This window comes from Protopterus annectens, chromosome 12.part0 (genome assembly GCF_019279795.1).
Source record: "Protopterus annectens isolate FY-2018-M chromosome 12.part0, PAN1.0, whole genome shotgun sequence".
Taxonomy (NCBI): Eukaryota; Metazoa; Chordata; order Ceratodontiformes; family Protopteridae; genus Protopterus; species Protopterus annectens.
Window position 1 is genome coordinate 539,559,122 of NC_056746.1, and position 72,089 is coordinate 539,631,210.

The window sequence follows — 72,089 nt, forward strand, 5'->3', positions numbered from 1 at the left end:
AGCTGTTTTGGCCTGGCCTATGCTGGTCCTGCTGCAGCTGTTTTCACAGAATCATATTATGTAGCATAGGACATACCATGACAATTTGGGTACATGTAGTTGGTGAGTACTGCAAGGCTCCACCAGATGTGTCCAGGCACCGGAACCATGACTTGAGCAGCCCAAACACACGCTCTGTTACATTACGTGTTTGTGCGTGTGCCTCATTATGGCATTCCTGTTCAGGTGTGTGTGCGTTTCTGATGGGTGTCATCAGCCACGGCTCCAGTGCATAGCCAGCATCCCCCAATAGGTGACCATGTGGGATGTCCCCATTGGCAAATGTCTGGTACAGCTGCGTCGGATGCCAGATATGGGAATCATGGTAGCTTCCAGGGCAGCCAGCACACACATTCATTATTATGCCCTGGGCATCACACACAACCTGGCAGTTGATGGAGGGGAAGCCCTTTCGGTTAATGTAGGCCCTACCTTGCTCACCGGCTGGTGCTTTGATGCGTATATGCGTGCAGTCTATTGCACCCACTACCTCAGGTTATTCCGCTATTTGCTGGAAGAGACGCATATTGCTGGCCAATACCTCACGGGAATTGGGGAAATATACATGATCACCAGCATGTGCTGACATGGCATCCAGGAACTGGTGCAGTACCCTGGATGCTGATGCCTGTGATATCCCCATCATATCACCAGTTGGTCTCTGGAAGGTACCTGTTGCTAGTATTCTTAGGCCAACACATACCTTGGTTTCCACTGGGATGGGTTCCCCTCTGTTGGTTCTGTGTGTGAGGCATGGCTTGCACAGCTCAACAATTTGCTGCAGGAGGTCTCTGTCCACTCTATAGTGCTCCACTATCTCCAGCTCATGTAACCCCTGGTAGGTGACCCTGGGCCTGTACACTCTTCTCCGTCTCCTCACTGTTGGTTGTCCGACAGCATTTGCATTGTCACCACCCTCAGCATGTTGCATATGTCACCTTATAACAGCTATGACAGCCCCTAGCATTTTTTGTCTGAGTGAAGCTTTTTCAGTTTTCACTTCTAGTAGCTTACTCCAGTGTTGCAGTGACTCTTGAGAGACACATACTGCACTGTTATTTGCAGAGTTTTCAGTGCTGGGCTGGGCTACTGTTCTGCCTGTGTAATTGCCTGATTCTGATTGTTTTCACCTGCTAGCTCTGCTAGTATTCCCTGGTAGCTTCCTACAATTTGTTGTGCTTCTTTTTTCCTGTCTGTTTTCTCATGGGGGAGCGACGAGCATACAGGGGCAAACATGCGCACAGCAGCTAACACGCACGCACATATGCTTAGATGGACTACAACTTGCTTATTCGGGTTAAAACGTGTGCACACTAGTGCAAATGCGCTTACAAGTCTTTAAACAGGCTTCTTCATGCTTACTCCGGTGTAAACGCGCGCACTCACGCTTACACACGTGCACTCCATCTTACTCTGGCTTCCCAGCGCGCACACGTGTGCATGCACACTCAGCAAGAAACTTTGGTGTTATCCACAGTGTACACCTTCCATTTCTTGGCTTTCCCATGTCTATCTGTTGACACACCTCTTTCCATGATGTCTAACTGACAGCTTTCACATGCCACTCTGCTCCAATGAGCTTCATTTCTTTCATACATAGCCCCCTGTGATGTCACCTATCTCCTACTCTGTTACTCCCCCTTATCCTACTCCTACACTCCAGGGAATGTGCTCATTTGCTATGTAAAAGCGCGATTCACTATCCTAACACTCATTTACATAGGATTGTCTACTAATGCTTGGTTACATGTCTTACACTGAGCTTCCCCCCTTAGCAACCCCTACTCGGTGGCCATGTTGTTTTCAGCCTGCTATTCCCTTACATTGTAAATTGATGGTTTGCATAAAACCCACGTTTATGGGTTTTAAATATTTTTCTGTTTTTTTTTTTTTTTTTAGCGCAGCCCGTTTGCGCGGCGCTGCACTACGTTTAAACATTTTTATTTTAATTTTGCATGGAGGTACGTTGCCAGTGGCCACATATTTGGCCACTGGCATGCTTCCTGGAACATATACAACCTTTATTTGGAGCTGACAAGGCTCCATTGTGCTATTTGCAGAACGGTACTCAGTTGTCAACTGAGTACATTTCTGCAGAAAACACGGCTCTTACACGGACAGGCTTGTGCTTCCTGGATTGCAAAATTACCTCATTTGCATGCCTTTCGGCTGCAAGTGAGATAATTTGCATATCCAAGCCCTGTCCGTGTAAGAGCCGTTTTAGGAGCTCTCTTACACGCTCCTGCAGGCTGTTCGTGGATCGCTCGTCGGACATGATGGCTGCATGGAGTCTCACACTACTCTTAGACTCCATGCAAGCCATCATGAATCCGGCCCTAGGTCTTTAATACCAGAATTAAAATATGAATTTCTGGAAGAAAGAAAGAATATTATTTATATAGAAAATTTGATTAGAAGAAATGTTTTCATTTAAACAATAATCTTTTAATAGACAGCTACTTTTAGGAAGTATTTGCTTATGACAAATAATAATGTTTATTTTTAAATAATAATACCTGATGTATTAGTTTCCATTTTGATTCATATAATGAATTTATCCACAATGCAATACTTTTTACAATAATTGAAGTAGCATACAATTGAATATCAGGGAATCATATTCCACCTTTATCCCAACCTTTTGTGTGCCAATTAAAATAAACTATTGGTTTATTTGGATGCCAAGGAAACTTAAGTAGGATGTTATTAATCATTTTCATTAATTTTTGGGTGAAGACAATGTCAATAATTGCATAACAAATAATATTTTAGAGAATTACCATCTTAATTAACGTTATATGTTCTTCCATAGTACAGAAAAATGTATTCCAGCTTATGACTAGACTTATAATTTTATCAATAACCTGTTGAAAATTCACTTGTATCATTTCCTTACAATTAGACATAATGATGATACCAGTATATTTAATTTGAGAGTTATTCCAATTGAAATAAGAATATTTGTTATGAATTTTTTAATTTATTATTGATTGATAATGTACTCATTTTATTATTATTAAATTTAAAGTTCAAAATCATTTCAAATTGCCTCATAGAACTAATATGTTTTAGTGAGTTTTCTATATTTCCTATTGAAAGCAGAATGTCATCCACATAGAGTTGAATCTTTAATTCCAAATTATCTTCTATTTTTGTACCATAAATGAATCATTTTGACCTAATAAAGTTAGCAAAAGGTTATATTACTAGTGCAAAAAGTAGTGGAGATAGTGGGCAACCTTGTTTAGTACCTTTTTGTAGTTTAAAGGAATTAGAAAAGAAGGAATCTATTTTGAAGTAAGCACAATAATTAATGTAAAGCTTTGAAATTAATGCTATTAACACAGCTGAGAAATTATATTTTTAAGTGCTTTAAATAAATAAATTCAACTGACTGAATCAAAAGCTTTGGCTAAAATCAAGACTAGCGAATTAAATTTCTTGTTTTATCTTATTTGCATAGTCTATTAGTTTGTGTATCCTCATTATATTATCTTGTAAATGTCTATGCAAAATAAAACCTGCTTGATCATTGTTAATTAATGTTGGTATTATTAGATTAATTCTATTCGCTAAAATAGATATGAACATCTTATAGTCAACATTTAGGAGTGAGATCTTTGTCTTGCTTTAGAATAGGTGACATGAGGGAGTATTTCCATGATGGGGGAACCTCTAAAGTAATTTTTATTTCCCTTAAAGCTTTTTCTGTATAAAGACTGCATTATCTGGCAATACTTTATATAGTTCAGGTATAAGACCATCTAAACCAGGAGTCTTATTATTTTTTTAACTTTTTAATTTGATCCTTTATTTCTTTTAAGGTAAAAAGTCTAACAATTTTATTTAATTGTTCATTTGTTAATTTATTTTTTATATGTTCCTTTAGGAAAGTATCTAATATCCCATCATTTACTAAGCTATTTAATTTTTATTTATATTTTCATAGAATATCTTAAAGCACTCAAGAATCCCCTTAATATCGATTTTCCTTTCTTTTTTATTATTTACTTATAATGTAATTTCTTTAACGTGATTTAGTCTATTGATTTTCTTAGATCTAATAATAAGTTAGTTTGATGAGTTCACTGAATACGTTTGAAGTTTTAGATTTCTAAGTTTGTTGACATTTTATGATTTAGAATTTTAACATATTTTGTATTCATTTTTTAGTTCAGACTGACTAATAGTGCCATTTGCTTTAAGGTCTAACTTTATTTTTTCTGTTTTAGTTTGTAATGTATTTACTTCTTTATCCCATTCTTTTGTTTTATTCATATACCAACACACAATTCTACCATTTAAGTAAGCCTTTAGTGAGTCCTAAAGGATGATACCATTTGTATGTATTTCTAGGAAGGTCTTGATGCCATTTACATAACACTCTTTAAATCCTTTTATTTTAACAATGTATGGTTCATAGGTTCATAGGTTCATAGGTAGGTACTATGCTATCAGCCCAAGGGCCTACGTAAGCCTAGCCAACAAGGTTCCCTGGCTTACGCCACCCAAGAAAGTTATTTTCCTGTGCCACTGTTGAGCAGAGACACAGAAGTGAACCCCAGGGTGTATTTCTTATTTCCCATCCACTCATCAAGATTTTTCTTGGAGAGTGCTAATGAAGAACTTTGCTTGACATAGATGGGTAGCCTGTTCCGGAGTACGGGACGTCTCTGGGACAGGAATCTATCCCTCCAGCATGACCTGTTTATTGTGGTGACAAGGTTTAGGTCCCTAGAGCATGTAGCTCGGAGGGATTGGGATTTCTTTAGGTGTAGCATGTCCAACAGCTCTGGGTTTGACATAGCTTTATATGTTAGGCAGAGATTACCTTGGGGTAGGCGATATGCTACGGAGTAAAGCTGGAGTTTTTTGAGGCAGTCAGTGTAGGGCATTTGTTTGAGGCCAGTAATCCTCTTTGTGAGGTACTTCTGTGGCCTTTCCAGCTGCTGCAGATGTCTTGTGAGGTACATTCCAAAAGGGGCGTTGTACTCTATAATGGGTCTAATGAGTGTCGAGTAGAAGGGAACAATGACTCTTTTTTCCTGGATGAGAACCCTTTTATGATGAGGTATGCCACGTAGAAGGACTTCCTGACTACTGTGGCGATGTGACTATCAAAGGAGAGACTACTGTCCACCTGGGTCCCAAGGTCTCTTATCACGCATTCAGTGTTAAGTAGATTGCTGTCTATGTGGTAGTTCATGGGTACAGAGTTTTTACCAAAGGGGATGACACTGCACTTTTTGGCATTGAGCTTGAGGCCATGGCTCTGACACCAGGCATCTGTCTCAGCGAGGCCCTTCTGTAGGATGTCCACATCATTTGGGGACTTGACTATGGCTCCTAGTTTGCAGTCATCTGTGAACTTTGGTAGCCAGAGGACTTCTATGTTAGCCTGTACTTCAGAGAAGTAGATACCAAACAGGAGATGTTCCAGGATGGAACCCTGTGGTACTCCACTTGTCACTGATTTGAGGTCAGATTTGGAATCTGCAACTTTTACAGTGTGGGTTCTGTCAGTGAGCCAGTTGGCAACCCATCTTGTGACGTAGGGATTTATACCTAGTTTAGTGAGTTTAGCTATAATTCCAGAATGGGGGATGGTGTCAAAAGCCTTGGCGAGGTCAAGATAGGCTGTGTGAACCACCTTACCCTCATCTACGGCTTTAGTGACTGCCTCAAAGAAGTCAATCAGGTTCAGGAGGCATGATCTGCCTTTCACAAACTCGAACTGGGTGGAATCCAATGTTTGGAGGTTACCAATGTCTTTGTTTATGAGTTCCATGATGATACGTTCCATGACCTTGCAGACCAGGCTCGTCAGCCTATTGACCTGATAGTTCCCAGGATCAGTGGTGGCTCCCCCTTTGTGGAGTGGGATAACTGTTGCTGTGCGCAATTCAGTGGGCACAAAGCCTGATGTGAGGCTATTATTGAACATGGTGCTTAAGTGAGTAGCCAGTTCATTCTGAATTTTGTGTAAAACGCAGCATGGGATGTTGTCCATTCCCATGGATGCTGTGTTTTGGGCTTTAGAGAGTGCAGCTTTTACCTATGTAGTTGTGATTACAGGGACTTTGCATTCTTCCTGTATAGATATGGGCCCTTTAGGGGGTGAGAGGGGGTAAAGTTAGCACTGAACCTATCTGCCAGGTTGTTGGCAATATCAGTTGGTTCTGTAATTTTTGTGCCTTTGTGCTGTAACTCAGAGCAGATCTGGGTGTTGCCATTGAGATTCTTGACATAGCTATAGAATGCTTTGTGGTTGTCCTTGGAATTAGTGGCAATTTTGTTTTTGTAGCTAGCTTTGGAGGATCTTATAAGGGATCTCAGCTTCTTACTGAGGCTGTCCAGGGAGCTCCTTCACTCATGGGATTTTACTCTCTTTTGCAACAGTTTCTTCCTTCTGTTGTACAGTTTGTTTATGGCAGGGGATCACCAGATTGGCTTCCTTTTTTTGGAGGATAGCATCTTGGTTCTGTTTGGGATAGCATGATCCATGCACTCGTGTAAGTGCTTATAGAGTGCATTTGTGTAGGATTCAGCAGTTGTAACTGTATTGTCCATCTGCATGGGTGTCATGAAGTTCACCACTTCTGTCTTAAGAAGCATGAAGTTGGCTTTGGAGACATTTTTTACTGTGGTTTCCTTAATGTGGGGTGGGGGTGGGATGTGGATATCAAGGGTGATAAGCTTATGGTCGGATTGGACCAACGAGGAGTTGACTTCAGGTGTGGAATACCGGTCACTCATGTTGGGAATGACTAGGTCTAGGATATTGTTGCCCCTGGTGGGGGTGTGGATAAGTTGATCCAGAGCATTGGAGTTTATGAATTCCAGAAAACGTTGAGCTAAGGAGTTGGTACACAAGTAGTTTTTCCAGTTAATGGTAGTTGAATGGTGGCAGTCTTTTATGATGAATTAAGACATTATTTTTTTAAATAATGTTGAATACGATAACATTGTGATCTGATAATGGATATGACAGTGAAGAAGCTTCTCTTATATTTGAAATTGAATTGCCTGTAACAAAAACCTTGTCAATATTTGTCTGAGTTCCATATCTATAAGGATAAGGGATATATTGAAGCAAATTTACTTTTCTTAGTTCATGTCTATCCTATAAGGTTTACAAAACTTGATAAGTGTTTAGCATAAGACATGATTCTAGGTTTCTTATTATCAGTGGTGTCCTTATCAGATAAGTTACAGTTAAAATCACCTGACATTATGACCTCACCTTTCATATAATAGGCTATGGTGTCTACACAATTTTTGCATCTTTAGCTCCTAGCCCTGGAATCCAGTAAAAGTTTACCAAAGTATATATTTTTCTAGTCCATTCTATTACAACAATGCTTAACATAACATTTTAGCAACATAAATATCCATTACATTAGGCATAACTGGGGAATTCTTCCACAGAATGAGAGTGCCTCTTCTTTTAGATCTAAATCCAGAGCCTGCCAGAATTAAATAATTATTTAACGATAATTTATTAACATCCTTATTGAGTAAATGTGTTTCTTGTAAAAATACTATTTGAGCTTTATGTAACTTCAGGCATTTAAGCAGGATTTCCCTCTTTACTAGATTATTTAATCCATTAATATTAATAGATAAACATTTAAAACCAAGGATTTGTAAGGGAACATATTACTAAAAACACTTTTATGTAAAGAACTATTATATTTTTCAGAGATAATGATAAAGAACATTTAGCTTTGGACAAAACATTTAAAACTATTAGAATATTATCGAACAACATAACCTTAAAACATTCTATCATGAAACAACATATCCCTAGTTTGTTGATAAAATCAAGCAGACTACATCTCAAACTCTCCGTTAGACTAACTACACTTAGCTTGTGCTTCTGCTTGGTGTATGTATGTTCCCTTTTTTTGATATGAAGCATCCTAAGAAAGCCCTTCTATATGTCATTAAGAAAGACAGAAAAGGCTACTTAGGTCCCATTTCACTTTAACTAAGCCAAAAAAGTTATCACGGTTCCCATCTTCTCTTATAACCTCTTCTTGGTCCTCAGATTACAAGAAGAAGGTTATCAGATGTTAATTTCACATATGTTATTATAAAGGTCAAGAAGTTGCATATTATTATTATCTATCTATCTTATACCATTTACTATTTACGCAAACTCCATACTTTAGTTATAATCCTCAAGCTCAATGCCAAAAAGTGCATTGTCATCACTTTTGGTAAAAACTCTGCACCCATGAACTACCACATAGGTGGTAGTCTACTTAACACCGAAAGTGTGATAAGAGACCTTGGGACACAGGTGGACAGTAGTCTCTCCTTTGATAATCACATTGCCACAGTAGTCAGGAAATCCTTCTACATGGCACACCTCATCACTAAAGGTTTCTCATCCAGGAAAAAAGAGGTCATTGTTCCCCTCTACTCATCACTCATTAGACCCATTATAGAGTTCAACGCCCCTTTTGGTATGTACCTCACAAGACATCTACAACAACTGGAAAGGCCACAGAAATACCTCACAAAGAGGATTACTGGCCTCAAACAGATGCCCTATGCAGACCATCTAAAAAAACTCCAGCTTTACTCTGTCGCATATCGCCTACTAAGAGGCGATCTCTGCCTAACATACAAAGCTATGTCAAACCCAGAGCTGTTGGACATGCTCCATGTAAAGAAATTCCAATCCCTCTGAGCTACACACTCTAGGGACCTAAACCTTGTCACCACAATAAACAGAACATGCTGGAGGGATAGATTCTTGTCTCAGAGACTTCCCATACTCTAGAACAAACTCCCTATCTATATCAAAAAAAGCTCCTCATTAGCACTCTTCAAGAAAAATCTTGATGATTGGATGAGAGATAGGAAATTCACCCCGGGGATCACTTCTGTGGCTCTGCTTGACATGGGCACAGGAAAATAATTTTCTTGGGTGGCAAAAGCCAGGGTACTGTTTGGCTAGGCTTATATAGGCCCTAGGGCCAATAGCCTAGTACAGACCTATGAACCTATATGTACTATGTGTTTGAAAGAACAGATATACCAACCTTTATATATCAGGAAATCATTATTCTAGTTCCTTCTTTCATTATATACTCTCATTTCTTGCAAACAATCCACTAGCTTGTTTATGCATTATACCAGAGGGAATTGAACTAACCTCAAATATGTTGTTTGTCTTTTTGGCTTTTTCCGGTTAGGGGGTCGTCAGAGCGGAACTCCAGTCTGCTAATGATTGGCAGTAAATTTTTATGGTGCCAAGTTGCCAGCCCAACACCCAACCTTTAGCGAAGGCATGCCCATTCACACATGTCTTTCGGAGGCCACTCGACCGCGGGGAGGACATGCAGACTCCACACAGAAGGCACTCCAGCTGAAAATATAACAGGAGAACCTCTTGCTGTGAGGCAACAACGCTACCGCTGTACCACCGCGGCTTACGATCTAACCTCAAATATATTTTTAATAAAACCTATCAAATATTTATTTATTATTTATTTATTTAACATTTGTTTACTGGGAAAGTCTGACTGGACAGTGGTCCTTTTTCAGCAGATGCCGGAGAGAAAAGCTCCATGAGTAGCAGTAAATTTTCATGCACACATTGCAATAATAAAAAAAGTATAAAGTAAACAAAATGTAGTATATATAAGAACATACAAATTTGTTACATTTTGACAACAAAACCTAGGCTTTGAACATAGCTAGTACTATTTGTAGGTATGACTTATGTCAAGATATAAGGCTAAGACAGGTCGGTAGGAACAAAGGATTAAATGCCAGGGGAGAAGTTGGTTATGTTTTGGGTATACTGTGATGCATCAGAGCACTCATGAGGGGTTAGTACAGAAACATAGGCACTTATTTTTAGATAAGCTTTATGTGCATCAGAGCACTCATGAGGGGTTAGTACAGGAACATAGGCACTTATTTTTTTAGATAAGCTTTAAGTGATGGCTTAAAGTGGTTAGTGGATGAGATTGAGAGAATGGAATTAAGAAGGGAGTTCCATATACGAGATATATAGTTGGAAAATAAAAATTCTCCTTCAGTGTTGTTGGACTTGGAGACAGTAAGTTCTTGTTGTTAGAGCGAAGTGGTCTGCTGGAACTGTAAGGAAGCATGAGATTTTGTAGTGCAGGGATTCTAGTTGGTTGTATTACAATATTGTGAGTTACAGAGAGTTGGTTGTAGAGAACAATGTTGGGAAGCTCAAGCCAGTCTAGTATCCTTAAAGCTGTACAGTGATGTGTTCTATATAGGCAATCAGATGCAAACTTGGCAATTTTATTATAATATGCTTCTAGCTTAGATAAGTCAGTTTTCTTAGGTTAGTTAAAATTAGAGAGGCATATAGTAGAGTGGAGAGCAGATGGGTTTGTGCTAATGTAATTTTGGCCATTGTGGTCAGGAACCTTTTGTGCCTATATAGACTTCCAAGTTTCTTATGGAATGTTTTTATAGTTAGGGAGGCATGCAAGTCAAATTTTAGGGTATTGTCTATTTCCACTCCAGGAAGCTTTGTATGGGTTGTCGGGGAGATCACAGTATTGTTTTTGGCTATTATGTTAAATGGTGGCCATGAGATAGATGTCTTGTTAGGTTGGAAGAGTAATAATTTTGTTTTGTTTGGGTTCAGGATTAGATGGGGAATGACTAACCATGTTTCAACAGAAGTGAAAGATTCCTGTGTTTGAGAATGAAGAGCTGATAGAGAAGTGGCAGCGCAGATAAGTATTGAATCATCTGCATACTATATTATAGAACCATGTGGAGTAGCTGTGTGTAGATTATTAGTGAAGAGGGAGAAAAGGAGAGGGCCTAAGATAGATCCTTGGGGGACATCAATGGATAAAGAAAGGGGTGGAGATAGGTGGCCTTGCTTTAGAACAGATTGTTGAAGGCCAGATAAATAGTTATGAAACCTAGCTGGTGAGAAGGATAGTTCAGTTAGTACATCTATTAGTTTAGAATGGGAGACCATATCAAAAGCTTTTCATAGGTCTAGAAGGATGGCAGATACAAAGTTGTTATTCCTGTGATGGTTTACATATTAGTGAAGGATAAGAAAGCTGTAGTGGTACTATGTGATGGGCGAAAGCCATGCTGGATGTTTGCGAGAAGGTTATTTGTTAGTAAGAATTTCATGACCTGGAGATGAATACACCTTTCGAGTAGTTTAGAAAGAAGTGAAAAAATAGCAATTGGCCAATAGTTTGTCAGTTCTGTGGAAGGTCCCCCTTTATGAAGTGGGATTACATGGGAAATTTTCCACGGTTGAGGGACTTGTTTTCGAGAATGGATCTATTTATACGGATTGATACTGAGAAGGCTGTAGATTCAGCTGCAGTTTTGAGGTGTTCACTGGGTAAGTTATGTATGGCAAGTGTAGTAGGTTTTAGTTTCTGTAGTAGTTTTTTTTTATAGTGGCTGTAGGAACTGGGGAGAAAGAGAATGAGGCATTGCTAGTTGTAGGCTTGGCTGGTTTGGTATCAGGAGTAGGATCTTGCTATTTGGAAAGGGGAATTATAGACTCAGTAAAATGTATGTTAAAAATAGTAGATATGCTATCGGAATTGTTTTGGATGTTTGGAGTTGGTGTAGTAGATTTTCCTGGGTGAAGGATTGAGTTTATAGCTGGCCAGAATTGTTGAGGGTTTTTTGATGTGCATTTTGAATGTTATGATAAAAATTTATTTTATCCTGTTTTATTTGTTTTTTTTTTTTGCCTTATTGCTAAGTTCTTGATACTGTTTTTAGAAACTACTGTGTTAGTCTTACGCCATAGTTCCCAGGCTTTAGTTCTAGTTTTCAGAAGGGCCCTAGTGTCTCTGCTTTGCCAGGGGGCATAGTTTGATTTTACTCTTATGGTTCTAACAGGGGCATGTGCATTTAATATATCTAAGAAAGATTTATTAAAGTGGTTCACTGCATCATCTAGGTCAAAGTATTTGAGTGGAGTCCAATTGCTTCCTGTTCAAAGGGTGAGGGGAACGGTCAGCTTTCACTTCAAGGAATAAGAAAGAGAAGGTAAGAACAACAATTTATAGAACCTTTTAATGCTTATAAAGCCTCACAAAAGTGCCTGCACCACTAGATAGCTTCTTTTAAAGCTAAATTATCTTAAAGGAGTGAAAATAGTTTATTTAGCATTATTTACATGCATAGAAATGCTTGTGGCATTTGTGAGTGAAATTAAATTCTTCAGTCATAAATATTAACCATTCAAAGCCATCTAATCAAGGAAAAAATGAAACTCTTTAAATTTTCAAATACTTCCACAAATACAGATAAAATCTTTTCAGAAACTCTGCATGTACAGGTAAACTAATGACAATCGCAAGTATTTATTTTTAACTTTCATTTTAAAATAAAGACTTAGCACATTACTTTAAACAGTAAATAACTACTAAATATTGTAAGAAGAGTGTAACTAAACATAAACCTGGTTCAAGGCAGCAGAAAGCACCCCCTGCACTACTAGGATACAACTCATTCCACACCTTTCGGCCCCAGAACTTGGACCAAAGCTCCAAAGGCAGTGGTGTTTCCATATTCATAAAGGATGCGCACACCTTCAGACTGGTAGCCCAACATAATGCATCTGAGATACTTCAGGTGCAGGTAACATTGGGTAAGACAGCGATTCAGGTTGTAGCCTGCTGTAGGTCCCCAACCATGTCCCAAGATTCACAATCCATGTTCCTAAGCACCCTGGAGAATATTAGGGTCCAACCTAACACTCTCATACTGGGCTACTTCAACTTCCCCTTCTTTAACTGGGAAAACTATTCATGTACCAATACACTTGCCCAAAGCTTTCTGGAATGCATTAATTTCAATGCCCTGGACCAGCTCATTCTTACCCCCACTAGAGGTAGCAACATCCTTGACCTGGTCATTACTAACATGGGCAACCGTTGCTCTACACCAATAGTCAACTCCTCCCTGGTTAGATCCGATCACAAGCTAATCACCTTGGAAATCCACATCCCTCTCACCCCCCCCCACCCCCCAACAAAGGTAACCACCATGAAAAACTATTCCAAAGCTAACTTTGGACTCCTAAAAACAGAGGTGGCTAACTTCACGGCACCCATGCAAATGGAGAATAGTCGCATGACCGCCAAATCATACACCAATGCACTGTACAAACATGTACACAAATGATCTCACCATACCCAACAGAACTAAGACGCTCTCCTCAAAAAAAAAAAAAGGAAGCCAATTTGGAGGTCCCCTGCCATAAGCAAACTTTACAACAGAAGGAGGAAACTGATGTGGAATAAGGGGAAGTCCCAAGACTGAAAAAACTCCCTTATCAGATTCAACAAAAGGTTGAGATCCCTCATCACATCCTCTGAAGCTAGCTATGAAAACAGAATTGCAGCAGATAGTAAAGACAACACAAGGCCTTCTATAGTTATGTAAAGAATCTCCATGGCAATACCCAGATTTGCTCTGAACTACTACACAATGGTACTTCCTACACCGAGCCAACAGATATTGCAAATATACTGGCAGACAGATTCATTGCTAACTTTACCCCTTTCCTCCCCCAAAGGACCAATCACAATACCAATAGATTGCCAGGCACCCAATATTACTGCTGCACAAGTTAAAATAGCACTGTCCAAGGCCAAGAATACAGCTTCTATCAGACCTGACAGTATCTCTGGCTGTGTTCTGCATGAACTACAGAGTGAACTGGCACCTCACCTGTGTGCCCTGTTCAATCATAGCCTCACCTCAGGCTTTGTCCCTACCAAATGGCACACTGCTACAGTCATCCCTCTCCACAAAGGAGGAGTGACTACAGACCCCGGGAACTATCGCCTCATTAGCATGATGAGTCTGATATGCAAAGCTATGGAATGTATTATCATGGACCTAATAAACAAGGATATAGGGAATCTACAAACTCTGGATCTTACACAGTTTGGTTTTGTGAAGGGCAGATCATGCCTGCTCAACTTGGTAGACTTCTTTGAGTCAGTCACCAGAGCTGTGGATGAAGGTAAGGTGGTTCATACAGCCTACCTTGATCTGGCCAAGGCCTTTGATACCATTCCCCACTCAGCAATCATAGGAAAACTTACTAAGCTAGGCATCAACCCTCATATCACTAGGTGGGTTGCAAACTGGCTCACAGACAAAACCCACAGTGTGAAAGTAGCTGACTCCAAGTGAGACTGCCGACTAGTCACGAGTGGAGTCCCACAGGGTTTGGTCTTGGATCCTCTCCTGTTTGGTATCTACTTCTCTGAAGTCCAGGCCAACACGAAGTGACTCTGGCTGATAAAGTTCGCAGATGATTGAAAGTTGGGAGCTATTATTAACTCCCCAAGTAATGTTGACATCCTGCAGAAAGGCCTCAATGAGACCAATGGCTGGTGTCAGGTTCATAGGTAGGTACTAGGCTATCAGCCCTAGGGCCTATACAAGCCTAGCCATAACAATTCCCTGGCTATTTCTTCCCACACTATTTACTTCCCTGGACCCCTGTCTAGCAGGGCAACTGACATTATCCCCGGGGTGAATTTCCTTTCTCCCATCCAATCGTCAAGGTTCCTTTTGAAGAGGGCCAAAGAGGCACTCTGCTTGACATGTATGGGCAATCTATTCCAGAGTCTGGGGAGTCTCTGGGTCAGAAACCCAGCATGTTTTGTTTATTGTGATGACAAGGTTTAGAGCCCTGGAGCGTGTGGCTCTGAGGTATTGGGATTTATTTAAGTGTAGCATGTCCAACAGCTCTGGGTTTGACATGGCCTTGTATGTTAAGCAGAGATCGTCTCTGAGTAGATGATATGCGACAGAGTATAGCTGGAGTTTTTTAAGAACCATGGCCTTAAGTGCAATGTCAAAAAATGTGTCTTCATCCCCTTTGGGAAAAACCCAGTTCCCTTGAATTACCACATTGATGGTAGTCCACTGAACACAGAAGGCATTATAAGAGATCTGGGAACACAGGTTGACAGCACGTTGCCACTGTGGTCAGAAAGTCCATCTATGTGGCACATCTTTTTACAAAGGGTTTTGCATCCAGGAAAAAAGAGGTCATTGTCTCCCTCTACTCTTCCCTCATTAGGCCAGTCATCGAGTATAATGCCCCATTTGGCATGTATCTCACTAGACACCTGCAACAACTGGAGAGGCCACAAAAGTACCTCACAAAGAGGATCCTAGGCCTTAAACACTTGTCCTATACGGATAGACTCAAAAAACTCCAACTACTCTCTGTCTCATATCGCCTACTTAGAGGCGATCTCTGCTTGACATACAAAGCCATGTCTGACCCAGCTCTGTTAGAAATGCTACATCTAAAGAAATCCCAATCGCTCCGCACCACACGCTTCAGAGACCTCAACCTCATTAACCTCATTACCACAATCAACAGAACATGCTGGAGGGACAGGTTTATAACGCAGAGACTACCCATGCTATGTAATAGACTTCTCATACATGTCAAGCAGAGCACCTCACTGGCTCTGTTCAAGAGAAATCTTGATGAGTGGATGGGAAATAGAAAATTCACGCCGCTCTACTCGACAGAGGCACTAGGAATTAAGGTCGGGTTGCACGATGCCGGGGTAATCCTATGGGCTAGGCTTGTAAAGCCTCCAAGCCCATTAGCCTAGTACACATCTTGTTGTTGCTGTGTCTTTCAGCTTATCCCGGTTAGGGGTCGCCACAGCGGAACTCCGGTCCGCTAATGTTTGGTAGTGGATTTTTACGTGCCGAGTTACCAGCCCTGACGCACAACCTTCAATGAAGGCACACCCATTCACGCATGCCTCCACACAGAAGATGCTCTAGCTGAGAAATGAACGCGACAACGTCTTGCTGTGAGGCGACAACGCTACCGCAGCACCACTACCGCGGGTAGCTAGCTGAATTCTTATCACACATTACTGGCATTGTTTCAACAAAAGTTTTATTGTTAGGTCAGAAAACTTCATAAAAAATATCACATGAAAATCTGAGAAAACATCCATATATGAAATGTAGAAATAATTGTTTTATCTCTAATTATAGGTTCATAGGTTTACATGTGATATTTTTTATGAAGTTTTCTGAACTAACAATAAAACTTTTGTTGAAACAATGCCAGTAATGTGTGATAAAAATTCAACTAGTAAAGGTGTTAATGATGTGCTATTTTTTTACTGACATTCCAATAGTTTTATGGAGGTAAACAGCTAATCGTGAATTAGAATGCAACTTCACATACTATTTATTTATTTTTTTTTTTTGCTGTCATTTTAAATTCCAAGTTCTGTGTTTAGTAACACAGCATAAAACCACAGTAAGGACTTAAATTGCTTGTTTCTTTAGCTAAGTTTCATCATATTGATATTTTACATTTAATGATATGTTTGGTATGACTGATTAAGCTCTATTTGGAATTAACTAGCTTCATTTATATATGTAACTTAAAAGAAGCATATTTGAAATAAGGAATAAAATTGATTTACCTTGTAAAAAGTGATATTATTATCTGATCCTTATTTATACACTTCTTTGTGTTACAGAACCAATATTACAATGAGAATAAAGTAATTTTTCATTTATCTGTCATTTTTTACTGTTTTTTTTTTTCCTTTAACTGACCATCCATTCTTTGTTGCATTTCTTTTGAGAGATGCAGACAAACTCCAGTCCATTTAATTCAGTTTTTTTTCTAAAATTGTATTCCTCTGTATAAACTCCAAAGCATCTTCCAAAGTGTTAAAAGTCCTCTGTCATTCCATAAGATGAATATTTATTTTTGTTGGAAACAAAATTTGCCCATTAATATTGTTTTTCATTAAGTCCATTAAAGGAGGTACACATGCTTTCCTTTATGACATAACTGAAGTTGAATAATCATTGTCAAATCTTGTAATGTTTTCTTTTATTTTAACTGGATAATTAGTCCATGCTCTTTTTAAAACAAGACCTTTATCTTGGCTGGAAAATAATCTAACTATCACTGGCCTTGTTGAAGGTGGATTTTTCTTTATTGATGCATTAGAAAGTGGTCTGTGTGCCCTCTCAATACCAAAGGAAAGAGCTTCAGGCAGGTTCAATGTCTTCGCAGCCAGGTATTTAGAAATTTCTCTGGGATGCTATAAATCCTAATGTTGCTTCTTCTGGATCTGTTTTCTAGATCTTCTATTTTTCCCAAAATAAGTTATTCTGTTTCAGGAGAAATTCAGTATTATTCACACTCTCAATCATTCTTCCATCTAAATCAGTCATCGCCTCTTCTATATTTGAAATTTGTGAAGATTGTTGTTTAAGAGCTTCACTCAGCACTTCAACCTGTTTTTTACATTCCTCCTTAATGCTATCTAGTTTGTTTTTCAGTTTATCCAACTTTATAGAAAGTCTATTGATATTGCTGAGTATAGACTGAATGTCTTTCTTCACTGTATTGACCTATATACTGTGTTTAGAGTGGCTCATTCTGAGGGAATTAGTTTCTTGACAGTAAAAAGTGATGTAAAAGGTTTCAAGCTTTTTTTTCTTGTAGTAGTAGTTTATTCAGAAGTAGTTTAATTACACATCCATCAAGTTTTGAAATGTATTCTTTGAAATTTTCTGTAAAAATTAAGCAGAGCAAAAATACAATGTTGTTAACTGTCCACCATCCTGGCCACATCTCCACAAAAACCCTTTCCATAATGCTAGCGATAAACAAGATGGTCTCAGACAAACAACACATGCATCAACTCACACACACACACACACACACACACACACACACACACACACACACACACACACACACACACACACACACACACACACACACACACACACACACACACACACACACACACATGCACACACACGCATGCACACACACACACAGGCACACGCACACATGCACGCACACATGCACACACAGGCACACACGCACGCACATACTCACACACGCACACACGCGCACACACACCCACACACACACACACACACACACACACACACACACACACACACACACACACACACACACACATGCACCTCCCACACTACACTAATGCTTTCTCCTTACCTAGTCCTTTCTCTGACCTTAACCCCCAGACATTCACTTGTATACTTACCTTTCATTCCACATGGCACAGAATCAATCCCTTTCTCCGAACCTTACTCTTTCCCTAACTCACAAACACTCACACAAGCATTCTTTCCTTCTAAAGAAGCCCACATTTGACCAAAATCACTGCAAAAGTAACTTTATTAGGTTTTATCTTTTTTAATGACAGCTGGCATACCACATGACACTAATTGAGTTTTGTCTGTTCTCCATATTCCTATAGATATGTTGTGTTGCAAACTGGCCACTGTTGTGTAATGGCAGAAACTTCAGCTTGTTTCCTAGTTAAGTGACTCTTTTTGCAGTAATATTTGTATATTACCTCCACTAAGGCACTTTTAGCTGAACAGAAGATTAATTTTGACTGCGGGGTAGCTCTTTTTTTTCCCCATCATTTCATTGTATTAGTAAGCATTTAATAACGTTAGGACTTCAGTACTGACAGTTACAAGACAGAAAATAATAAATGAACAGCTGAATGACTAACGGATATGTGTGACTAAAGGGAACAAACTGCAAATTGCAAAACCTGTGAATGTGAAGAAGATAAAGCAAAGAATAAAGAAATGACTGGAAAGTAAAGAGAGAAAATATGAAATGGTGATTATCTGGAATTCGAATCAGTGTCATATCAGGTGTAGTTATGTTGCCATAATTCTACATCTGAAAATATGACCCATTGTATAATATGAATTCAAATATTATAAGAACTTGAAGACAACCTAAACCTTTGCACATTGTCTAACTACTCGGTTCTCCTTAATATTATATACACATTCCTGGAGACAAGTGACCTCCTTTTTTCTTAGACACAACCACAGTCTGTATTAACTTTCCTTTCTTTATTTCTCTTATGTTTACATTTTCAGATCATAAAAAATACACATTTAATGACTGTACGTACATTCAACACAGAACATGAGTTGCATACCATACTTTTCCCGGGGTAATGTGTACATAGCTGAACACAGTTGTAAATAATACTTTATACTTATTGCATAGATAAGGAAAATGTGTGCCTGGCAGCACATTAATCAGAAATATGGAGGTGGGGGTGACATAACCACATCCCTCAATATTAACAAATAGTTTATATCTTATTTTTGCTCTAAGATTTTAATACTTGTGATGAGAAAATTAATTAGCAGTTCTTAATGTATGTACCCAAAAATCATTTAAATGTCATACTAAGCTAATGTGTGAGAACCATCTGGTAGTCCATCCCATAATCACATATCTATTAGTGTGCAAGAAACTCACAAAGTACAAGTAGTGGCAGGAAACAGAATTTATGAAGCTTTAATGACTAACTAACTATACAAGGAACCAAAGAAAATTTGCTTATCTAAACTTTCCAGGTGTGCTGCTCAAATGGTGTGTGCTGTAATGAAAAAAACACTTCAGTGTTATTTTCATACAGCTCAAACATTGAAGTGGTCTGTAGTGCAATTAGATTGTATTTTATAAACATTTGGCATTGAAGATATGAAAGAAACATGACTTTGTTAAGCATGTCTCATAAGAACTGTAGTATAAGCAAGATTATGAAGGGAAACCTCTGATCTTCAAATACATGCAACTAAAATATAGCTGGGAACTTAGCAAATGCTTTATTTACTTTGGCACAAGCTGAAAAGACCTGCTTTGAAGAAAATCTAGCTTAGTGCTGCTTACAGACCTTTGCATTTTATAGATGGGAATGCTAGGTTGACCTCAATGTTTTGAAACTGAACCCAGGATGTCAGAACAAACACTGATCCTTTAAACTACAGTACTAGTAATTTTACTAAAAATATTAATTTTGTAAGGGGTGACTACAAGTAGTGATTTCAAAATACTTCAGAAATATCATATGTTCTAATATCTCTACTTGTTTGCTGGGGTAAAAATAGCTGTCCTCAGCAAATAGTATTACAGGCAGATGGAACAGAATGAGCAAAGGACAGGACCTAAGGTAATATTTAATTTAGTGTACAGCATTAAGTGGTGTTTCAGATTTCTAAAGATGCTTTTTAGGGTGGTTACTATCACAAAGAAATGTGAGGTTTTCCTAGGTCATGGGTGTTTTTTTTTCTTTGAAGCAGATGACATCATTTATTTGCATACTGGGACTCTAGAATGTTCACAGTCCTGTCAAACAATACTCATATAAATGTGAATTTTTAGCCTCTTTGCCCAGGAAGGAAAGTACAAGTTAAAACTGAGCACTTTATTGACAAATGATTAATGAAACTGTAAAAAAAATATTTACCCAACATGCAAACAACTCAGAGATTCTGTAATACACTGCTTCTATGGACTTCTTGTAAAAAGGTTACTAAGTATATTATTAGCATATGGTTAGAACTTTTGCTTTATAAAGTAAATAAATGTGAAACTAATCATTAGTGCATGTGTAATTAATGAAGTTTTTATTTTTTTCACAAACCAGTGGAACAAACTGATTCAGAAATGCATTGGCTAGAGGCTTTTTGCACAGCTCTACAGATATTTCTCAGAATTTCACGGAGAAAATTCACACAGATAAATGTATGTGAGACCCAAACTTGACAACTGTTAAGCACCTCTGCTTCAGTTGTTAAGACTGGATGTTGCACTAGGTAGCAAAACCTGCCAGTACAGGCCAGGAAATGACAGCAGCAGTTTTCTTTCTGCCAGCTGCTGTGATGGTAATCTGCCCTGATTTTCTTTCTGTAACATAAGACAAAGCCGGCAAAACATTTTGCTCTATTTTTTCTTCTGTAATTAGTAGTACACCAAACGGATAAAAACTCCGTGCATTACAAATAATTATGACGGAGTCTCTGATGATAACCTTTGTTATGTGTTCTCAGTATGGATGCCAATTTTTACCTCTCAAACTTCGTTCTTGAGGATGAATTTCTTGCCATCCATGTCCCAAGACTTAATAAGCCAGTTATGATCAGAGATCAGATCATAATTCTCTGTTATGCAGAATAGTCCATGATCACCGCACTGAGCAAAGAGTACTCAAACCTTAAATAAAAACACTTTAAGCCTACTCAGCCTAAAGAGCAATGAAATTAAAGGAACCCCCCCCCACACACATACACATATGAGCGCACAGTCACAGACACACAAACACACTCACACACATACACATGCACACACACACACACACACACACACACACACACACACACACACACACACACACACACACAAAATTAGTTGCCCGCCTTATCTGTTAATTGTTAATATAATACTATCACCACAGAGGGGACCAAAGCAAACATATTTTTCATCTTATTTTTATGTTCTCAACTTTATTAAAGCCTCTGCAGCCTAATTTATTGTATTCTAAAATGCCTAATGGGTCTGCCAAGCTGTTACAGTTTAATTACTAACTTGTCTATTTGTGATCTTGTCTCTCTTCATTCACATGTAGAGGACTGCTGTAGCTTATGGTTTTCTGGCTGTATCTGGCAAATGTGTTATTTTTTCTGTTTCAGTGATGCACTTTGGGATTGTTGTGACTGTGTTCTTAAAAAAATATTTCACAATCTGAAAGTTAAATGTAAAATGTATGCTAATGTATTTGCTTTTCTCCAAGTGTAACTCTAGGCCACAGTTTCTAGTAGAGCAGTCTTTACCTATATTTAAGATGGTTCTTCTATGAAACGCTGACTTCCTAAAAGCCGACATACTGAAAGGATGCAAAAAAGATGCCTGAAACAGAGAAGGGCAAGAAAATCAATTTTAATCATTTCTGCAGGGGAATACACCCCCCCAAATTTATGTATACCATTTCCATGGTTGTAGAAGGGAGGAATCTCCTAAAAGAAGCGAACCATTGTCAGAGTATGCTTAGAAACCGCACAGGCAATGATTTGCTATGGGAAACAATGTTTTATATTATGTCTTTCATTATTTTTTAATTTGTGTGACTGATGCTTAAGCAATTTCACCTCAAGCAACTGTATGGGAGCCTTTATGACACTTTATTAGCCTGAAAATAAGATTATTGCAGCTGGAATCACTGACATAACTAATTACTTTGTTTCCTTAAAGGAAAACTTCAACTATACACTGAAAAATCATGTTTTTTCATCTTAGTTTGATTTACTGTGTAGTAATAGCAGCCACCTGATGTCCTTCTCCTTGTAAGGCCTCCAGAACTACACAGAATACAATATATGTGATTTGTCCAGTGCCTCCTAGAACAACAGTATTGTCTTATTTCTTTTCCAGTATAAATATACCCCAGCAACCTTCTCACTCTGGTCAAGAGGTCCTTTTCCCTGCTCTGTCACCTTTATTTCAATTCATCCAACTGCTACTTCATGCCAAGTGGGTGGATCTAGCTGCTGCCTTCTTGCTCTGTTTTTGATGAGCCCCCCCTATGTCCTATTATCACATTAGTGCTTTTAGTATAGCCCACACCTGCACTTCTGAGATGGGAACGTTACTATTTGTTGATGAATGCTGCTAGGCTTTTCACGTATCTAATTAAAGTAGCTTTCCTATCATCCGTGCTTGCCACCCTCTAGGTGCCATTTGAAGACAGGTCAGTCCTGCTTTCTGTTCTGAGTGTTACATCCCGTAGGAATATAATTAACAGCACAGGCCTTAGGACTGATCGCTGCAATACTCTATTGCTTATTTTTTTTCTGATAATAATAAAATCCTGACAATAACATTTAGAGGATCTATCTGTAGTCACTTTTCTATCTATATGATCATTTTCTCCCACCAACATCCTTTTTATTTTGCCCTCCAGATTTCTAGTTTCAGCTATTTCATATTAGCTTGCTCCTTTTGTTCACTTCCCTCATTACCAATCTCAAGACTGTTTTAAGTTTCACCTGGCAGGACCTTCCTGAATATCTTTCATGACTCTGCTACTACTTAATCAGACCTTCATCTTTCTAAAGTGGTGCATCTGTGATACACTTCCATTTATTAGGAATTGTCTCTTTAGACCTGCAATCTGATGAACAAATCCACGATGAGATGTGTCAGCACTTGATAGCTCTTGAGGTAACCCATCTAGCCAGTGAAATGTATGCTCTGTCAGTGCTAACACCTCATTTTATACACTCCTGTATTCTTTGTTACCTTTGGTTTCCATTTTCTTCCTCTCACCTGCTTTCCATTTCAGATATTCTGCCTTCTCTTTCATTTGCAAACATAAAAGCAATACATAAATAAAATAAATAAAAATGTTCTGGTATAGAATCTTTGTGATTTCTCCTTCTCCTTTAGACGCCTCACTCCTTTGAGTTTATGAATTTGTGACCCACTTTCTCCCATAAACCTCTCTTTTTCATTTCTTAAATCCTTTAGCTAGGTCATTTTCCATCCTATTTTTTCTGACTTGCCTTACTGCTGCTTTCTTCCTAGCTTTCTCATGTGTTACTCTGGTATCATGAGTTCTAACTTTTTGTTTCTGTAGACTCTTTTTTTTTACCGTTCGTGCTTTGGTTATAGCACCCTTGCAGCACACTGTTCTCCTATTCCTCCTTTTGGCATTTCTTTCCTTACAAGTTCTTATTGCATTATTTCTGAATGCTCTGCCTCATTATTTTCTACTGCATGACATTATTTTCCAGAATTTGTTTGCTCTTCATTCATATTGTACATTTTTGTTACTGTTGTCATCATTTTGCCTCAGTCTACCCTGGTAGTTGCTTCATATCATGATTTTTGTTCCAAGTCTCACTTTCTTGCCCCTTATTGTGAACTACCTCATAGCATGGCCATTATTCGCTAGTGGATCATTCATCCCATCTCTTCACTCCATCTGTTAACACAACACAATATCCAGAAATGTTAACCTTCCAGGTGGTTTTCCTTACCTGTTCTGCTAAATCCATGTTGTCAGTTATTTTAACTATCTCATTTCTCTCTCTATGCTAAATGGCACAATGCTGTAGTCTGCTTTTGGAGGATAAACTCTCTTTTTCCCATTACCTTTCTTTATCCTCTCATTTATTTCATCTTTCTTACTTATCAATATTTTCAAACAGAAAGTGGTGGCCTGTAGGCAGTTACTGTTCAATAGCTCTTGCATTCTCTCCTCAATATGTTTGCTAACTCACTTTCCCTAAAGTGTTCTCCATCCTCGTCAGCCCCAAATGCTCCAGATGACATCTATTCTTTGTCCATAATAACATAGCTGATTTTATCCTTAGCACAATGCTCAACACAATACTTTTGTTTATATCCCACTTGTCCCCTTATGGATATGTTATACCCCAGAATTATCTTGTCACGGTATTTCTGATCACTCACTCACATCTCAGTGGTCATCAACTATGTCACCCTTTCCTGATGTTATGACTACTTGTAACCCCTTTATTTCATTTGCTTTCCTAAGATACATGTATTATCTAGTATTACTCTCTGTCCTTCTTTACTGTTTTCTCCTTTTGTAATCTTCATTTCTTTTGCCTCTCTTCTCCTCCCTGTCTGACTTGCTCCTTTCCTTCTTTTCAGTCACCTTATCAGACTACTTGTCCTCTAGTCCTCCTCAGTTAAGAGTTCTCCTCAGTGGGTCAAGATGGACAGTATGTCCCTTCTGAATGGGTCTTCCCTTTTTCAGGTTCTCTCTCAGATCAGTACTGTTCCATGATCCTGCTATTTCCACAATGCTGTTAGCCAGCAGTGGAACTGATGTTGTTTACCCTCTTGGCTTTGCTCAGTTTAAATAAATGTTTGCATGCTTCCCACCTCCTTATGCATGGTTGTCAATCCCTTTACTGCCATGATCGCTTCCATTGCACACCCCTCTGCTAAACCAGTGTTGCACTCAGAGACCAGTGTGTGTTTGAGGAAGGAGTATTCTCTGCGCTTTACAACTACCCCAATAATTCTCTGGTCTGACCTAGCTCATGTCAGCCCCATGAATAATATTTTAATTAAGAATATATCACAAAGTTATTCCTTACAGTATAGTAAAGCTATTCTTTTATGTAAGTACATCATGGTGGCTGTTCCTGACATTTTTTCAGAGACTGAAAATATATTTTCTTACATTCAGAGGAAGTGTCTCCTTCCAGTCCATACATGAATGATTTTTATACTACACTTCATGAACCATGATAAGGGAGCAAAAATGAGGATAATCTACATGATGATATGGGGTATTGCCAGCTATGCCAGGAAAAGTAGGGCAGTAGATGTGTAAGATATGCCAGCATAGGTAGCTGAAGTTTTGTAAAGAATTATATGTCATTTGTATATCAAACTTATTTGTAGAGGTGCTTGTGTTGAAAATATATTTGTAAAGCTGCTTGTGTTAAAGACAAAATGTACCAACAGTGGGTCCTGCTGGACAGAAAAATGAAATACACCTGTTTGACAGACTGTATTATAATTGTTGAAATTAATATTGTAATGGGGTATACTGGAAGAGAAAAGGTTAAGCTAAGCCATAGCTAACTTTTAGAAAAATATACTGAAATTAAATTACTTAATTTAGGCCATAAAGATTGTATCTCATGGGTCTCAATGCAGCCAGAGACAAAACATCTGTACTAGGAAGCCTTCTGTATGGTCCTTGGGGATGAACTAATTGCTATTGTGGAAGGGTGGAAGTCTGAAATTGTTTTGGGACTTCCAAAAGCTGCAACACATCTTAGCTAAGCTCTATCTGCGTGTATGATAACACATATGTGTGAGATTCTGGTTCAGTTTCCAGTAAAGGGAGGTAGTGTGGGAGCCAGAAGTCAGATGACCAGATGTATGTGATATCATTCTGTAATCCAGCATAAAATGATATTTTAATACTAGATGAGACTGATATCTCAGAGCAGTCTATTTTTGGAATCTGACGAAGAAGGAAGACCCTCATCAAATCTACTTCATCTTGTCTTGCTTTAGTAAGTAACCACAGAATAAGTAATTCTTAGATCAGTCAGGAAAATAAAGTGAGATTATTTAAATACTGTTTTTCTGTATCTGTGTGAATCTATTCATCTGTGTTATTTTAATATTTCCTGTGATTGAAATTCTGGTGTTTACTGTAAATAGATATTTAGTATTTTCATGTTATTTTATTATTTATTATTAAATATATTTAAACTTTTCATTGTGGCTGGTCCTTTAGATAATATTTTAACCTTTGAGAGTACTTATATTTATTTGGTGACACTGTGGCTACTCGGGAAAGCCTGGCTGTTTGGTCAGCATTACCATTTGTATTAATATTAACTTCACTCAGTATAATTGGGTACCTTTGTAAGAGCCTTAGAGTAGTTGGCTTTGGAGTGTCTGGTAGCAGTAACTACCTTATAGTCTGGGCAGACGTGGGCATAGCTAGTAAATCTGTGTCAGCCTTTCGCAGGTGTGTGTGTGTGTGTGTGTGTGTGTGTGTGTGTGTGTGTGTGTGTGTGTGTGTATGTGTGCGTGTGTGTTTGTGAAAATCAAATCTCAAAGAGTGTGTGTGTCAGCTACTTGGAGCAGGAACACAGAGCACTGCTTTCATAGAGAGGGGGTTGGAGGACTTGGGTTGGACACTCGGCTGAGGACTCAACTCTACAGCTATCTCAGTGGGGAGTTTTACTGGGGCCCTGGAGAGAGATAGGGAAACCCAGACCCCACACTGAGTGTGTTCCCTGTGTGCTCTTAAGGGAAATTGTGCTTGATGAAGAGAGTTGCATCTGAAAGTACTGTGTGTATCTATTTGTATTCCAAGTGATTGCCCCTCACTGGTGTCAGTGGTGAGGATTCAGGCTCCTTAATACTGGCACAGAAGGGGGCTTCACAATCTATAGGCTCAAAGTTAGAGAGTGCATTTATTCTTATGAATGCATTTTCTGTTACCAATCCTAACTCATCATCTATTTATGCACAGAACCAGATTCAGAAAAAAATTGCCACATCACAGTCAACAAGTTTGCCAGGGTCAGTGGTTATGTGTGATGCACTGGGGGCTGTGGTAATGGTGGTGGTGGTGGTGTGTGTGTGTGTGTGTGTGTGTGTGTGTGTGTGTGTGTGGGTGTGTGTGGGTGTGTGTGTGTGCGTGCAGAAAAACAACCTCAGCACATGGTGCAGCATTGTGGCTTAGGCTACTGGATAGGTCCAGGAGATGCTTGACAGAGGGTTCACATGCATGATCCTGAGCAAGAGAACTCTCTCTGACAGAAGTTGCAATGACTATATCACAGCCTTGGCTCAATGTTGGTGTACTGTGTGATTTAAAGTGATATTTGCTAACAGATGGGCCAGCATGGCGATGACCAATGTCACAGGGATGGACTTTCTTTTGTATAGGCACCTCCATAATCATTGTTACTGTGAAAGAGCTAGCACTGTGGGAGTTGGATCTCACTCATGTATGACCATGTTGAGTAAAACCTGCAGAAGACTGGCTGTGAGGATGGCCCTTTGCTTCTGACAGACAATCCAGAGAAGACACTGCATGGTCCAATGAGGGATTCAGTCTATTCAACAAAGCATACAACTGAGTCATGCAGTCCCACAGATCAGTGTGCACAGCCTAGATCACACTCACTATCTCTCCCATGGCTTTGGTGGAACTAATCGGTGCCTCCACAATGGCTCTCCATGCATGTTGGATGGCAGCTACTGATACATTAACTTCAGGAGAAGGGCAACAATCATACCTCCAATGAGCACCGTTACCATCCCCCCTATGACTAGACCCCCTATGAGTGCTAAAAACAGATGCAGACACCTCTGATGTGGGGGTCACCACACTTCCCTCATCTTTATTGCCCCCATCAACCTGTCTACTCATTGGTGGTTGTATTTCCTGGGTATCCATGGGCATAGACACTGTGTCCGTACTCTGAGTATGGAATGTGGGGGGATCACATTCCTTGTATTCAAAACAGACACTCTGCACCCTCCAATTGTGCCAGCTCATCCCAGCTATCATAATCAGAAGCAACAGATCTTCCAACATTAAATGGCTGCAGTTCCTAGGTGTTAGTGCCAGGTAAAGATTCACTTGCAAATACACCAAAGCAAAAAGCATCCGTAGTGTAAATAGGACCCATCACCTCAACTACACATGCAACTGATAGCTTTACAACTATAATACTATAATAACAAGTAATGCCCCTGACCATACTGTGTGTAAATGGATGTCAGGCATGGATCTCTGATGTATCCATTTACCATAAGTCAGACAAATTTAAGGAACATTACACCGGCTATGTTTTATGGAGAATTTGCTATGGACAATATGAAAAAGGACTATATACCAGAACCACCTGCAGTTGAAACTCTGTGGGTCTTGTCCAGCTCTGCCCTAATATCCAGCACTGCACTGTGGGACTCTATGGAGCTGGTAATGCCTTTGAGCAAGGCTAGAAGCTCCTGTCTCTCAGGAAAGTGTGGCTCCATCAGTGTCCCACTACCAGCTTCCCTCTATACCTCTGCTACAGTGAATCCTCAGTGGGTGGCAGTACAGAACATATCTGTGGCCTAGTGACAGACCAAGTTGTAGCTGCAGGCATCACCACCAATCACATTTACATTTATGACCATGTAAGCCTAAGCATGGCTGGGGAAAGGCTGGTTGGCAGCATGAACAGCTAAGAGCCATTTACTATGGAGAAGGAGGGTCTGTAGTATCACCTGATTTTCCACATTCATAAAGTCGGTCTGGAGGTGGATGTGGTTAGACCACCAGAACCCACACTTTTTGAGGACCAGATTTTAAGCATTGTTCTGTTACATGGAAAACAGAAGAATTAATAGTTTTGTTCCTTCATTTTCATAAAAAATCTATACTAAAATCCACTCCCATCCTGCCATATATTATGCTCCAATTGTGCCCGACAGTTATATATGTAAACTCACAATCTTTAAAGAAATATCAGGCATTGTATGTGTACTGATCACATATTCCCCTCAAAACAATTACAGAAGTGAAAGTAACCAGCAACCTTGACCATTACAGTGTCCAGTTTAACTAAGGTTGTGGCTAATTATGCATGTGCAAGGCACAGACCAGTGAAATAGTACTGATGATTGCTCAGAATATGAGGGGGGGGGGTGTCTACCACCACCCTTAACAACTTTGCACTCTACTACTTGCAGTACACTTGCAATGTACCTCCTGTAACAGCTTTGGGTAACAAACCTTAAAATTATTGACAAATTGACATCTCTCACAGGCATTAGGGTCTATGAACAGTCAAAGTTAATGCTATATAACTAAATAACTGAATGAAAAGTGTAAAAAGTAGCACTTACTAAATATAAGCAGATATCTGACTCAGAAGGAAAGCTTTCCCCAAAAATCACAGGATTCAAACTCCTTTCAAAGTAGTTTTCTTTCATAGCTTAACAAACCCATGGTCTTCTCATTGCAATTATATTATATAGATTCACCCCTCTGTTAATTAGGATTAACCCATTATGTTAATTAGGATTAATTTCCTTATTGTTTCCAAATTGCACAATTTGCACAAAAAGCCACCTGCTAAACAATGTGAAAAGTACTACACTTTGCCCTGCACACACCTGAGCACCTGTGGGCAGTTCCATGCACCTAAGGTGGGCATAACAGAGTAGAAATTAGAGCATAATCATACCATAATTGACCCTCTTGAGATGGAGTCATAGTACAGCATGTATTCTCAGTAGCAAACAGAGGGATGGAGCACTGTCATGTTTCACACCTTAAAGTACCATTGAAACTATAGCAATACAGAACCTATATTTTCTAATCAGCTTGCCATCCACCATACAAATTATATGCCCATCATTAAATAAAGAATGGGATACACAAGAATTGGTTTTACTGCCCCTTCTCTGTCATTTTTCCTGATATTGAGAGGGAGACAAGCATGGCTGAAGAAGGTAAAGGAAATGCTCCTTTTAGAGCACAAAGGTGGTGTTAGGAGGAGTCGAAGATTTTTCTGGATATCCTCCATAAGTGTTACAGTTGGTGGCTCCTACAAGATGGCTATACTGGGTAAAAGTATCAGGCTGGTGCCTGGAATAGTTTAACCAAGCCTGTTACCCATGCTCCTGGCACCCCATGCACCGGGGAACAGCTCTGTCACTACTACAGTGACTTAAGTCAATGCAAGCCTGACTCTTTGGCTGATGGGAGGCTTAAGTTTTGATGCAGTCACCATCTCAATTAAGTGTAACATATGCTAGCCTAACAAATATCTTTCCACTAGATGTCTCTGGTGGCATAGAGGGATAAAGCTCTAACTACAACCTGTGTTCATTTAGCAGCTCAGGAGACTGATGGAGCAGCAGGGAGGGTGGGTGTTGGTGATGCTCCATTTGGGGAATTGTGGTTCAAAGAGTGGAGCTGCCCTCATATGTGATTGAGCATGGGGGGGCAGGGAAAGGGAAAGGTAGTAGGGCATTTAATACAATCCCCCTCCACACCGTCTGGAAGGATAGATGGCTGCACCCCCAAGATGCCATTAAGATGTGGGGCACTGGGCTAAGCCAGTATTAATAAGGTCTGAGGACACCATAACAATTAGTTTGCCACTACATGGCACTGTCCAGTTTCTCATTATATCCAGTTTATGCCTCTAGCCACTGCAGAGATTGAAAGAAGCAGGTAGATGCAGAAGAGCAGGCTAGAGCACTGTACTTAAGAGAGCAGTGGGGGGTGAGTATACATGCTGTCATGCTAAGTGTCTCTGTTTGCATAGTGGCAGTTGAAGCTATAAAAAATAATTGAGTACAGCAGTTATACAGCAGAACCACATCTCTCCATACTGGCATGGTTCAAGAGTTTTATGATTTTGTTAGAAGTGTGCTTCTGCTGGGCTCTTTCTCTGTAGGTGGACAAGTGGATCACCTTATTAAATCTGTGTACACTGAGATTGTCAAGATAGCTGTGGGTTCCATTAGCCCCCCCCCCCAAAACAATTATGTTGCAATGGTAAACTATATTTGTAATCTCATGAAAATCAATGCACCATCACAAGGTCCATATATCTAACACCCATAAGCAGTACTTTGCTGGACATTTCACAGTGTGCAGTAGAAATACCTGTCCATTGTCTATCACTTATGCTGGACATATTTATATTTGATCAACATGTTTATTATGTATATAGGTTCATAGGTAGGTACTAGGCGATCTGCCCAAGGGTATTTATAAGCCTAGCCAAAGTGTGTTGGCTTTTGCCGCCCCATTGAATAATTAACTGATCCTCTGTCAAGCAGAGCCAATGAAGTGATCTCAGGGGTGTATTTTCTGTTACCCATCCACTCGTCAAGGTTTCTCTTGAAGAGTGTTAGTGAGAGGCTCTGCCTAATGTAGTTTGGAATTTTGTTCCAAAGCATGGGAAGTCTCTGTGAGAGGAATCTATCCCTCCAGCATGTTCTATTTATTGTTGTGGCAAGGTTTATCTCACTAGAGCAAGTGGCTCGCAGTGACTTGGATTTCTTTAGGTGGAGCATGTCCATCAATTCTGAGTTGAACATGGCTTTGTAAGTCAGGCAGAGATCACCTCAGAGTAAGCAATATGCCACTGGGTACAGACGGAGTTTTTTTCAGTCAGGCTGCATAGGACATATGTTTGAGGCCAGTAATCCTCTTGGTGAGGTACTTTTGTGGTCTCTACAGCTGTTGGAAGTGTCTTATGAGGTACATCCCAAATGGGGTATTGTACTCTATGATAGGTCTGATGAGTGACGAGTAGAGGAGCACTATAACCTCTTTATTTCTAGATGCAAACCCTTTAGTAATTAGATAGGCCACATAGAAGGATTTCCTAACTACTTTGGCTCTATGATTGTCAAAGGAGAGATTACTATCTACCTGGGTCCCCATATCTTTTATTACCTCTTCTGTATTAAGGGGGCTGTCACCTATGTGGTAATTCGTGGATGTTTTGTTTTTCCCAGATGGGATTACTATGCATTTTTTGGCATTTAGCTTGAGGCCATGACTTTGACACCAGGTGTCCGTCTCAGTAAGGCCCTTTTGGAGGATGTCCGTGTCAGCCGGAGAGTCAGTTATGGCTCCCAGTTAGCAGTCTTCGGCAAACTTGGTTAGCCATAGTCCTCCTGTGTTTGCCTGTACTTCTGAGAAGTATATGTGAACAGCAGGGGTCCCAGGACTGAGTCTTGTGGGACACCACTTGTGACTGGTTTAGAGTCGGACCTGGAGCCCGCTATTCTTACCGTGTGAGTTCTGTCTGTAAGCCAGTTGGCAACCCATCTTGTGACATAGGGGTTTATGTTCAGGCTGGTGAATTTTTCTGTAATACCCGAGTGGAGAATGGTGCTGAAAGCCTTGGCGAGGTCAAGGTAGGCTGTGTGACCAACCTTTCCCTCGTCTATGGCCTTGGTGACTGTCTCGAAGAAGTCAACCAGGTTTAGTAGGCATGATCTGCCCTTAACAGAACCGAACTGGGTCTGGTCAAGTGTTTGGAAGTTCCCAATGTCTTTGTTAATGAGTTCCATGATGATGCACTCCGTAGCCTTGCAGACCAGGCTAGGCAGGCTTATGGGGCGATAGTTACCAGGGTCAGTTGTGGCCCCTCCTTTGTGGAATGGAATAACTATTGCTGTGCACCATTCTATGGGCACATGGCCTGTGGAGAGGCTGAGGTTGAACAGCGTGTTTAGGTGGGGGATTAGTTCGCTCTGTAGTTCGTGCAAGACGCAGCCTGGGACACCATCTGGCCCCATTGACGCTGTGTTTTTGGCTTTGAAAGGGCTATTTTCACCTGTGCATCTGTGATTTTCTGGACACTACACTTTTCCGGTATTGTTGTGGGCCCTCCCATATGTAGTTTTGTTTTACTCAAAACTCAAATGCATTATACTGGCACTTTCTCTATGAGGATTCTGTAGCATGTATACCTAGTGATCTGGTTTTGGGGAACATAAGTTAAAAATGCATGCATTTATATTCATTTAGATGTGTTTTTCTGTTTTGGCTATCATGTGTTCCATTTAACTAAAATTAAGCATTTTTATTATCAATATGTAAATTCTGCAATAGACTTTGGCACTTTCTAACTTTCTAACTAAATCTATTTATGGAATTGTCTAGCATTGTTGTGTTAGTTAAGAAGTTAAGAGATATGTTCCCACCCCACCACCATCATGCTCATTCCATATTTGCTCACCTTTTGTTCTACCCTCTGCTTGCTTCATCTTTTCATCTCTGTCCCATATACCTATTTCCAGCCTTTTATATGGGTAAAAATTAGAGGTCCTCTTTCTGTGTTGTGAGATGAGTCACAAAGAGCAATGTCTATGCGCATATCTGACCAAAGAGAAATGTCACTCATTCTACTTTTACAAAAATTAAATATAATCCTTGTTATGAGCAAAGATCTTACCACCGGTAGTACACAGGAGCTAAGCATAGCCACACCACACCACCATGCAAATCTGAAACAAAGTAAAGCTAATGCCTTTAGTTTAACTCCTTTGATGGCTCATTGTACTCATGAAGTGATTTTTTTTTCTGTGTTAATGCAGTGGGTAGGAGTTCAAATAATGTAGTGGGGTTGAATTTCAAATCCTCTTGTGTGTTGTATGTTGTTTTACAGTGTTTGGTCTGTAGTCTACAAATGCATTATATTTTCCTGATATGTGTGTTTTATGATCACTTTTAGTCCAACTGCTTCAGTAACTCCCCTTGCTAATGCACTGGTACTGAGAATATCACTTGGATAGGCATGGGCTCAAATTACTTAGGGCCTGTCTTTATTTTCTTGCTATCCATCTGTACATGTGCTACATGTCCCTGATATGTGTTTTTTCTGACCCCTTTTAGTCTGGCTACTTCCATGGATCCACCTGCTATGGAATGGAGGCTATACAGGCTGATGCAGACTGAACTGATGTGTCAACTCCCCTAAGGGTAGCACAATTTTCTTTCTTAATGACATTCAGATTATAGCAGAGATACAATTCTCAGTCACTGATTTTGTCTGGACTGGTGCAGGCTGGTACATCATATTACTTTTCCGTACCTCTTATAAGTTTCAAATTATTGCACATTCCTGTATTACCTTAACACCTTTCCTATTGTATTTTGCTGCCCTGCTTTGCTGGGCAAATCCCTTTACATGCCTCTGTCTGTCGCTGAGTTTTCTGTTACTATAGTGCAACCTCTACTTCACCCTTAGGCATCCATGAGATTGTCCCTTTCATGAAAATGTTCTACATATATATCGCTGTACAGTACACTGACATTGTCACTGTCATTTTCCTGTGCTTGTGTACTTGTGATGACTGTCAGAGGTGGTTGTGCACATTCTAGGTTTAACTCATCTGTTTGTACCATAATCTATCCACAAGGTGGCCTAACAATATCTGGCTGTGAGTCTGTGCAACAGGTGTGATGAAGAGCTGCTCATCACACACACAACAGCTTAGCCACATGCATAGGTTCTAAGCATTAAGGCTCGTTGTGCATGCAATGTAAATAGTGCTGGCCTGGCCATGCTCACGGACACAATCTTTCTGAATACCTGGGACAGTAATCTATACATGTATCACCTTCATTTATAACTCATTACAGGTAATTTGTTTTTTATTACTTTTGCAATCAACCTGTAATGTAAACCAATCTATTCCTCTAACAAATACCTATCTATACTTACTGCATGTTGCGTTTACATATCTTTTTTTTTCTGATTTGTTATAGTTACATCAAATATTATGTTCGTTTTCAGCATAACTGCTGTATCTACCAATTTTTAATAAATGAAGTACAGTATGAGACTATTTTGTGTGGTTGAATACTCTGGAACAAGCTACCCATCTATGTCAAGCAGAGTTCCTCATTAACACTCTTCAAGAAAAATCTTGATGAGTGGATGGGAAATAGGAAATTCACACCGGGGATCACTTCTGTGGTTCTGCTCAACAGGGGCACAGGAAAATAACTTTCTTGGGTGGCAAAAGCCAGGGAACCTTGTTGGCTAGGCTTACTTAGGCCCTTGGGGCCGATAGCCTAGTACCTACCTATGAACCTATGAATGTGCTTGAGGACTTTTTGTGAGAGAAGATATGTCCCTGTCTGTGCTTGTTTCTGCTGTCTGCAGTGATCTACGGCTGATACTGAAGGGGAGATTAAGGATAGGGAGTATGCTGGCACTAGAAGTGTGTGAACATGGGTCCCTATTTGAAAAGTCATATGGTCGGGACCATATGAAAGAAGTTTTGAAACTTCAAATGTTTTGAATGGAGATCACAGTACAGTGCAGAATGGGAAATGTATCCTTTTCCGCAATGTAGTGTGATCTCGGAGTTGGTATATTTAATTCGCAGGGATGCAGGGGGTGTAGGTGGGCTTGCCCCCTGCAAAAATGTTAAAAATAGAATTTATTTATTTATTTATTTTTTTAATGTTCGAAGTTCTGAAACTAAGATCATATGGTCTCAGCCATATGAATTTTGAAGTTTCTGAACTTCAATAATCTAACATAGATCAGTGAGCATATGTGTTTGTGTCTTGTCTGTGTGTGTGTACGTGTGTGCGTGTGCGCGTGCGTGCGTGTGTGTGTGTGTGTGTGTGTGTGTGTGTGTGTGTGTGTGTGTGCGCTTGTGAGTATGCGAGTGTCTGTGCAGTTGTGGAAATTTGCATGTCTGGAGAGTGCAGGTGTGGATGTTTGCGTGTCTGGAGGCAGGGGGAGTGTATGTCTTCTGTACACCCAAGCTACTTACGTTTGGAGGATGGTAGGGTGCTCTACTGGGACAGCTGCTTAGCTAATTAATTAATTGTCATGTTAATTGCATTTTTTCATGCAGTTCATCACCATATATTTTGTAAATATTTACAAATCACATTAAATCAGAGAGCTGCAATTTAACTTAATTGAGTAAGGTGAATTGTGATTCTTTGAGTGCTACTATGAATTCTGTCAGCTGTGTCAGGTTGTGCTAAGAATCAATTTAAGTGATGTAGAATGAACGCACATAAATGTCAATGTCTACTGATACTTAAGAATTCCTTAACTTTCAGTACCACATCAAGGTAACCAAAACCAAAGTAAATAAACTTTTGTTTTGGGCTAGAACAATATCCCATGTCCTATCTCCACAAGGCAGGTCTGCTATAGACAAAGATACCCTGCTCCCACATCAAAAATAAGCTCTCCTCCAATTGCCTCCACTTCAGAAAAGAAGTCAACCCTACACTAAACCTTCTTCAACATCTGTAGATTTATAGCTCTTCCTCCTAAGGGAAAACACCACTACATATCACCTTATGAAAAAGCTTGATAGCCCCAAAAAGAATAACTCCCTTTCTTGGCTTGATTTTTAAACTCAATAATTTGGAATTCTTCATTTTCTTTACCAGACTCTTTTTTTTTAATTTCTCCAAGTCTTTTGGGTTTCTAATACAATGATGAGAATGGACCTCATTCCTAAGTCAAAGTATGATTAAAGTTCATGAAATTAGTATTGTTTCAATGTTTGATGTTAGCCAGAAGTGCTCTTTGCAGCACCCAAACTATACCCAGTAGCCACTCCTTATGCAATTCATATAGAGTTATATGTATCAGTAACACATCTAAGTATGATTGAATCATTTGTTCGTCTCTGACACATATGACAAGAAGGCCGGGGTTTTCGTTTAGATGTTTTAATACATAGAAACACATCAGGATGGATAGCAGCATCATTAAATACGAACAAACTAGTTAACAGACAGACCTTACATACATACATGCTTATATCTCAACGGCTTATTACAAAATGGCAGACTTGCAAATGCTCAGCATTTATACACTAGTGCAAGCCCTTGGATAGCTTCTTAAAGGTAAATATACACATATTATAGATTCATTGGTTCATAGGTGTGTACTAGGCTAATGGCCCTGGAGCCTTTACAAGCCTAGCCCATAGGATTACCCTGGCATTGTGCCACCCAACCTTAGTTCCCAGTGCTTCTGTTGAGTAAAGCCACTGGAGTGATCCCTGGGGTGAATTTTCTATTTCCCATCCACTCATCAAGATTTCTTTTGAAGAGGGCCAGTGAGGTGCTCTGCTTGACACGTATGGGAAGTCTATTCCATAGCATTGGCAGTTTCTGGGTTATGAACCTGTCCCTTCAGCATGTTCTGTTGATTGTGATGATGAGGTTGAGGTCTCTGGAGCGTGTGGTGCGGAGGGATTGGGATTTCTTCAGGTGTAGCATTTCTAACAGGGCTGGGTCAGACATGGCTTTGTAAGTCAAGCAGAGATCACCTCTAATTAGGCTATATGAGACAGAGAATAGTTGGAGTTTTTTTTAGTCTGTCTATATAGGTCAAATGTTTAAGGCCTAAGATCCTCTTTGTGATGTACTTTTGCGGCCTCTCCAGTTGTTGCAGGTATTTAGTGAGGTATATGCCAAATGGGGCATTGTACTCAGTGATTGGCCTGATGAGGGAAGAGTAGAGGGAGATAATGACCTCTTTCTTCATGGGTGCAAAACCCTTAGTAATGAGATGTGCCACATAAAAGGACTTTCTGACCACAGTGGCAATGTGGTGGTCAAAAGAGAGGTTGCTGTCAACCTGTATTCCCAGATCTCTTATAATGCCTTCTGTGTTCACTGGACTACCATTGATATGGTAATTCATGGAAAATGGGTGTCTCCCAAAAGGGATGATGACACTTTTTTTGGCATTGAGCTTAAGACCATGGTTTTGACACCAGTCATTGGTCTCAGCGAGGCCTTTCTGTAGGATGCAAACATCATTTGGAAGTTAATAATATCTCCCAACTTGCTACATCCTCCCTCTTAAAAATATTGCCCTTTGAAAAAACAATATCAGAGTCAGAAATGCATTAATATATGCATCAGAAACAGAACCCAATGTTCATGTCCAAGTTGCTTTGTATCTGTCACAGGGTTTAGAGATGAGACCATATCTTATAACATAACAGTGTGGACCAAATTTAGCAACAGCAACAGTTTGCGGTGCACAACTCATATCAGGAACTTCTGGATTCATCACAGGAATGGCAATGTCCTCTGGAACTTCCTCTGGAATTGGAACACTGGACAACTCACTCTGAGATAAACAATCTTTCTCACAGGCTATGTGCTGTGGTATAGGCTTGGACACTGGTCTCACATGCTTTCCATTCCACCTAAAGTCTGCTGCTTGTCATTTCCCAATGTATGATCTTGGCTCTGGACCAATATTCTACACAACACCAGTCCGATCATAACCTTTGGACATTTGCATCCTTACCACTTCTCCCCCTCATAATGGATTGAGCGGGTTGCTGGTTTTATCATAGTAATACATCTGGGATAGTCACTTCTTCAACAGATTGGCTTTCACTGACCTGTTGTTCTTGACACATAGAAGCAGCAATTGACTACTGATTAGTAATGTGGTTCTAGTTTGTCTCAACAGAAGTCTCTGAGCAGGTGAACCAAGATGTTTATCACAAGGAACATTTCTGAGATTCAAGAGATTCAGGAAAACCTCACTATTATCTCTTTTTGACTTTTTCAGTAACTTTTTTGCAATTTGAACTACATGTTCTGCCAAAACATTTGACTGCTGGTACTCTGGATTACTTGTGACATGAGCAATGTCCCATTCTTCAGCAAATCTTTGGAACTGTTGGCTTGTAAACTGCATGCCATTGTCAGAAATAACTTTGTGTGGACTCGTACATGGTAGTGCAGGAATCTGGTTCAGTTGAAATGGATCCTTCTGTTGATGCGCTTTTGTACTACTACACACTGAACAAGATGAAAGTGCTTTCTCAATGTCTTGTGACATAGAAGGTCAAAATACTAGTCCTCTCGCCCTTCTTTTGGTAGAGTCAGTTCCTGGGTGACCATGATGCAAGATAGCAATGTACTCTGGTTGCAACGACTTTGGAACAATTACTTTTGGACCTTTCATTATGTTACCTTTGTCAGACAAAATCTCATCTCTGTATGGAAAATAAGATTGCACTTCTTGAGGTAAACTAAATTGCCTTGACAGCCATCCCTGATTGATAAAGTGATTAAGCCTTTGTAAAACTGGATCTGTGGCTGTGTGATCTCTCAGTTCATCAAGACAGGTGGAAGAAAAATTTCTCACTTCCATAACTTCAAAATCAAGGTTGTCATTCTCATGCTATTTTGTGGTGTTTCTGGGTAATCTTGGTAATGTATCAGCAAGATAAAGAAGTTTGCCTTTCTTGTAGACAAGATTGAAATTGTACTTTTGCAATTTCAGCATCATACATTGCAGTCTGGCTGGAGCTGAATGCAGAGGCTTTCACAAGAGAGTGACTAAAGGTTGGTGGTTTGTTTCGATCTGGATAGGTCTACCATAAACATAATCATGGAACTTTGAACATGCAAACACAATTGCCAAAAGCCCTCTCTCGATCTGGGCATACTGCATCTCAGTTTGGGTAAGAGTTCTTGATGCATAGGCAACAGGCTGATTCTCTTGTAGAATGACTGCACCACAACCAAATTTTGAAGTATCACAGGAAAGTGTAAGTGGTTTGTGAACATCATAGTATCTGAGAGTTGGTGGACTAGCAATTCTCTGTTTCAAGACTTCAAATGCTCTCTGGTGTTGCTCTAACCAAGACCAGGCTACATCTTTACATGTCAGCTCTCTTAGCTGTGCTGATAGTTGGCTTAAGTCTGGAATGAACTTGCCTAGGTAGTTAACCATGCCAAGAAAACATTGCAGGGCTTGGACATTGTCTGGCGCTGGCATCTTGAGAATGGCTGTTTGTTTTGAAGGGTCTCATTGTAGGCCTGTACTAGTAAATAAATGACCAACATAAGTAACTTCTTGTAGTCTGAATTTGCATTTGTGTGGGTTGAGCTTAAGATTCACTTGACATGCCCTTTCCACAACTTTTCTGAGGTTTCTGTCATGCCCTGCTTCATCATGACCTCCTATCAGTATGTCTACTATAATAGCACAATGATACCCCAAAAAATTTGCTCCATTGCTCATTGAATGACTTCACTTGCAGAATTTATCCCAAATGGCATTCTCAAAAATCTGTACCTACCAAATGGAGTAGTAAACGTAGTGAGCAATGATAATTTTTTGTCAAGCGAAATTTGCCAAAATGAACTCTTTGCATCTAGGACATAAAAAGTAGGGGCATTTGGCATCAAAGCTGCGACTTCTTCAACTGTGTGCATTGGATGATGGGGTCTTTTTAATGCTTTGTTCAAATCTCATGGGTCAATACATATTCTGATGTCATCTGTGCTTTTCTTCTGAGTTATTACCATGGAAGATACCCATTCAGTTGGAGTTGCAACAGTGCCGATCACACACTATCACACCATTTTATCTAGCTCGGCTTTGACCTGCATGGCTTTTAGAACTTTATGTGCTGGCCTGATAACTGGACTGACCTCTGGGTCTAACTTCATGGAGTACACAAATGGAAGCTTGCCTAGTTTGCCTTCGAAAAGATCAAGCATAGGTAGAAAAAATGCACTGGGTGAAATTAGAGTAGTGGTCTTTCAAGCTGACTTGGTGGACTTCCTTATTAAATAAAAGCAGTCCCATTTTTAAACTGCCTCTGATCCCTAATAAAGACTGGACGTGCCTCTTGACCACATAGAATAACAAGTCGTAGCTTCTTCCAGCAGAGTAACACAAAAGCACTACTGAGCCTTCGGTTTAAATTTCTTCACCTCCATAAGCAACAAGCTTCAAACACCTTGCCAAATCAAGTCTTTCACCTTTACACACTGTAGCAAATGTTTGTCATTGCCAAGAAATGTATAGTTATCCCCTTTGGGAAAAAACGCGTACTCGAGAAATACCATATAGGTGGCAGTACACTAAACACCGAAAGTGTGATAAGAGACTTAGGGACATAGGTAGACAGTGGTCTCACCTTCGATAACTACATCGCCGCAACAGTCAGGAAATCTTTCTATGTGGCACAGTTTCTATGTGGCACACCTCATCACTAAGGGCTTTTCACCCAGAAAAAAAGGAGGTCATTGTCCCACTGTACTCATCCCTCATTAGACCCATTATAGAATACAATGCCGTGTTTGGTATGTACCTCTCAAGACATCTGCAACAACTGGAAAGGCCACATAAATGCCTCACTAAAAGAATCACAAGCCTAAAGCAGATGCCTTTTGCTGACCGTCTAAAAAAACTCCAGCTATACGCTGTCACATATCGTCTACTCAGAGGCGATTGCTGCTTAACATACAAGGCCATGTCAAACCCAGAGCTGTTGGACATGCTACACTTAAAGAAATCCCAATCCCTCAGAGCCACACTCTCCAGGGATCTAAACCTTGTCATCACAATGAACGAAACATGCTGGAGGGATAGGTTCCTGACCCAGAGACTCCCCAGACTCTGGAAAAGACTGCCCATACATGTCAAGCAGAGCGCCTCTTTGTCCCTCTTCAAAAGGAACCTTGACGATTGGAGGGGAGATAGGAAATTCACCCCGAGGATCATATCAGTCACCCTGCTAGACAGGGGTCCAGGGAAGTAAATTTTGTGGGAAGAAATAGCCAGGGAATTGTTATGGCTAGGCTTTTATAGGCCCTAGGGCTGATAGCCTAGTACTAACCTATGAACCTATGAAAGCAAAATCTTTTTCACAGCATCATCTTTTATACCACACACAAGTCTGTCCTTTATCAACTCATCCCTTAAATCACAAAATCTGCATATTTTAGCTTTGTTTCTCAGGTCAGTTATATATGCTACAAAAGTTTCACCAGGTTTTTGATCCCTTGCATAAAATAAGTGCCTTTCCATTGTAACATTTGTCTGGGGGTTACACATTTCTCTGAATTTATGTTTTAAGCACTCAGGGTCCACATTTGACTCAGCTGGTACAACAATATGACAGCTCCCCCTCTCCTCTGTAGATACCAAGTGCGTACAGAAATGAACGCTCCCTTTCTATGGCTTCTGACCCAGCTAAATTAAGTAGAATTAATGCCTTTGTACAGTCATCTTTATCAGAAAATGCAGCCTGTATGAATGTTGTACTCTTGCTCAAACACTCTCCAGTTCTCAGCAATATTACTGTCAAACACAAGTGCACTGGGTTTTCGAAATCTGTCTGCCATGCCTACAAAGTATACACAAATACAACTGAAATATGGCCATTGTAATTATGTACAAACAAACTATTCTGTGAGCTTGTAATAACATTCGCATGCACAATAAACTCTTTGAAATACTGTACCTAATGAAATATGCTCTGTAATTGCTGTACTTTTGTGAAATATACCCTGTAGTGGCAGTACTTTTGCAAAATAGCTTTACTGTAACACTGCACAAACATGCAAACACTTTATACACTTTTGATAACTCTGATGTCTTTGCTTAATATGAAAAATATATGCTTTGCAAAAATGCGAATGTTTCCCATTATTTTATTCGCTTTATGCAATTCGGACTTTATTTAAAACATTTTCTGTACTAATTTGAATATTTTTATCTATATCATACATATCAGCTTATCCAGATAACATTTAGAATGTTCTGTATGCCTTGTTTCATATTATATGAAAAGAAATAGTGCTGAGCAAATTTTAATATCTGAAATTCGTCTCTGACCGCTTTGCGAAGTTTGCACATTTTAGGAATGATTCACTCCTGTATATTTCACCAGCCCCAAGCAAGTACCTTTAGTAGTTTTACTCAAGCTGCCTTTGACTTCATGCCCCTTGGATATGCCATTTTTCATTCCTTGTCCTGTAGACATGCCATTTCTGATTCCATGTCCTTTTAGACATGCCACTTCTGGTACCATGTCACTCGTCCATCTCTAACACATATGACAAGAAGGCTGGGGTTTTTGTTTATATGCTTTAATACATAGAAACACATCAGGATGGATAGCAGCACCATTAAATATGGACAAACTAGTTAACAGACAGACCTTACATACATACATACTTACATCTCAATATTTTACTGCAAAATGGCAGTCAGACTTGGACATGCTCAGTATTTATATACTTCTGTAAGCCCTTGGATAGCTTCTTAAAGGTACATACACATATATTGATCTACAGATTGCAAATTATTTTTATAAGACCCATTACTCCTACTACAATTGCAATTGTCTGGGTATCCTTCACATTGCCCTCATTTCTGCCTGCAAATCCTGGTATTTTATGACTTTGTGTTTTTCTGTATGCAAGACACCATAGTCACTGGGTGTAGCAATTTCAATGATCAATGCTACTTTTGTATTCTTTTTATTGACTACTAAATATCTGGTTTTCTTGCATCTATTTTTTGAACTGTTGGTAATGCGTTATCCCATGTGATATAAACTTCATAATTTTTTATAATGCTTTGTGGCTCATGTTTCCAGTGTGTTTCAGATTCAATATTATGATGTTTGCATAATCCCCAATGCAACAGTCTTGTCACATTATTATGCTTTTCAGTATGTAGTCCTTCTGCCATTGGTATATCACAACCAGCAACAAGATGTGCAACTGCTTCCAATTTTGTTTTAGAAAACCTATATTTGTCTGTTTCTCTCACCTCTTCAATAGACTTTGTAAACCAACATGTATATAGCCTACTATATTGGGCTGCCAATATTAAGCTTTCATCTTATGGTTTAAATTAACCTCTTCTTAACCATTCCTGCATTCAATCCTGATCAACATGAGGTTGCCTCAAGAATTTGCTGTACTTGCAACTATATTTATGCATTTTCCATATTTCTTGCCTTCTCATCTAATCGCAAAAAGACTGCCTCCATGCAGTCATAGATCCTTCGCTTCTTCTACCCCTACCTTGCTATCCCCACACACCAAACTAAAGTATGCAGTACATTCTTTTTCTGTCTTAGTTCACAGAAGGTAGGAATCCATCCCTAAACAAATATGTGACATCAACTCCTTTCCTATATTCAGTGAATAACTAAAATCATACCTTTTAAAATAGCTAAATGTCAATGATTCACTAGAGGAAATATTATATAGACTTAAAAGATTTTGAACATGACTTGCTTTCTCATTGAATTCTAGATCAGAGTTTATTGTTTCAACTGCCTGACTGTTACATTAAAATTCACAGTTGTTAAAAAAAAATCAAAACAAATTACCTTACGTTACATAAAAAAGAAGAAATGCAGTAACACTAAAATGCTTTATACAACATCCAATGTGATATTATATGCAGTCCTTTTTCAGTAAATTGTATTCAGCAATTCTGCCAAATATGACATGCATTGTTCCAATTTGTCTTATACATAGGTCCTAAAAGTTTTGTTAATGCTTCCACTGAACTTTCTTGATAAATTTCATGAAAAAATAAAAGATGCACCAGGCTGTCATTTATTACTGTGCTTACCAGGCTGTCATTTATTACTGTGCTATGTTCACATGGATTAAGCCCCATTTATTTATATATTTCCTTAACATGGTACTTTCAAAAAAATTAAGTTTGTACTTTATTTAGATCTTTAATACATATCTACTGTTAATTATATCTAAATATATAATATTATTGGGTCTATATTATGGCGTCAAAATGTCATAACATCGAACACCTCAATGCCAGCAAGTATTCAGCAAAGATCACTTCCGCGATTTGCTGAATACTTCAAGGGCAAAGATTTTGGCCAACTACAAAATGTTGCCCTTTTCACCACTGTAGTGCAATATTGGAGTTGGTATATTTAGTTAGGAGGTGTACGGGGTGCAGCCCCTCACATGAGTGGGTTTGGTTTAGGTAGATTTAGTTCCGTTGGGTTGCAGGGCAAGTATTTATTTGCCCAACAAGTATTCAGTGAATCACAGAAGTGAAGTTCACTGGATACTTGTCAACATTGAGGTTTTTGATGTTACAGCATTTCACCATCATAATTTAGACCCAATATTATTACCTGATATCAAAGTTCTTTTTTTACTCATTTTTTTTATTTCTCAAATACAGTTGAATAAATTCCATTGAATTTGTATATAACATCTTAAATAACTATGCACACTGTTTACATCAGCCTGGCACTATAACAGCTCAATATATACAGTTACTTTATAGGTATAACAATCCAGTTATCAGAGTGTATCTGTTCAGTTATTGTAAAGTGTTAATCAATGATAAGACTTTTTTACATGGATTGTTAATAAGTGGCTTAGGATGAATCATTAATTCTTTAATTTTAATTTCCAACAATGCTGTAATCTTCAGTAGGCTGTAAAAGTCTTCCAAAGGTGGTATTGTGTTTGTATTCCATCTTCTTGTTATACACTTCCTTGAGATTGCAAGTATTGTCCATACTAGATACATAGCTTGTAAAAAGTGTTTAATACCATTCCAAAATGGCTTAATTTTAACACAGTCAAAAAAAAAATGTGATTCCAATCTGCATTGTGTATTTGCTCACACCTCCAACATATGCCCTTTGTGGAAGAATTAATTTTAATAATTTTACCTGCAGTTAAAAATGCATTGTGCAAGCATTTCCAATTAAAAACTTTCCAGTACTGTGTAAAGGATGTATGTTTTATTGATAATAAAATGTTTGAATTAATTTCTTCAGTTAGCTCTAATGAGTGTCCTTTTGTCATATGACTCCAATATGAGGATTTGGTTGTTGTTTTATAATTTATCAATATCTTGTAAAATTTTGAAATACTATTTCCCATGTCATAATCATTATATATGATTTCATATAGGTATTTCATAAGTTTAGGTATTTCTTTAAATGAAGAATTACTAATTATTCTGCATAAATCTTGCAAATATGTCAGAATGCTTTACGTAGCTAGCCAATCTTGTTGTGGAATTTTGTATGTTGTTTCTATTGTTTGCATATCCAGAACTTTTTGTTCTTTGATACATTGAAACCAACAAACAAATCCTTTCTGTCATAGGTTCATAGGTTCATAGGTTCATACTAGGCTATCTGCCCTAGGGCATTTATAAGCCTAGCCAGAATGTGTTTGGCTTTCGCCACCCATTTTAAATTTATTTTGCTATGCCCTTTTTCGAGGTTAGTATACTGTGCCTCTGTCTAACAGTGACACAGAAGTGATACCTGGGGTAAACCTACAATCTCCCATCCACTCATCAAGATTCCTCTTGAAGAGAGTCAATGAGGGACTCTGCCTAACCTGGACTGGGATTTTTTTCCAGAGTGAAGGGAGCCTCTGGGTTATGAATCTGTCCCTCCAGCATGTCCTATTTATTTCAGTGCTGAGGTTTAAGTCTCGAGCAGAGCTCGATGGGATTTGGATTTTCTGAGGTGCAGCATGTCCATTAGTTCTGGGTTGGACATGGCTTTATACGTCAGGCACAGATCGCCTCTGAACAGGCGGTATGCCACTGAGTAGAGCTGGAGTTTCTTTAACCGGGCAGCATATGGCATCTGTTTGAGCCCTTTGATCCTCTTGGTGAGGTACTTTTGGGGTCTTTCCAGTTGCTGCAGGTGTCTGGTAAGGTACATCCCAAAAGGGGCATTGTACTCAATTATGGGCCTGATAAGGGATGAGTAAAGAGGCACAATGACCTCCCCTGATCTAGATGTGAATCCCTTCACGATTAGGTGGGCTATATAAAATGTTTTTCTAACCACTTTGGCCATTGTCCCCAAGAATTAATTATTGTTCTGTATATTTTATGTGGACAGCTCTTTGTAACTATGAAAGGTGTTAAAAGATCAAACCAGATTTTTAAATCTATATTTGCATTAATCATTTTCATAAATGAGTCAATGTAATAATTAATCATACGAGTTTTGGTAGGCTTAGTTATGTTATATTGCATACTAATACATACTATGTGCCATGGCAAATTGTTTTTATCTGTTATTTGAAATTTTTTTTGCAAATCAAATTAATTTATTGATATTACAGTTTACTGTATTATTTGAAGAATAATTTGGACTTATCCAATCTGAGATTGTTTTAGATATTGATGCTTTTATATGTTTCTATATCAGGAAAGTTTAATCCTCCCTGTTTCCATGGTCTGATATGATGTATTAAAGCTATTCTGTTTCTTTTGGAGAAACTATAAAAATTTTATTAGGCATGAGTTTATTTCTCTGAGTATATTCCTTTCTGCGTAAAGTCACAAACTATCCAATAAGTACCACGGCTCCTTTGTAACCTTGCGCTGTTGAAATAACCACAAAAAACACAAGGTAAATCCAAATGGAATTCAACAACTAGTACCAAAAATAAGGAATTCAGCAACAAGTACTAAAAAATGAGGAATCCTGGTGGAATAGCACACTAAAGAATAAACTCCAAGCTGATGCGAACTGAACAAATAAATCAATGTCCTTTATTCCAAAAAAGAACAATGATACAAAACGGTAAATGCACTTAAATAAAGTAACAAACATCAATCCAATAAGGTTAAGCGCTTTCACCCACTGCAACTCATGGGCTTCATCAGAACCTTTTGAGTAAAATAACAGAGTCCTTTTAAGAGAAAAAAGGCACCAAAAGGAAGCAGAAATTGATGTAGCATCCTGTATAGCAAATACCGCCCCCTGCACTTATACACCAATCATTAAATTTAAAATTGGCGCCAACAGGAAGCTAAAAAATGCATCATTTCCTGAATTCTATCCTATACTATACTCCTCCCCTTAAAGGCCTTTCTACACTTACTAATACTTCAATTTATACAAAATCTATCAGTGTAGTTCATGCAAAAAATTCAACAATAAAATTCATCACTAATAACCATACTCAAGCATCCATATCAAATTAATTAAAATATTAAAATAAACACATTGTCTAATGATAATAAAATATTTACAATATTCCTATAATAAAACAATGTCTCAAAAGATGCCTAAAAATCTCATTACCTATACTACCCGACGAATATGTAATAGGTTATTAGTGATGAATTTTATTGTTGAATTTTTTGCACGAACTACACTGATAGATTTTGTATAAATTGAAGTATTAGTAAGTGTAGTGAGGCCTTTAAGGGGAGGAGTATAGCATAGGATAGAATTCAGGAAATGATGCATTTTTTAGCTTCCTGTTGGCGCCAATTTTAAATTTAATGATTGGTGTATAAGTGCAAGGGGCGGTATTTGCTATACAGGATGTTACATCAGTTTCTACTTCCTTTTGGCACCTTTTTTCTCTTAAAAGGACTCTGTTATTTTACTCAAAAGGTTCTGATGAAGCCCATGAGTTGTAATGGGTGAAAGCGCTTAACCTTATTGGATTGATTTTTGTTACTTTAAGTGCATTTACCGTTTTGTATTGTTGTTCTTTTTTGGAATAAAGGACATTGATTTAATTGTTCAGTTCGCATCAGCTTGGAGTTTATTCTTTAGTGTGCTATTCCACCAGGATTCCTCATTTTTGGTACTTGTTGCTGAATTCCTCATTTTTGGTACTAGTTGCTGAATTCCATTTGGATTTACCTTGCGGTTTTTGTGGTTATTTCGACAGCGCAAGGTTACAAAAGAGCCGTGGCACTTATTGGATAGTTTGTGACTTTACGTTGTAAGTTGTTTTCATGATTTATATAACTTTCTGGTAACAGTTGTATTGCCAAAGCTATATATAGAATCTTGGGTAGTAAAACCATTTTTATTAACTGTAGTCTATCTTCAAATGTTAATATTATTTTGTTCCACTTTTCCACAGAGATTTTAATTGCATTGATGATATTATTGTAGTTTTTAAAGACTTATTCATTATTATCCTAGCATAACTCAATTCCTAGAATTTTTAAGGTAGATTCTTGTTTCCCTTTAATGTGATTCCCCTTTGTCTGCAATTCTTTTTTTTTTTTATTTAAAAATAAAAATTTTGATTTTGGTTTATTGAAATAGAGTCATGAAGTCCTGTAAAATTTGTCAATTAAAATATCTAATTCTTCTAATGTCTCTTTTGTATTGGATAATGTTAATAATATGTCATCAGCAAAGAGCATTACTTTAGAATTGTATTGTTCATAAACATCTACTGCTTTGATTTTTGTATTGTTACATATTGAATTTGCCAATATTTCAATAGCCAAAGCAAATAGAATCGGTGATATGGGACATCCTTGTTTAGTACCCTTTGTTATATGTATAGATTCAGAGGTGAAAGGACCTAGTTTAACATATGCTAAACTATTTGTATATATATTCTTTAGTAGATGAACAAAGGAAGGAGGAAATTCAAATAACACCAGAATTTTGAACAAATAGTCCCAATTTAGGGAATCAAATGCTTTCTCTATATCTAAGCCAATTATGAGTGTTTATTTTCTTTATTAACATACTCTATAAGATAAATTATCCTTTTAATAATGTCATGTATGTGTCTATGATATATAAATCCAGTTTGATCATTATTTATTGTTTTGGATAGTGGCATTTACATCCTGTTAGTTAATATTGTCATAATATATGATAGTCATTATTTAATTATGATATAGGTCTATATGAGGTAAAAGGTTTGGGGACTTGTTTTCCTTTAGGATTGGTGAGATTAAGGAACATCTCCAGGAGGGTGGTATTAAAGCTTGTGACTGAATTTCTAATAGAGTTTATGAAAGAGGGATAGTACCTTTGAAGGAAAAAGTTTAGATATTTCCATAATTATGCCATCTATACATGGAGCTTTATTATTTGTACCCTCTTTTATTGTATTTGTAATTTCTTTGTAGGATATGGGTGCTTGCAGATCTAGTTTTAATTTTTCTGGTATTTTTTTATATTAGAACATTTTTCATCTAGATTGAATTGATCTATATGTATATTTTCTTTCTGGATATGTTCCATATAGTGATTTCAATACACATCAAGAATGTCACCTACATCCAAGACATTTACCCCTTTATTTTCATGGAAGATACTTTTAATGTTATTAGCTTTTGATTGCATTTTGATTCTTGTGGATAAATTATGTAGATATTTGGGAGAAGTGGCCAAGGTATTAATTTTTAGTTTTTCTAAAGCTAAACTAGTTTTATGTGTTAGAATTTCATTGTATTTATTATTTAATACTTCTACTTTCTTTTTCATCTCCAAACGATTTTGATGTTTTTCAGCTTTTGCTGACAAAAGTTTGGATTGTAGATCTAATAATTCAGAATCCCATTCTCTGTTTTTTTATACCAAGTTAGGGTTTTACCATATATGTAAGCATTCAATGAGTCCCATATCATTATTTTATTTATCTCTGTGGTGTAATTAATATCTAAGCAGAACTGTAATGCAAATAATAACCAGGGTTTAAACTCTTTAATTTTAGTTATATATGCTGGAATTCTGGAGTTAAAGATTAATGGTTTGTACCCATTTTGAAGTTTTAGTATCAATGAATTGTGGTCTGAAAAGGGGCAGGGAGTGATTGAGAAATTGATCTATTTTAGTTTGGATACCTAATCTGTGATCTTGATGGGAAAACAACAAAGATTTATCTTCTTTAAATCTGAAAGTATCTACAAGATGAAATGATTCTACCCACTTGTTTAAAGCTTTTGATACAGCAGATGTACACAGTGGTCTTTTATTTGTAGTTTCAGAAATATCAAATATACAGTTAAAATCTCCTCCTAATATTAAGTTGCCTTTATAATTATTGGAAATGAAACCCAAGTGTTTTTTAACAGTTCCTGGGAACCAGTGTAGATTGGCTAGGGTCCATATTCTGTTATATTTAACTATTACTAATCCCATAAGGCCTTCTTTATCTTCAAACTTATAAATGATTTCTGGGTTACACACATTTGTTTGCCATAAAATTGTTACCCCTTTTGTCTTTGTCTTATATGTGGATTGGGCCAATATCATATATTCCTTAGGATTCCAATTGTAATTGTCATTTGTTTTGAAATGAGTTTCTTGAAGGAAGACAATTTGTGCTTTGTTCAGTTTTAAATATTTCAGTAGATTTGATCTGTTGCTAGGATTGTTTAAGCCATTGGTATTTAAAGACAATAAAGTTAAATCCATCTTAGATTATTTAGACTATGTTTTTTTTGTTTTATTGTGACTATTAAACATTTCCTCTGATAACTATAAAGTATATGTTTGAGCGTTTAAAGGAAATTATCAGGTTTATACTTTGAGTGTTTACCAATAAAGTAATGTTTTGGTCAAGCATACTAAAATGTTTTTGTGAAATAACAAATTTAAATTAATAAATGTTAACAAAACTAAGATCCGCACTAGCCATGGAATGAAAATCATTCCTAATCTGATGGATAAACCTAAGTCCATCAGATTATCACTCATATCTTGGAAATCCAGAACATCTGAGCTTCATAAATTGAATTATCATATGGAGAATATTTGTAATAGGAATAAGCAGTATTTATATTATTTTGAACAGATATAGTAGTATTGTTGATTAGACAGAATTCTAATACAATATAAATGTCTACTTATTGCATAAGCAATTAATATTTACATGAAAGATAGATGACAAGCAATTCAATCATAGTAAAGTAGGATGTATCATATATAAAATCTCAGTAAAAGATTATAGCACACAGTTATTTAACATATTCACCCTTATTGATGAAGTCTTTCAAAATGTATTACTTAATATAAATAGATGGTAATAATATTTATACCTAATGTTTATAATACAATGTATTTTACTGGATATATCAGAAGTTATATATCATTGTCTGCCAGCATTTAAGTAATAACTTTGTTTGTTGCTAACTTACTTAAAGCATCAAGTTTATTTTATGTAAACATTGATAAAAATTAGTGCATTTAAATTATCGGTGCATCCCTCTTCCCCCCATTTCCTACACATAAGGATTTTCATATCTGTCATTTCTTAATTATAAAATGAGTGAAATTATAGGTTAAAAACAACAAATTCACTTATTGTGATTAGTGATAACACGTTCCCTTTCCATATTCATAAATTGCCATTTTATGGCATATACTGAAAATGTTTAGATTTCAATGGCAACATTATATTTTGTATAATCAGCAAAGGTTAAACTGAGGGATTATTGTCAATTTAATACTATTTGTTCAGAATGTGATTGTTACATTCTGTGACATTCCTAGTTCAGGCTTCTATTGTTTCCCTTGAACAACTTTGTCAGTTTGATGTCATGTATAAAACATTAGTTACCTTGGTAACAGCTTAAGTATTATGTATGGTCAAGATGTGTTACAAAACCACAATTCAAGTTAAAGCAATTATATGACTTGTTATGCACATTTACTTATATGAAAAAATCATCATGCTTCCCCTTGATGTTCAGCATAGTGTATGTCATTTACGACAAGTTAAAACCGTAGTGTTATTATACTCAAGCCCATGTTATTAAACTGAGTGTCTATTGTCAATTTAATACTATTTATTCAGAATATGATTGTTACATTCTGTGACATTTCAAGTTCAAGTTTCTATTGCTTCTCTTGAACAACTTTGTCAGTTTGATGTCATGTTTAAAACATTATTTATCTTGGTAACCACTTAAGTATTATATATGGTCAAGATGGGTTACAAAAACTACAATTCAAGTTAAAGCAATTACATGACTTGTTATGCATATTTACTTATATAAGAAAATCATCATGCTTCCCTTGATATTCAATGTAGTGTATGTCATTTATGACAAGTTAAGACAGTAATGTTAGACACAAGCCCACGTTATTAAATCATGTTGTTAATATCTAAATTCAGCAGACTGCTTCATCTTATATGATGATTATATATTTTATGTCTAGATTTACTAAAATCATACATTACATAACTATTGTGTGTGTTTTTTTAGCTGTTGCTTAGTTATTTGAGAGACCACAAGCTGTAATGTTTATTCTTATTATTAGCACCTTCCAAGCATGTTTATACAGTCCATAGACTTTAAATTATGAGACCCTTCTAGTTTCTTATTTGTTATATTTTCATCCTTACATACAGACATATCAGTACTTCAAGCATGGGCAATAATGCCCATCCAGTTTTGCCAGAATACCATTCACTAATTCATGTGGTGTGTTTCCAGGCTGTTTTTAAAATATCCAAACCGATATTTGTCCTGTTCCATTTTACCAGCCCATTCCATGCAATGGCCACTCTGCCAGTGAACCACTCAACACACCCTCCATTCCCACAGATATTTCCACAAAGGGAATCCAATGACTCTCCAGCACTTCCCAGTAACCCCAAACACCCCTAGAATCAGCTATCCCCATATGCCCAATACATCCGAGCAAGCTCACCTCCCAGACCATTGCAAAGGGTACTGCACAAGACCAAGTACTATTAGTCTTTCACAGTAACTCAGACTTCCACTCTTATGTAAGTCCTTAATGTGTTTGGAAAAAATACATTTTAAATATAAAATTGCACTTATTATTTTATTTTTATTTTATTTTTTATCAAGAATCAATTTAATGAGCTAAACAAAGTGTTGGGAGACCATTGATATGTGTACATGTGGTTTAAAATAGCCTTTTTATTTTATATATATATATATATATATATATATATATATATATATATATGTATTTTTTTTTTTTAAACCAAAAATGTCATTGCCGAGAATCGTCTCAGAGGCTCCTCAGAGCCATTAAGCATTATCATCACTCTGTCTCCATTACCATAGCAACCTGGGAGCATCTATTTCTGTTAGTGTGCCTATGTACTGCATACCAGAGGCTTGCAATGCATCTGAAGCAAAGCTTCACTTCACTGCAACCTCAAGCCTAAATTCCTCCCCTTTCAGCAAGGCAACAGCCAGGAAAAGAACAGACGGCAAACAGATTAAAAAAAAAAAAAAAAAAAACAACTCCCAACAAGCTGCCACAACAAGAGATAACACACTCCTCCAGCCCTCCCACCTCTCACTCAGCAGATGTACAAACAAACAATTCTCTGCCAAAATATCCCAAATCACAGTTCTATCCACTCCCTTCCCCTGGATCCAGGCTAAAACACCAAATGTCTTTTCCTAATTCACAAGCATCAGTAAACCTCAATCACAAACCGCAACCCACAGCTTCCTGGAGTTGAAAATGGCAACATATAACAGCTGCCAGACACAGCTGCATCCACATACACCATGTCAGGCTTAATCAAACAGCACTCAAAGCTATGATACCTGCCATAATTGATATTAATTATGTTTAGACAGAATAATAATGACATTTGTACTAGCTGCAAGACACAGCTGCATCCACGCACATCATATCAGGATTGATCAAACAGCACTCAAAGCTATGATACCTGCCATAACTGATATTAACTATGTTTAGACAGAATAATAATGACATTTGTACTAGCTGCCAGACACAGCTGCATCCACGCACACCATATCAGCATTGATCAAACAGCACTCGTAGCTGTGATGCCTGCCTTAATTGATATTAACTATATTTAGACAGAATAATGATGGCATTTGTAGTAAGTGCTTGCTACTATTATTTAACCAGGATATACATGACACTTCTAAATCATACTTTAACTGAACAAGGCATTAGTCTCCATGACAGCATTTTGTTTTGTTTTTCAAAACACTCTACTGTTACTGCTATTATATATGATGTTTATTTGTTACATTTGAATCTGAACTCTGATGAATGCTACCTTGTTGAATTAGTTAATTAATTACTTAAATTATTATAAGTAAAATCAATGAAAAATGAACAAGATAAGTATTCATTGAGTTCAAGTAGGAGAATAAAAACTTCTATGTTTGTATTATATGTTGCTTTGTTTGGCTTATATATAATGTAAATAGTAACCCATCTTGACCTACCTTTGTTTATGAAGGATTATTGGACTCTTTGAACATTCTGAATAAATCATTACTGTTTCTCAGTTGTGTAAGAAACCCTTCTTTTTTGAAATAAAAACAGATGACAAGTGATGTAACATTTGATACTGTGAGAGATGTAGTTGTAAGAGTCATTTTTTGTGATAGCTATCTTGGAATCAGTTTTTTGTTTCTTCTTTCTAGCATCAGTCCAAGGATTTGTTTCTTTTATTCTTTTAAGAGTACGGGCCATCCATTCAATTTCTTCTGGGATAGACACTATGTTGTTGTTTTTGATGAATATAGTAGCTTCTTTTAAGTCATTAAAGTTCTCATCTCATTGGCAAAAAGTATTTTTATCTTGGCTGGAAAGGCCAGCTGTGCTTTAATGTTGTTTTGTTTCAACAGTTTTATTATTGACCAGACCTTTTCCCCTTTGTTCTAATATTCTGGAAGAATAATCATTGTCAAACCTTATCAGGCTTTGATTGTATTTTAAGGATGATTTTCTCCAAGCAGATTTTAATATTAGTTCCTTGTCCAGAAATGAACGAAATGTTATAAATATGGATCTAGGTACAGTATTTGTTGAGTTAGAAGCAGGTTTCCTCAGTGCTCTATGCACCCTTTTAATTCCAAATGAAAGTCCCTCTTTCAAGTCTAAAAATTCAGGAATCCAGGTTATTAAGAATGAAATAATATCTTCACCTTCAGTGTTTTCAGGCAGACCAAAGATTCTTATGTTATTTCTCCTTTGCCTGTTTTCTAAGTCATCTATTTTGTTAAGCAGCCATGTATTCTGTTTAAGCAGAAATTCTTTTTTGGAATTATTCCTCTTCGAGTCTCCCTTCAATGTCATTTAGAGAAGTCTCTATATTTTTTTATTTTTGTATGGTGTTCCTATAATAATTCCTTAAGAGTATCAGTCTGTTTTTGAGAATTTAATTTGAAGTTTTCTAAGTCATTTTTAAAGCCATCCATCTTCAAAGATAGTTCCTGTAAGGTAGATGTCATCAATTGCAGTTCTTTTTTCAAAGCAGCATCTGGGTGAGAATTCCTTGAGTTGTTCATATTCAGTGACTCAATATATCTTAAGTTACTTGACAGAAAAAGTTTTGTATATCTCCACCAAAACTGATATTTATGTAGTTTAGTAGTTTATCTATAGATTTCTGATATTTTAAACTTGAAACTAGTTTATGGCACTCTCAAAATTCACTGCTCTCAGTTGGCCATCTAGGTTCCGCCCCCTGATATCAAAGTTCTTTAAAGAGGTCAGAGTATTTACTTTGTTTTATTGTCTCCTTATCTCTTAACCTGCATTCTTCCTTAATTATCTTTCTTAAATATGGAATGCAGGAAGTGCTTATTTAGTTTTCTGAATATTTTAACCCGTATTTTACCAGTATTTGTATTATTTGTTTAATGCTGTCTAATATATGCATCTAATATTACTCTCATTTTTTGTTTCTTTACTAGCCAGACCTTTCTTTACCAAATCTTGATTTGGAAATCTCGTCATCTTTATCCAACTGGAGAATAAGGTCATTTTCAAAATCATCTCCTTTGAACATATGCCAAATTCTTCCCAAATCTAAATCCTTGGAAAAGATGATGGCAATCCAAAAATATACCCGATTGGTCAATAAACTTTAACCATGATATTATATTTTAAACCTGATGATTATATTTCAGTGCCATTTGCAATGACTGAGTATAATTTATTCTTTATTGCAGTCGGTAGACTTTTTACACTTTTCCTGTCACAATCTCTTATCTAGCCCATATAAATTGTACATTTAAATTTCTAATTTATGACTTAAATAATCAACATCTGATTTCCATTTACTGGTTTCTTCAAAGATTGGCATTTAATATTTAAGTCTGTGCACTTACTCCATTATTTTGCCTGTTAGGAATATTTAGCATTTTTCTTTTTTATGATCATATACTGTGTTTGCTTTTCTCACCCTAAATAGATATGTCAATCTTCTTTAAGTCTTATTGTAATATTTCAGTCTGTCTCTGTGACTTCCACCTTGTAAGGACTATATTATAATACTGTCCACATAACATATGAAGTACCTTTAATTTTAAGTACATCCAATCTTTCTTTAATACATCTTTCTAAACCTATGTCAATATAAATCAGAAATAACCAGGGAACTAACAAACATCCCTGACTTTTTCAATTTTGATTAAATGTATGTGTTGTCCTTTTTTGACACTCTAACCTGAGCAAAAGTCTTGTTGCATTAATTCCCTAATTAATAATACTAAACTGGTATCAAAACCTTTCCTTGTCATTATTCTCATAATATGTTCCTATTAATGCTGTCCAACTACATTTATAGGTCTGTATCCATAAAGGCTGCATATAAAGCTTTATCTTGCATACTTCTCTATTAATTGATTCAAAATACAACATCTTTAAACAATCAATCTTATATATGGAAATCAGTAGTCAAACGCAACAATTTTTTTTTTATTTCATCTTGTAAGAGTGTTGCATAGTTATATTAGTAGAAAATGTTCAACGAAGAAAATAAAAGTGTGATTAAATGTTTATTTTCTGTATCTATTTTCCTGCCTTTCTTATACATAGGAATTATCATGCTCTCTTTCCCTGTGTCTGGAAATTCCCAGCTCTCTATATATTCTTTAAAATCTTTTTCTTGTTTAGATGGACGAAAACCTATTGCTTGTTAATAAAGTTAATTTGAATTAATGAGCTTTCTCTCATGTTGTATGTTATCTGAATCCATATTTTCACATATCTACCTTTGTTATATGTCATTTGTCATTAATGTTGATTTTTGTCATTGCTAACTAATTTGTGTTACTGAAAATATTCACTGTACATTTCGTATAAAATGTTGCATGCAGTTATTTTACGCTGTTTGCTTTCCCTTTTAATTGTGTATTCAATTGTCTTTACGTCCAATTTTACATCTAGGCTGAAACTGAAAATGGTTCAGTATTATCAGTGTTCCACCCTGGAATGCAAATTCATAAATAAAAAAAAATTATAAGCATGCAGTTATGAACTGATTCAAAAATAAAATCTTAACTGTAGCTGTGATTTGCAGGCAATACAATGCTCAACACAAATTATCATGAGTAGAAGTAGAACTCATGCACAGTGGACAGTTCTAAGACACAGACAGTATGCATATTCATTTGCTAAATGGCATGGTATTTGGTACATTCATGATGCACATGATGGGAGCTATAGTAGGTATAGCAACAATAGTAGTACAGCACAATACGTTAGGATTGCTTGCAATGTTCTTGGTCACATCCCTCTGTTCCAAAGGAGGAGGTAAAGCAATCATCTGATGTTACACTACCTAACAGACTAATAGATTGTGGACCATTTCTGAGTGGACAGGAAACTATAAGACACCAAGTCAGACTGCATTTCCTGAAAGCAGAATTGATAGGTATGCATGATGTGCCTTTTACAGTGGGCACAAAGTTACATACTGTATTAACCATTTTAGCTACAGGGGTTTTCCGATGACCTAAGGTGGGCATATTAAGATTATTGCAGACATCAGACTCATGAATCATAAACCAGTTCCTTGATATTAAACTACAACATGTGGAAGAACATATCTGGTTCCCCGTGCAGCAGAGGAGAGAACTCACATCATGGAGGCCGTCTATTGTATGCACCATTTCTGTGAGATCCTAGGAATCATAAATTGCATTCATGTGGCTATCAAGGCACCAACAGGCCCAAAGGGCCTGCAATACATTAGCAGAAAGATGTTCGACTCCCTGGTTTGCCTGGTAGTCTGTTATCCCCAGGTCAATATTTATAATATCTCTGGTGTTACCCAGTCAACTGTATTTGACACATGTACAAATTCAACTTTTTTTCTGTTTGTTAATCAGTTAAGATGACTGGGAATATGTCTTTTTTTCAGGGGCAGCCCTGGAGCACTATATGGTTATATGACTTGCTCAGAGTCACATAGTAGGCAAATCAAGCTAGTAGGAATCAAACCCTATTTATTTATTTTATTTAATTTACATTTGTTGACCAGGAGTGTCTGACTGAGCTAAAGCCCTTTTTCAGTGGAGGCCCAGGGAGAAAAGCTCCAAATAGTATAAACAATTAAAATAGCATGAGATATTCTGGTAGTTACAAATCCCATACAATAGTTACAAAAGTTTACAAGGCTAAAAACAAAAGGCAGATAACAACTAAAGCATAGGAAGTAACATGTAGTAGTTAAAAAAGTTTACTAATCTATGAGCAAAAAGCAGAGTATAACAAAAGCTTAGGAAGTTACATAAAAAGCATAGGGAGCAAGGTGTTTATAAGATGTATTATGTATTACATATGCAGTAACAGTGTAACTAACTATGTAGGTTGGTTGTGGTCAGGGAGGGTGTGAACAGTGACAGGTCCAGTGTCTTATAAAGTACTCTTTGGTGACTGATTTAAATTGTTTGGAGTGTGCAAGGGTCCTAATTTCTAGTGGTCATTTGTTCCATACAAGAGATGGGTGGCAGCTATATAAATTGCATCCAGTTCTTGATTTGGGTTTGTAAACATTTAATAGGTCTTGTGATGAGCTTTGGAGATGTCTTGTAGGGGAATAGTAGAATATGAGGGCTGCTAGAGCTGGGCAGAAAACTGGCTGATATAGAATGGAGTGTATGATTTGGAGCTGAGACTGGAGAAACAGATGAGGTAGTTCGAGCCATTTCAGGTATTTTAGGGAGAGACAGTGGTGAGATTTACATGTTTGTTGTGCTGCGAATCTGGCTATCTTGTGATAGAGTGATTCTAGCTTCATAAGTAGGGAGGAGCTCAGATTTGTTAGCATTTGGGAACAGTAAGTTAAGCAAGGTAGAAGGTAGGCATGTGTAAGAGTAATCCTAGCTTCAGTGGTGAGGAATTTATTATTTCTATACAGGAGTCCTAGCTCATGATGTTTTTTTCTGATGCAATTATTTATGTGTAGATCAAATTTGAGTTGATCATCAATGGTAATGCCAAGTAGTTTTGTGCTAGATTTGACTTCTATAGGAGTATTGTTTAGGGAGATTATGGAGAAGGAAGATTTGATGTGGTTAATGGATTTAGGAAGAAAGAGTAGCAATTTTGTTTTTTTAGGGTTGAGGATGAGCTGGTTATTTGTGAGCCATGTCTCTACTGAGTTAAATAATGACTGGGTAGTTGATGGGAGTTCTGAGGGTGAGCTGGCAATAGTGATGACTGTAGAGTCATCTGCTTATTGGACAATGGTAGCCTGAGGATAAGAGGAGTAAAGTAAGTTGGTGACTATATTAAAAAGTAGTGCTCCAAGAATGGATCTTTGGGGACACCCATTCTTACTGGAAGGGGAGTAGATAGTGCAGAGTCTCACTGATTCCAGCCTGTCAATGCGGTAGCTAGAGAACCATGCAACTGGATCAGGGGAGAAGTGAAGGTCTGTTCGTTTGTTTAGTAGCAGAGAGTGAGAGACAGTGTCAAAAGTCTTTGAGAGGTGAAGGAATAGAGAAAATATGCATTTATGATCATCTTTGGCTAGAGTAATAGTGTTGAGAAAGGATAGTAGAGCTGTGGTGGTACTATGCTTGGGTCGGAAACCATGCTGTGTAGGAGTGAGCAGTTTTTCCTGTATAAGATAATGTATAACTTGTTTGTGTATACATTTCTCAGGGACTTTAGAGAGAGTATAGCAATAGGTCTGAAATTAGAGATTTCCGAGGAGTTACCTCTTTTATGAATAGGAAGAGTGTAGAACTGTTTCCAGATTGATGGAACTTTAGATTTAGAGACTGAGTTATTTATTAAGATAGATACAGGCAGAGCAAGGGAGTGAGCAGCAATCTGGAGAAAATATGAAGGGATATTCTCAGCAGATAGAGAACATGGTTTGAACTTAGAGAATAGAGTTTTGATATATGTAGTGGGAACAGGTTTAAGAGAGAAGGTGTTTACTGAGTTAGTAGTTGAAGAAGGTTCAAGGAAGTTAGTATTTGTGTTTGGGGGGTTGGGGTTAAGTAGCAACCCGACTATAACCTTGACTAAATGAAGCAACATATTAACAGCTCAGAGCCTTAGTCATCTGTGTTGCCTGACAAGAGGACTTCCTTGCTAGGGAACTTCCTACATGGTTACCTGGGTGGTAGGTACACACACATGCCAGATAGTCAAACCTTTATACACAAATAATATGCATGTTGGGAACAGGTTGCATTTAATCTGTTGTTTGTTGTGTGTTGCAGGATATGTAGAATATGCCCTAGTGTCCTGGTTGATGATCTTGATACTCAGCCATGCAGGAAATGGCCTATAACACAGTCCATGAATAAATCTGAAACTTAGGTATAAAGCGGGTATTTGCACTACTGAAGGGATACTTCTGATGTTTAGGCATCCAGGAGGGGCACTTCAATTAATATAATCTGGGCACATTTGTTGTGTGTGTTTTGCTGCACAACATATACTGCATGAACAAATGGAGCAGCAGATAAACATCATGGCATGACCTGCCACACAAATTGGTTTATCTGGTCATATGCCAACAATGTCCAGCGTTTTACGTTGGCAAAACCGAAAGGTTATTTTCTAGGCGTATATATGAGCACATCTACGACATTTCTAAGTGCAAAAACACCAGTGCCTTGTATAAACATACCACCATATGCAAAAATGCTAAGTTCTTGTTCTTTGTCCTGGAGGTAGTTCCAAAGGACATTAGGGGGGGTCCATGGGAGGCACGCCTTGCCCATAAAGAAACGTACTGGCAGATTTTGTTGGAGGCTAACAGATCCCCTGGTCTTAATTAATCTATTTCGATTGTTCCGTATTTAAAAATTAAGGCACAATATATTTAGGTAAATTGTGCCTAAGTTGTTTTTGTTTTTATTATTTGTATTATTCTTTTGTTGATTTTACAAGTAAATTAATATTGTTATGTGTTTTATGAATTTCATAAGTTTATATTCAAAAAATTTTTTTTAGTTAGTTTTTTATTTTAATATTTTGTACTTGTGGTTTAAGTGGTTTAGGATGTACTTGTTATATTCCAATTCATTTTGGCACATTCATTTGTTGGAAAATGCTTTTTTTAAGCCCCTTTGATTTTAAATATTTTAAAACTGATTCATTAATTAATCAATTAGTGTTTTTGCTAAAGTATTTAAACTGGTTGAATGCAGGATATTGTTGTATCTGATGAAGTCTTTCCAATAGACGAAAACGTGTGTGGAGTTTACTGCTGGAGTCTTTTTGACACGTTAAATAAAATCTTTTTGGATTATTTTGCCTGATTGTGAGCTGTATCTGCCTTAACTACTGGACTGGTGTGGCTGCCTTCTTTGTTGAGGTTCGTTTTATTGCAGCGTTCGTTCTTGGGTTGTGGTCGTCTTGACTAAATGAAGCAACATATTAACAGCTCAGAGCCTTAGTCATCTGTGTTGCCTGACAAGAGGACTTCCTTGCTAGGGAACTTCCTACATGGTTACCTGGGTGGTAGGTACACACACATGCCAGATAGTCAAACCTTTATACACAAATAATATGCATGTTGGGAACAGGTTGCATTTAATCTGTTGTTTGTTGTGTGTTGCAGGATATGTAGAATATGCCCTAGTATCCTGGTTGATGATCTTGATACTCAGCCATGCAGGAAATGGCCTATAACACAGTCCATGAATAAATCTGAAACTTAGGTATAAAGTGGGTATTTGCACTACTGAAGGGATACTTCTGATGTTTAGGCATCCAGGAGGGGCACTTCAATTAATATAATCTGGGCATGAACAAATGGAGCAGCAGATAAACATCATGGCATGACCTGCCACACAAATTGCAGCAACAGCCAAAGGGAAGGGTGAAGAGTCAAGGAAAGAATGTGCAGCAGTACAATCACAGCCAAGGACAGAGGTGGGTATAATACATTGTGGCACTGGCAAAGCGGTAACATCTGGTCTATAACCATGGCCCATGACACAGACATAATAAAACAATGCATGCAGTATCAGACTGTATGCAAGGCAATGCATAGATGCCAAACTGTGCCTCATATATCATCATTCTTATCATACCCACACTGTTTAGGGATGGGCAAGGCACAGGCATGCATCACTTGAACAGGTAGGGGACACAGTGGCATGTAGTTGCAACACTATAATGTGGGTTAGGGTTACAGGCGAGCAACACTGTAGTCTCATAATCTGGGAGGTTGTGTGGAGGCAGGGATTACCCCCTAATAGTGGAATCATGCTGACAGAATAAAACCAAAATATGACCATTAATCCTATCCATTGTGTTGACTTGTATGTTTGGGCTCGATCTGTTCTGAAGCCCGGTAAGGTTTAGAACTACAGGACCATGTACATACATTCAAATATGGCATCTCATGTGTATAGCCTAAAGAGCAGTACTGTGCATGACCAGATGTAGCCTGAGTTGGGATGTGCATGACCAGATGTAGTCTGAGTTGGGATGTGCATGACCAGATGTAGCCTAACTTGGGATGCGCATGACCAGATGTAGTCTAATTTGGGATGTGCATGACCAGATGTAGTCTGAGCTGGGATGGCCTGTGCCCAAACATCTCACATATGACTTACCCACAGTTACTGGCAGCAAGGCTTCTGGAGGTAAACCTGATAATGGTTGTAATGAGTCTCATAGCTGCACCTATAGAGAAACCATTTACTATAATTGACTTCAGCAGTACTGTTTGTTCTCTGTCCATCTATGTATGGTCACTGCAGTTAGTACATGTCCTTCTGCAAGCCACAGAGCACAGTCACCATATGCACAATGCAGTGTACAGCAGTTGTTTGTGTCTGGATCACTGACCTGCATTTATGCTAAGTGATTCTGAGTACCACAGCCAATTCAAGATCAGTTCTGGAGTCATAGCAGTGCCACAACCACGTCCTACATCTCTCAACCATGGTGGATACTTCAATCTCAAAGATGGTGCCATGTCAGATGCTTAGCTGACTAGGGACACAGGTTGACACTCCATGGTAGATTCATGCCATGGTGACAGTGGGTGACCTCCCCACTGCAGTGATTTAGACATTTTCAATGTGTCATCAGAATGTGCCACTTGCATGCTGCCTTCATTATTAGACACAGAAGCCTTACTGATGTCAACCCCAATAATTCCCTGCTGTTCTGGATACTCTATTAGTGGAATCTGTGAAAAGCATGAGTATACGTGAGCACACATGATACTGTTTAAAGCCCACAGACATATGCTTCCATAACCCTCTGTGGAATGCATATCAGTGCACTTAGGAATGCTGCTATAGAATACATTGTAAAATGGTATTTTCATACAGGATGTTTGATTCACAGACCAATGGTATCTAGACAAAAAATATGTGCGTGCTCCCTGGTTACTCCCTCACTTCGACCATACAGTAGTGTGTGCTGTAGTCAACTGCAAAGGACATTACTGACAAGCTGTTTCCTATACTAATGCACAGGTGGTTGGTGTCAGGTCTGTTCCCACATCTAAGCCATCTCAAGATATTAGGGGGGGCCAGTGTCCTTGAACAGTGAATGAAAAAAAAAACTTTTTGACCTGTTTTAACTGCTTGTCTGGGCTACATCTAGGGTGAAAGTGTCTGTCACAAAGCATTGTGCATTTTCTTTAGCATAGAGTATCATATCAGTAACTGTCTGCTGTACCTGCAGTAGATGCTTGTTTTTGCCTCCCCAATACATATTATTGTCAACTACAAAATTCACATACTGCATTAGTCCCTACCAAATATGGCTCAAGTAATGTTTGTCTGCAGCCACGTTGTCCAGAAGTTGCAGTTCATGTTTGCAGATGGCATTCAGAAGTAGTTCTTTCCTCTGGCTGGTGAGCTTTCCTAACACTGACTCCCTCAGGGCAAAACACATCATTCATTTGGTGTATATGTTATGCTGTGGTATCCACATGAGTGTCACCAACTACACCTAGTACAACTGGTCAATAGCTTCAGTTACTGCTATGCACAGTCTCACCCCCATTTAGGTACTGTCCACTTGCCACTCAATATGGTCCTGGAACCCCATGCCCTTTGTGCAATTTAATACATACGATATCCTATTTCACTGTATGAACCACACACAGACACACACAGACACACAGACACACACACACACACACACACACACACACACACACACACACACACACACACACACACACACACACACACACACACACACACACACACACACACACACACACACACACACACACACACACACACACACACACACACACACACACACACACACACACACACACACGTGCGTGCATTTGTGTGCATACACAGCCACACAGTATTGTGTCTTGCCAGTGTGAAGGGATCCCACTTGCACACTCAGTCCAAGATACATACCTTCCCCTCCCTGACATCCACCAAGGGGTTTGCAATTTTTGACTAGGCATGTCCCCTTCATTAATTCTGCAAAGATTCACTATTTATGTAGCTTGTCCTCTAAATAGGGGGGATACTTTATATCTTGCTGACAGCAGGCAGCTAGCATGATGCTAATGGTAATAAAACCAGATAGTACCACTATCTGTGAGTCACTGTCATTTGCTGTGAATTTACCATATTTGTTGGCATGGGCCATGCATGTCATGGTTGGGAGACAGCATGTCACCTGTATAGCTGTGTATGTGGCATAGCACTATGGCCCAGTGTTACACTGTACAGCACATGATTCAAACATACGCATCCATGTGCATGGATCCACTTCCATGCATATTGCTTCTCAAGTGGACCTACCAAGTGACCATGGTTGCCTCAGCCATTGATCACAGCAAGGATCCTGCATTGTATGGCTAGTAGAGCTGGATCTTCCTTCTTTGTCCTGTATAAAACATTCAGAAGGACATGCCATTTACAGGAAATGGATGCCATTTACAAACAGAACAAAGCACTGAGTGATGCAATTGGCATCCCCCATACTGGTGAGAAGTTCTCTCATAATTATGATGACCTTTGTTGGTACAACCTGAGCTTACTATGGCAATTAAAGGCAAAGGTTAAAGAAGGTGAGCCAGAGATTTATTGTAAGAATTTATTTTTTGTGTATTTACATTGTTTTGTACTAGTTATGGTACTGTGTGTATGTATATATATATATATATATATATATATATATATATATATATATATATATATATATATATATGTGTGTGTGTGTGTGTGTGTGTGTGTGTGTGCTTAACAGTTCAAGCTTTGTTTCACAGCTGCAAAGGAGCATCAACTGAACATGGTTGGGTGCTAAAGAAGATGGAAGCATTTCTCCATGCAGTATGGATGTGTATTTGTTCTGTGGTAGTTCACTGTTCTACCACAACTGTCAAAAAATAACACTTGAGGTGACACACACGGTTGCGGCTAAAAAAGAACTTTAATCAAAAATGAAATAAAAATGTATGTAAATGCTTTCATGTCAACTAGCTGCAGCTACATGTTGCTGAACTGCACATGGATAAATGCACTGACTCAGGTACTCTAGCATAGCTTTGCTCTGACACCTTCACATCATTCATCTGCTCTACTGTAGTGCTACTCTGCCTGTTATGACTACTTTGCTACTGGCAACACTTTTGGAATTTCTGCTTCCCTGATATAGGATGACTGATTTTGTTTAGAACACATCAGCCACACAGTGCAAGACATTTTCAAAAAATTAGGTGCCTTGTATCATGTAAAACATCGCCTAAATCCATTATCAAAAAAGATTCTAACTCATTATTTTTTGGATATTAGCTGTTAACAACTTCAACAAAACAACTTTTTTTTTTTTCAAAAATTAGAATTAACATATTACAAAAGAAAAACTGTGGTGGTGGTGCTGCGGTAGCGTTGTCGCCTCACAGTTAGACGTTGCACGTTCGATTCTCAGTTAGAGCGTCTTCTGTGTGTCGACATGCATGAATGGGTGTTCCTTCATTGAAGGTTGTGCGTTAGGCCTGGCAAGCCAGCACGTAAAAATCTACTGCCAATCATTAGCGGACCGGAGTTCTGCTGTGGCGACCCCTAACTGGGAAAAAGACAGACAACATATTACAAAATAAATAAATTTACTGCACAACCTCTGAAAACCCACACACATTTGGTATACTGAATAAACTGGGATAGGTGCCTTTCACTGACAAATTTAAGTATATCCACATCTCATTACCTGCTTCTTCACAATAGTACTGGTCTACTTTTATTCTGGGCATGCTCAAACTGATTGAGTGCTGCTGATAGTGGAATTGACTCCTGCTGATACAGGAAGTGCTTCCTGGCCACCCCCATCTCCCCAGCCACCCTACAGTGCATCACACTTAAATTCCCCTGTCCCCTCCAACTATTAGCTCTCAGTCCTTTCCTTTTTAAACTCATACTTATCTGCTATCTCCTGTTACTTATATAATCTGTTACAGAAATGCTCACTTCCTAAGTTCTTTTTATAGCTAATGTCCATGACCAGTACTGATCATATTCATTTCTACCTCAGAATTCTAACTAATTTTAAAATGATAGCTCTTTAGTATTCAAAAACATACATGCTGATTGGTCAGCCCAGCCAGCGTGCCCTTTGTAAATCAAGCATATACCAATAGAAAAAAATGTCTTGTTGCTGAAGTACCATTGAGCAGCCAGACTTTTTTTCTATTGATATATGGTACAGAGGCATTCATCTCAACTATTCAGACTTTTGCCTCGTATATTTTAGCTGTTTTCATAAAATTTGTTGCTTTCTGACAAATCACTGAGGAATGAAGTCATTTAATAATGACACACATTTCAGCTTCAGACTTTCTTTCCTTCAGGCAATGCACAATAACACAAATATTTTTATTCTCACAGCTTTCTAAATTTATAAGAGCAACATTTACAATTGGTTCCCTTTTGGAGCCTTTGTCACCCCCCCCCTTTATTTATGGTTTTGTCTACATTTTTTGAGATAAGAGGTTGAGAGGTACATGCAGAGAGCAGAGCAAAAATAAGGAAAATCAGGTAAGTTCTGCAAAACTAAAGAAATGTATTTGATTACCTGATTTGCCTTCTACCCTGTCTCTCACTTACCTCTATCCTCAGTTGCTTGTTTTCCACAGCACTGATGTACTGTGCAGCCATGGGAAGTAAGTTCCATGCACATGTGCAGTACGTCAATAAACATGTAAGAATGTAGAAACAATGCAGAGGAATACCACGGTGCCATTATATAAAGACATTATTTAAGAAAAGCAAGTAGTTTCTTTCTTAAATAATGTCATTGTATAATAGCAATAACTGATTGTGGGTGTGGGTATATTGAAGATTTAAGAACAAAACATTCACAAGGATGGCAAGTGCAAAGGCCCAAACAAGAAAGCAAATCATAAAACAAATGAGGCCAGCACATATGTGGGAGGAAAAGATTACTTTAATAAAAGTCAAATTACAGTCAACAGACTGGTTTTGGCTAAAAGCCCTTTTCAATTTATAACACAGACTGCAATACACAACCCCATATATATAGGGCAATACAAAATCACATAAACAAATCAGCCAATCAAAAAGTTCTTTATAAATGTTCATTTCAACCAGGTGGAAAAAGACCACCCAGTCTCACAATCCAGGATTTTTTTTTTCTTTAATATATTGTGCCAACCAGCTTACAAACACACTATTAAACATTCATCTGCTCAGTTCCATTTCATTATTATTGATAGGGTTTGTGGCAATAAAAGTTGTAAAGCTGGTTGGCACACTATATTAAATAAAAAAGAAAAAGCCTGGATTGTGAGACTGGGTGGTCTTTTTCCACCTGGTTTAAATAAACATTTATGAAGAACTTTGTGATTGGCTGATTTGTTTATGTGATTTTGTATTGCCCTATATATATGGGGTTGTGTGTTGTAGTCTGTGTTATACATTGAAAAAGGCTTTTAGCCGAAAACAGTCTGTCGACTGTAATTTGACTTTTATTAAAGTCATCTTTTCCTCCCACATATGTGCTGGCCTCGTTTGTTTTATTATATATTGAAGATTTACCCATGGTTGGCTTTGTTTATCACTTGGACTTCACCCTCATGATCAAACCACGCCTACCATGGGTAAATCTATACCCAAACCCACTCATCGGTTATTACTTAAATATCTCACACATACACTAACACTGTTCATCTGCAAAACCATCTAACTAAAGGTTTCCTCTCTATCCTCTTTTTTTTTCTCTGCACAGCTCATAGCTTTGAGCTGAATCAGGCACAACCCTCATCAGAATCAGGGACATATCCAGAAATGATCAGGGATCCATTGTAAAACGTTAATACTATTAACTTCAGATGTTGACAGAAAAACCGAATGTGAATTCATGTATATTTTCTGAATTAAAAGATGTGTACACCTCTAATTATTGCCATTAGTTACTTTACTAAGTATAATTCACCACCATTTCTCCAAATGTCTCCTGTTTTACAAGGGATTAAGAAGGACAGAGCTAACATTTGAGTCAAAAATAAGGATGTCCCTGAAAACGGACATTTGAGAGGTATGGTTACAAATGAGAGTCTGCCAAACTATGTGTACTGTACAGTTAGCCACCTGCTGTTTACCTACATTTAATTTTTTTCTCTGTTGCTCTCTGTTCATTAATGGCTCCTATTCTATACTCTTCCCCTGCATTTCAGCTGTTGTTACCCATAATATTAGTAATATCACCTTCCCTCTGTATTCCTTCTGTTCATATTAAGTACATTACTCTTCATGGCACAGTGATGTCAATACATATTCTAAAATCAATTCCTCAATGTTTTTACTTTTGCAAAATACATCTGTCAAATTTCCACAGCAGCAATACTACTAAGTATGTATCTCCTACTCTTTTTCACTTCTGTTATTACTGTCCTTTACACATTTTACCTTTTTTCACACGTATTCACTATACTTGTAACACAGTGCTTCTAGGAACACTGCACAAGTTACTACTGTTCTAACTTTGCACACATTGTATCTAAACATTATCATCTTCAGATGAAACACTCTGCCACTGTTATCCGCCAACATTTTCTTATCAATAGAACCTACAGTAATTTCTCCACTTCCTCTAACCTCTACAATGTCACATATGTTCACAAAGGAAGAATAATTTGGAATAGAATAGAATAGAATAGAACAGAATATAACATTATTTATTTATTTATTTCAGTTTGATTACCGGGGAGGTCCACTGGGCGTTGGAGCCCGTTTTCAGTGGAGGCCCGGGGAGAAAAGCTCCAACACAAGGAATTATTACAGTTCAAATATTTTGATTACAAGGTAATATCAATGTACATGCAAAGTTTTAGGAACTGAGAAATACAAAAAATAATTTCAATGAACATACAAAGTCATAGGCACTCAGAATTACAAATAATAAGGCAATTACATAGGGAATATAAATGAGCATGCAAAGTTATAGGCACTCTGAATTACAAAAATAATTACAAAGAACATTCATAGTCATAGGCAGTCTGAATTACAAATATCAGGTAGTTTCAAAAAAAATTTTTTTTTTTAGGGAGAAAGGCAACCCATGATGAGTATTGTTTTACTATGTAGTTCACTAGGTGTAATACATTTAGAAGGGAATAGGAAGATGAGGGAGTTGAATAAATATAACTCTTTTTTTTGCTGCAAACAGATTATAGCATTAAAATTCAGGACAAAGAACTGTAACTTGGAATGTTCCTAAACCACACAATAATGTTGAAAGTGAGCAATTTTGAACACTGTGAGTTTTGTTTTGGGGCCAGGGTTCAATAAGGTGACTTTACTTATGCTAATCTTTATGTTTTTTCTATAGTAAATGGCTTTATAAGAAAAAAAAAACACAATTTCCATTTAAGGACTTTCTGTGCTACTTACCACTCATTTGGTCCTATTAGTCACGTACTTTGTCTGTGTCGTTTGTTGCCACAACTGTCTGTAATTCACTGAGACTCCTTCCCAGAATTCTTCTATTACCTAGTATTTCTCACTGTCCCTCTTGTTTTGCTTTCTGCTTTTCTAGTATGCATTTGTTTATTTATATCCTGTTTGTCCTCTGTGGATACTGGTAGAGCCTACCCTTTCTGAATACGTCTTTTTCATCTTAGGTCATCCGTTGGTTAGTTTATTCCAAGCCTTGGTCCATCTACCACTCCCTCAACCAGCAGCTGAACTGACCTCATGCTGTCCTTCTTGGTTCTGCTTACTTTGAATATGTAAAGTACTTCTGAGAAGGCTAAACGCCCTCCAGCTGGCCACTAGCCCCTTATTTTCCTGACCACTCCCTCTATGACCCCCTTGCTAAATCAGTGTAGCCAACATGAGGCAGTGTGTGTGTGTGTGTGTGTGTGTGTGTGTGTGTGTGTGTGTGTGTGTGTGTGTGTGTGTGTGTGTGTGTGTGTGCGCGTGTTTGCATGCGTGTTTGTGTGGATACACCATGTTCATTTCAACTTTTTAGTTATTAACGGTATGGTCTAGCATTAGGATAATAATTTTAGCAGAGTTAAGCATGTAGTTATTCCTCACAATACATCATGAATATTCATTTTTAACTGTGGACCAGAATGTTATAGTCCTATAGCCAACATTTTTTTCAGATATGCAGCAAGGTTTTTCTTTTGCCTTTTGATTTTAATTTTGTACATACAGAAGCACAGATCACCTTCTAGACCAGACGTTGGTATTTTTGATATTAGGCTTCATAAAAGTTGATCATAAAAACCATGAAATATGTATATAATGACTGTAGAACACTACCACAATTTGCGCGTGCATTTGTTCTCAGGAGTACATTTTCTACTAATAATTTCAACAAATCACTTTAAACATTCTAGCATATTGATATATCTACATGATATGCCAACTTTAAATAAATACAACATAACATAGCTACATAAATACTAGTTTCCAAAGACAATAGTTAATAAAGACGACGGAGTTGTTTTATTTAAACTGTAGGAGTTTGTATATCATTGGTATAGTCATTTTACAAAGGGCAAATGATTTGAGTAAACACATCAATACAAAGTACAGTTTGTATTAGATATCAAAAGATAATATGTTGAAAGCAATAACTAGCCAGGATAAGAGATACGTCTGTGCCAATTTATGCCTGCAGGATTTAAGTGTACTATAAATGTATAAACTATTAAGAAAGAACAGTTTAACTGTTAACATGATTTACGCTATAAAAACAGTCATTAATAGCACATTAAACCTATGGACTAAGGCAGGAAATGTACCTGATTATCTTCACCTGTCAGGCCATTGAAAAACGTGTAGCCTTCAGGAGACATCTGTGCAAGCAAATATGTCTTACTCATGTTTATTTATCAACATTTCTTTGTCCCTTTGGGGAACACTTACATAGG